Source organism: Cyrtonyx montezumae, unplaced genomic scaffold, assembly GCF_038088225.1.
Source record: "Cyrtonyx montezumae isolate F1298 unplaced genomic scaffold, pur_monq_1.0 scaffold_2, whole genome shotgun sequence".
Lineage (NCBI taxonomy): Eukaryota > Metazoa > Chordata > Aves > Galliformes > Odontophoridae > Cyrtonyx > Cyrtonyx montezumae.
The window spans coordinates 63051283-63123371 of NW_027071936.1; the positions used below are offsets into that span (position 1 = coordinate 63051283).

Sequence of the window (72089 nt, forward strand, 5' to 3'; positions counted from 1 at the left end):
AAGCTGCAGAAGGCACCAGCTATCAGGTGGCTATGTCTTTTTCAGTTTGGGGGAGAACAGCTGGGTTGAACATAAAACAGCAGATGTTCGTGCTGTTTCAGGCTGCATTAGGCAAAGCATCACCAGCAGGTCAAGAGAGGTGATCCTTCCTCTCTATTCAGCATTGGTGAGGCTGCACCTGGAGTAGTGGGTCCAGTTCTGGGCTCCAAGTGCAAGATGGGCGAGAGTCCAGCACAGGCCACCAAGGTGCTGCAGGGCTGAGTGTAGCTTTGCCATAAGGACAGGCTGAGTCAGAGCTGGTCAGTCTGGAGCAAAGGGAGCTTCTGGGGGGGAATCTCAACCATGTCCATAAATTCCTCCAGGGAGGTGCAGAGAGGACAGAGCCAGGCTCTGCTCAGTGATGTTCAGAGGCAATAGGTACAGCCTGGAGCACAGGAGCTACCCCTGACCATCAGACAGCATTGCTGTGCTGGTCAGTGCTGGAGTGATGACACAGAGACCAGAGAGGTGTGGGGTCTCCTCCATGGGGATGTCCTAAAGCCACCTGGACATGGGCCTGGGCACTCTGTTTACAGTGTCCCTGCTAGGGCAGGGCTTTTCCAGAAGGACCCAGAGGTCCCTGCCAACCTCAGCCGCTCTGTTATCCTGACAACCACCAGCCTTGCATAAGGCTTGCAGGAAATGTCAGCCATGTCCAGCCCTGTACAAGAGACACACTGCAGAGAGGGTGATAGGCTTCACATTCTCTCTTTTCTTTCATTGCTGATATGAAATAAACACAATTTTACTGACTAACAGAATTAGTTAATGTCAGGTTGAAATGTCCAATATGGAACACAGACTCTTGGGAAATAGATTTTGATGCTACAGGACTTGGAAAAATGATTTCCCAGGCATCATGTGCATAGCACAGCAAGCTCTGAGTCTTTTCCTCTTTTTCTTCATCATTTCTTGGTTCTAGCACAAAGATGATTTTTATTGCCAAATCATTGTGCTTCTTCCCTCTTTATTTCAGGCCGCAGGCTCACCACATTCTGGACTAGTTGCAACCCATCTGGTTTCACTAATACTTCTAATATAATATTTATAACTAGCTAAGGGCTGATCATATGACCGGTGCAATCAGTAAGTCATGTGCCAATTGTGGTTATTCTACACCTCAAGCCATTTTTTATATTTTGGTGTCCAGAGCCTGTTAGGCGTGTTTTGTTGCTGTTGTGCTTTTGCACCTTTGCAGCCTGGCATTAAAGAAGGCTTTCTTGAGTCTCAGTAATTAAGAAAAAAAGAAACATCATTTTGTTTCCACCCTAAAAAGGAAATGAGATGAGAGAATCAACCAAATGTTCTGCTTGCCAGATACTATTTGCCACCATCTTTGGCTTTGCTAAAGGAGCTTGCACTTAGGAAAGTTGTTCTGGCTAAACAAAAATCTCTTTTCAACAAGTTCCTCCTTCGCTCTGCCAGAAGGCTTACCCAACAGGAACCAAAAACCAGGTCTGAAAGTTTTAGCTCATTCAGAGCCAGCTGAGGCAACCCAGCTTTATATTCAATTGGCACTGGATGTTTCATGGCAGACCGTTGGGTTGCAGAGAGAAAATATCTCCTATATTAAGGGGGGAGTGCCAATTGCTTGCAAAGACCTCCTCCTTACTCTTTGTGCCATGCTCACTCTGCATGGCTAGGTTGTGCTTGGAGAGGTAGGAATGCCTTGGTAGATGCTAATACATGGGAAGAGGTGTTCTTGGTCCTTCCAGAAAGCTTCTCTACTAAGTAACTTCAAGAAACTTGGGTTGAAGCACTCTTGAGTAAAAAAAAACTGTTAGCTGAGGTTTGAAAAGAGTGAATATTCTTGGTTTAAACCATTGGAGTTGCACAGAGGCAGGAGAATAATGAACTCTCCCTTTCCACGGGTGCTTATAGCTGGCCACAGCCTGAGAGCAGATGATTTAATGCTTCAGTCTGGCAAGCAGGGAAAGATGACTTCAGGTCTGAGCTTCCCGCTTCACTTCTACCAGCTTCCCCTGGAGAGCTGACACATCGGTGGCCAAGAGAATCATAGAGTCAAGCAGTGCTGCCTTTTCAGCCCTTGAGCAAGAGCACCAAGGAGGGTCCCCCCATGACACCAATGCACGAGAATCCAGCAGTGAAATAGAGGCTGGGTGGCAGCCCCAGGAGCACAAATTAAACATCTCCTTTTTGTGCTGAGTCTATCAGCTGTGACAGCCACTACCTTGTGAGCCAGTTTATTCAGAACAGCTCTGTGCTAATGGGATTAACAAGCTCTTCACTGCTTGGATCGCTTCACAGTGGGAAGATCCAAAATCAACTGATGGAAAAAGGATAATTCCTCCTGCGGAGGGAGCAAGTTGTTTGTGGAACCAAATGATCAAACAATGCCTCCGAGTGCTGCAAGTCATCCATATGGATGTGGAGACATACCTAAACTCTGCTAGGTGCCTAGGATGAATGTTGCAGGCTCACAGTGTCATTGCATGGTAGAGACCCATGCTTGAGGGTGGGAGAGATGACAGGAGAAAGGAGCATCCATCCTCTCAGACATCTCTCACTTCCCCAACCTCAAGGCTGCAGGCTTAGCTGCAGTGAGAAGCACACACTATTAAAGCAATTATGGGTCCTAAAATGTCCCAGCTCTGCTTCCCCACAGAAACTGTGTGGCCTCATGCCTTATTCCCTTTCTCCAAGGGGGAAGATATGCTCGAATTTTCCCTTGCCAAACTCATTTTCTCATTCATCTGTCCCACAGGGCTTGGCACTGAAGAGGAAGTACTGGCTGAGCATCAGCACCGGCAGATGGCTAGTGTTTGTGGAGACACATCAAGCCTGAGAATCACTCAGGGGGGCTTATTTCTTGCTCAGGCTGTATCTCAACCATTTGCCAATGGTTGCACAGACAACATAGGGCTCCCCTCACTGAAGGTATCTTGGTTTGTCATCATCTCAACTTGGTATACACCGTCAGAGATGGGCAGCACACCAGAATTCTATGTTCCATTGAGAATGAGCTACTTTGCCAGTTCCAGGCACCAAAATCATCTGTGCTCAGCTGACCAGGGAGGTGATAGTCATACAATCCCAGAAAGGATTGTGGCTGTCACCACAGGCACTATCACAGAATCACAGAATCACAGAGACATAGAATCATATAATGGCTTAGGTTGGCAGAGAAATTAGAGATTACCTAGTTCCAAACCCCTGCCATGGACAGGGCTGCCACCCACGAGACCAGACTGCTTAGGGCCCCACTGAACCCAGCCTTGAGCACCTCCAGGGCTGGAGTAATGGTAAATTCCTTTCCCATTCACATAATCTGCTGTGTGGGGTCCACTTTTCAGGGAAGAGGAACACTCAAAGAGATCTCATGAGTGCAAATGGTTTACACTAAAAGCAGTCATGCATTTAATGTGCATGCATAATTTCAACTCTGAGAAATTTTAGGACCTTGTCAGAAATTGTTATGAGAAAGCTCATACGTGTTGTATCTTCCTTTTGTCTTTCCCATGGCAAGGAGCTAAGCCATTCAATAGACATGAGCAAAACTTGTCTAGCCAGGACCCTACTAAGGGATTCCAGTGTTCACAAAGACATTGTTTGGGCTCTTCTCCATCTGGAAGAGTGAGTGGATTACAGGTGGTCTGAAAATGAAGCTTCCTCCTTCGCTCACAAAAAAAAAAAAATCTAGCTTTTAATATATATATTTATAAAATAGCTGAGAATAAATATTCTGCTCTTAGCTGAAAAGCTTCAGTAAATATCTGAAATATCATGCTGAAAATAGATACTTCTCAAAGAATGATTCATAGATAATGGTATTTTTTATCAGAAAACATTTGAGAGGGATACGTTTTTAAACAGCCCTAGAAATCCTCTTTTGCCTAGCAAAGTTCAGTGCACATAACCCATCTGAATTATTGGTTGGAATGATGTCATCCAGGCCTTTAAAAAGAAAAGTTATTATTTTATCCTCCCTTTCAGGTAAGCTCAGAAATAATGGCTCCATGGCTTTCCTTCCTTCCCATTTCCATCACAATTGTTACCACACTTAATAGTTACAGAGATACATACCTGCCGATTTAACAGGAAATGAACCTCTCATAAATTTATCAGGAGTTCTAAACCTCATTAGGAACAATTGGTAGCAAAGTTTTTGTTGGGTTTTTTGGTTTCTTTTTAAGTTAGGGTGAATGCTAAAATTAAAGTACCTCAGTTTCTTACACAACTGCATGTCACGTTTAGCTCTGCTAAAATGGGAGTGTAGAGCACAAGAGAAAAAATGTCCACATGAAAACTGGACTTGGGGCCACACTGCATATCTCAGTGGGCTCCTATTTCAGGGTAACTAAGGCTTGCTTTCTGACCAACTCAGCCTGGTATCACAAAGAGAAACATCATCGCTCTTTCTGTTGTGTTAATATCCAGTTTATTTTTCAGCATTGCAATTTCCTGCCTGCTCTTTGAACAGCTATCAAAGGACTAGGCACCAGATCATGGCAGACATTCTTCTCGTAGTGACATCTGCTAAACTAGTCAGCCTGTTCCTATACAGCCCACTCAGTGCATCCTAAAATATTTTATAAGCCATCAGTGGAACAGAGAATGGTAATGTTGGTCCCTGACCTTTATTCAAGCCACCTTGATGTTGACTACAGACGGGGAATCACACTTCTGCAGCCAGAATTTCTGGGTCCGTTCAGCTTCTGTGTTACCTCCAAACCCAATAAATTTCACTTAATGCCATCTGGCACTTCATATCCTTGACTTTTTTTTTCAACAGACAACACTGGCAAATCAATCCAAAAGCCTCTAAAATCCAATGGAAAGATGGTTTTGGATCATGGCTAACAGTGTAAGACTTTATTTAGAAACATGCTTTCTACCACTGTGCTGGAAGATTCTTCTCTTCTGATCAAGCACTCAACCAGCAGTGCACTTCCCAACAGAACCTGGGAAAAGGTCATTTGCGTTTAGAGAAGCTATATGAAATAAATTATTATTAATAAGTTAATTATTCAAAATCTTACATATGAGAGCACTACTGCTAATTTTGCTTTAAGCAATACCACTGACACCATGGCAATAATGTGTTCCACAAACACAGTCAAGTACTGCTAGGGCCTACTCACTCAATACTGCAAATTATTGATAGGATCTGAAGTCCCTGCATTGCTGCATCTCCTGTGCTCTGTGGCTATATCCCAAAGTGTTTTCCATACAAGTGACGGCTTCAGCCTGAATTTCCTGTCCTGAGGCCAGAAGAAAGAAAAAGTGCCCAAGCACCTAAGAGTTTTCTTATAGGTTTGATTGGTGGCTCCAATTAGTCATTATTCATAGAAACCTTCTCATGCTCCTCACTGTCTTTCTGGGTTGCACTTGTATCTCCTGAGTCTCATCTCAGCTATCCTCGAGCCCTCGTTTCTGGTCCCCATCTGCCTCACTCCAGTCCCATTCTGTCTAGTCCTTGCCCTAGATCCTAAAAACCGTTCTTCCTTCAACATAATCCCAGACTAAATTTTTCTTCCTCAAAGAGTTTCTGCATAGATTCTGGCCAATTTTCTGGCCTTGCAGCTCACTTTTCTGGACCACTGTATTCTCTACATTCTTCTCCACTGATCACAGCATCTTCATCCACTTCTTTGGAGCTCTGCGTGAGCCTGACCCCCATTCTGAGACCCTTTAATAACCAGGAGCCTGGTTAAAGGGCATGTCTGACTAGCAGTGTCACTGACTGTTAAATAACCCACACATCTGAGCCATGTGCCACACTAGACACTATAGAAAATACAATTTTATTTTTAATTATAATTATTTTTAATTATATTTTATTTGTTAAATGCAATTGTTTACCTACAAACATTGTTTGTTACATTGTTTGTAATCAACAAACATGTTGTTGACAAATATGTTGAGTACTACCACTTTAACTAAGCAGACTGATCTGAGCAGTCTGACGGCCCAGCCAACTGAAGGGAAAAAGGAGGTTAGCTTAAATTTCCACTCAGAACTGTTCAAGAACAGCAGTGAAGAATTTGGTTGTACGTGTTATAGTAAATAAAACAGATAAAAGCCATTTTCCAGATGTAAGACCATTTGTCACAGTATAACAAGGGTTCAGATGGACAAAAGTTCCTTGTCCCTAACACTAGAGAAGCAAAGCAAAATAAAAGAAATGGGAAAAAATATGTTGATGTGAATTTCCCATTGGGAATCCCGGGCATCATCTGAGCAAACTCACTTGGCCCAAACCAAAACCATCCCATGGAATGTACCTGTGATTTAACAGTATGGACAACAGTTCAGTCCTTTGGTGTGCATACCAGAGGATACTCCTGTTTTGACAGTCTCTCTACTCACAAAGCTTTAAGTTATTCCCAAGAAAAGCCTTGCTGATGCACTGTTACAGTCCTGCTACAAGTGCATTCAGTAGAATAAATGGGATGGGTGCTAATTCAGCAATGCTAACAAACTGATTCATCTGTCAGCTAGCTGAGAGGCCATCACTCCAATGACCAGCCAAGGAAGTATTAAATCACATACATGGCAAATGATTATCTACCTTTTCCCATTCTACCCACAGCACCTGAGATGGATGGACATGCCTAGTTCTCAGCACTGAAGGACCCATCCAAGGCACCATGGTAGCCAAACTCAACCCTGAAGGCAAACTCTCATATTGTGTAAACAACAACAACAACACTAGAATGTTGGTCATTGTACAAGTCAGAAATTCACAGTCCAAACTGTCAGAAGGATGATAATGTACACAGAGTATTCATTTATGGGCTGTGAAATAAGTTAGGAGGACAAGGTGGGGAAATTATATTGCAGAAATTGTTTGATTCTTGGAAGTCATTATATTTCATATCGTATTAAATCTAGGAAGACATTTACTGACCAGAACTAAACTAAGTGCTGCAGTAAAGTGATGTATGCATTACCATCTTTCGTAAATTAAGTAAGTGAGCTTTCTCTAGGATGCTGACAGGCAATAACAAAAAATTGAACAGCTGTACTCAAAGGAAGAAAGTAAAAGTTAGGGGATGAAGAGAGGTGTTTGCCAGAGGGCTGGCTGGACTAATAGATGATCTATATGTGATAGCTGAGAACTAAAGGAACATTGTCTCATCATAGTAAAGCAATATAAATACTTAGGACGCATTCTACACTTTCCTCCTTACAGGGAGCATGTCTTAAGAGATATCTCCAATAGAAGTGCCAGTAGAAAAGATTTTCAAACAAACTGATAAAGTGAATAAGATGAATCTGTGGGACCAGATGGTATTCACCCAAGAGATCCATGGAAATCCAGAGAGGAAACTGCTGAACTGTTATCCACACTGCAGAGCCAACCTGCTGTTTAAATCAGCCCATGACAAAAGAATAGAAGCAGTAAACATGATGCAAAATGTAACAGCAATTTCAAGAGATGACTTATTAAAGAAATAGAGATAGGTGTAATTCGCTATAAGATAAACTCATAATTGTCCTAAAAAAGACATCAGAGAACAAGTTTTAATGGGTAAGAGTAAAGCATTGCACCAATAAGAGGAAGTCATGTTTCACTCATCAAGTTTTTAAGGGTGTCACCGTATTTTGGGGGATAATGATCTGAGAAATATGGTGTACCTAAATTTCCAAATGTTGGAACATATCAAGCTATTCCTGAAAAAGGAAGATAGTCCACTTGTGGCCCAACAACTGATTAAAAATATATCTAAGATATTCCAAACTAAAACTGAACAAATAAATTTAGAAGGACTTACAGTATTAAGTGACTCCACAATAAAATGGAACACAAAATTCAGAATAAGTAATGAGAAAAAAAAAACCTTAAGGATCCATCCACATATAATGAGTAAGTTACTACTGCTGGGAATAAGATCCTGCAGTTACCATGGATGATTTTGAACAAGTGAGAATTTACTGCTTTTTGAGAATCAAAAAGGCAAAGAGAACATTAAAACTAGTAGGAGAAGTCAACAAAGAAAACTTCTGAACATAGCTCCAGTGCACTCATCTTATATAGGATATAGTAGAATGAGAAAAGTTACAATAAAGGCAAAAAAGGCACAAGGGGGAGTTTCCAGAAAGGAAGAGTCAAAATAGCATGAAACTATTCATCCTGTGAGAAAAGAAGATGTTGAAGACTATGAAGAGGTGATCTGAGCGATGTCTATGAAGTCTTGAGTTGCATGGAGAAGATGGGAAGCAAGCAATTAAGCCTCATTTCTCAAAACATCAAGATCAGGCAAACAAACAGAAATACTTTCATTCTCACAGATAAGTTAGGGCACTCATTGTCATGGACAGAAAAACATTACAATGGAGTTAACTAAAGACCACAGACCAAACTCAGCCTTCAGTTCTGGAGTTTCCTCAGGTGTTGACTGCCAGGAGCTGCGATGGTGTACCAAAGGTGGGACCACTCCACAGTCAACCTACTGCTTCTTCTTTTTTTGTATTTATTATCTTCTTTCCCATGGTCTTTATATTTTATTACTCTGACCCCACATGACTCTGGACGCCTGTACCCTATTCACTAATATGCCTCTAAAATTACATAACCCAGTGTGGACTCCAAATTTAACCAGAAACAGGCTGCTACATGAAATTTTATGGGAAAATACCAAGTTACATTATTAATATATCCTAATAATAAATTCAGTCCCTGTGATGAATGATCAGTAGCAGAAAATAATGAATTTTACCAGGTGATAAGACCTCCTTCATAAAGATAAGACTCTCCAGGAATTCTCTACTGCCTCAAAACCTAGATTTCTGCACGATTATGGTGACTGCCCAGTGGAGATGTGGGCACTTAGCTTGTATAAATGAAGTTTTCAGAGGTAGTATTCTTCCCATTTCACCAGTAAATATGCCTCTAATGGCACTCTCTTTAACCACTAAGAGTCATTGAGGATTCTTAAGACCTTGCAAACCACACTCAACAGCTGCCATCAAAAAAATCTGAGAGAGAAGTGCTTGCTTTGCCCTCACCCACAAAAGTAAACTTCCATTCAAAATATATAGGTTTGAACTTAAAAAGAGACTGTACTCTACCCATGTTCCATTTTATGTTCACTATTTTCTTTCTAGAGCCAAAACATATTAAGTGAAAGACTTTAGCATCCTCACACCTCATCCTTTTTTGGTTGTTTTTTTCCCTATTTCAATATAATGGCATGGAAGATTTTTAACATGCAACTATCAGAATACACCATCACTGAAAACAGCTTTAGCCAAGGTCATCTCACCTGCATTCCAGAGCTGGCCAAGAGCAGTAAAGCCAACCAAACAGGGCTGGAACACAGCAGTGTTTGAGGCTGCTGAGGGGCAACATCTGGAAAGGGTGCCATCCTTGTCCATGGTATGATTTTTGGGTGGTCCTGTGTGGAGCTAGGAGTTGGCCTCAGAGATTCTTATGAGACTCTTCCAGCTGGGGACATTCTATGATTTTATGATTCTTGCTCTTCCTGACAAGAGAGAAGCAATGCTGGAGAGAGGTTGAGAGACAGGATCTGAAACTCCAAAATTAAAATCAGCAAATTGACAAGGTCTTGACAAGCTCAAGGAGGAAGAGCTTGAGCTCATGTCATACTGGGTGTCTTGTTGCTGTAGGGCACCAGGAGCACAGTGGGGAGGTGGGATCAGGTAAGGAAGGACTCTGTGCTGCTGAGCCCACAGATACCTAAAGCACCTTGGGAAACCCATAGGAAGTGTCAGCAGAGTTGGGACTGCACTTTGTGTCTGTTTCCAGACACAATCCTTCTCCTGACCTCATGAACAACCTCCCAACCTTATACAGGTCCTAAAGAAACAAGTGGGAGGATTTCTACTGGTTTTAGTGATGGATGAGGTCAGATTGGGCTGAAGTCAGGCCAGCTGCCAATGCAACTCTGCATAAATCAGTGAATTGGCTCACAGATGGAGAAAGAGTTGAAGTTTTTTCTACTCCTTCTACAGCTATTCAACCTCCCATACATCTTGTATCCCTGCAGTGCAGGAACACCTATCTGCTCTTGCTGAAGTCAGTAGAAGAGTTGTCCTTGGCCTGGATGCCTCCAGGTCAGTCTCTAAGCTGCTGCAGTTTGGCTAAGCCTCCCAGCAGGTCAGTGGAGATCTTTCATTTTGCCTTCACAGGAGGGAGGCATTGAGGCATCAGTCCCGAGTAACGCAGTACTTCCACTGGGGCTGGGCTGAGAATTTCAAGCTGAGGTTTTTAATCTTAAGCACAACTCTTTTTTATAAAATTGAGCCTCTCTGTCTATAGTGGAGTGTATCCAAACTAATCTGCATGACTGCCAGGCACCCAGCAGCTCCCACCAAGATGTACATCAGTGTTTGAGAAAGTCAGATAACGAACCACAATTCAAAGATATTAGGGCCACAGGGATCCCGTCAGAGCTTTCCACATAGAAAAAAGTAATACTGCATCAAGTTCAAAGCTTAACCTATAGCTTATATTCTTAAAAGCTGTGCAGTTTTTATTTATACACTCACTACACTCAGGCAGACATTATTCCTTTAGGTAATATGTTGTGAGGATCATGATGTTCTGCATAACTACGTAGCTTTTGTCAGAAGGCTCTTTTCTGATTCTGGATCTTATTGCACGAGGAGAGGAGAGGAGAGGAGAGGAGAGGAGAGGAGAGGAGAGGAGAGGAGAGGAGAGGAGAGGAGAGGAGAGGAGAGGAGAGGAGAGGAGAGGAGAGGAGAGGAGAGGAGAGGAGAGGAGAGGAGAGGAGAGGAGAGGAGAGGAGAGGAGAGGAGAGGAGAGGAGAGGAGAGGAGAGGAGAGGAGAGATGTCATTGTTAATCTAAGAGAATAAAACAAAGCTGCCAACTGTCAAAAGCACTTTTCCCTCTGAGTGCATATTGACAGCACTGTGTGAAAAACAAACATTTGAAAGGAAACACAATGTTAAGCCAATGACAGACATGACTCCAGTGTTTGGTGTGAATAATTCTCATTTGTTACCTCATTTCACTATTCTTTCTCAGAAGACTCCAAGAAGACTCTCCTCTAATCCTGCCTGTGCACATTTGCCAAGTCTCCACACAGCTTTAAAAAACCCCACTGATGAGAGACCACCAACTTTATGATTTCTTGAAGCTCCCACTGTACATTTTATGGGTATTCAGCAATGCTTTCCTAATGCTGCAGAAATTTCTCTTCTCTTCATTAGCACTAGACATGTTTCATCAGCCGTCTCTCACTTTCTCCTCTCCTGCCTATACTTTCAAATTGCTGATTTTTAAGAGGTATTTTTCATAGAACTATAAAAATAGTGTGGTTTTTTTTTCCTTTTCTTTTCTTTTTTTTAGACTGGGGACAGGACAAAAGTTTAGCCTGCCAAGTCTTTCTTATTTCTTTTCTGTTGTTGTTGTTATTTAAATACTTCATAATAAAAGAATGCACTCCCGATGGAGTTTTTACTTTAAAAAAGTTCTCCCATTCTCCTTTCCTACATCTTACACACTTCAAAACACACACTGAAATTCTATACCTCTAAGAAGGAGGGGCACTCAGGTGCTGACAAACTATTCATGATAATGTCACAGTACATGGCACATATTTAAAAGTTTATGGAAGAAGGATTAAGGCTGCATCTCCATCTCGCCTGGATGGCTCAATTTTACATTGACAGACTCAGCGGGCCAATTGTGATCAGACTTCTGTTTTTGCTCTTCTACAGCAATTTAAAATAATTCTTCTTGCCTAAGGAGAATGCTGTAAAATGTACATGGGAGCACACACGTCCCTTCTTAACAAGTGCAGAGACCTAGTTTTCACAGCATTTGGAAATGCCGTTCTGGTTTTCAGAAATTGCAAAGCTGTCACCAGCCACACAGCTTTTTTTTTTTTCAGAAAGGCTCAGGATGCTTTCCTGAGGTGATAGCCAAACATTCACTGTCCTCCAGCCTCTGCTTTGGAGCCATTTTGCCATCACTCTCCTGCAGCAGATCTGTTCCCTATCCTGGGAGCTGAAGACAAGCCTTTCCAACACCCCAAATGACATCTGCTGCTCAGTCTTGCCACTTAAACACCAGATTGTTTCAGTCTCCTTTTCCTACATACTTAACCATTTTAAAAAAGTTACTATTTGAAGAAACATCCTTGAGTTTCACATTTATGTCTTCCAACCCTACTGTGGTTGCAGTGTTTTTTCACAGAGATAGGTTTAGGAAATAGCACTGCAGCATCAAGGTGAGTTCTATCCCTTACTGTATTCAAACTGCACTCAGAATCATAGAATCAGAATCATTATGGTTGGAAAAGACCTCTAAGATCACCAAGTCCAACCACCAACCCATCCCCACCATGCCTACTAACCACGTCCCTCAGTGCCACATCTCCACATTTCTTGAACACCTCCAGGGATGGTGACTCCACCACCTCCCTGAGCAGCCTATGCCAATACCTCAACACTCTTTCTGAGAAGAATTTTTTCTTCGTATCCATCCTGAACCTCACCTGGCATAACTTAAGGTTGTTACCTCTTGTCCTAATCCATGACTTTGAGTAACGCAGTGACAGATGATGCTAGAGTGAGAGGTAAACACTTCTCCAGCAATAGTCTGCCCAGGATTTTACCCCCACTCTCAGACCCTTCACAATGGACTAGAAAAAGAGTTATGTCCTTATTTATTTACTCATGAAGGTAGAGATAACAAAGCTGCACGGCATGCCTCTTGGTTAGTGCTTGTAATGAAGCTAATTTCTAGGTGGTCCTTGAAACATAAGAACAACTCCTTTCCTATCCTACAAGCATGTGGCTGCCGCTAAACCATGTCACAAAACATCTGCTGTATTAAATAGGGCTGGGCTGGGTCAGCTTTGCTCACTCAGAGAAGAAGAAAGAGGAAGTGCAATGGAGGGAGCAGGACATCTGTGGCACCAACTTGGCTCTGGTATCAGTGAAAGCTCACCCTGTGCATTCCAGTGCCCTCCAAGACCTGAATCTGGGAATACCTGCCCCATAGAACAACACAGGGCTGCTAAAACAATGCAGCTCTGAGCAAAGAAAATGCTGACACTGAGTGGACAGATGACAGGAAAAAATAGAGGTTTCTCTGCTCCCCGTAACCATAGTCCTGCTTCCCTGTGCTTCTCTCCAACAGGCAGGCAATTCCCTCCATCTGTTTTTCACCTCATGTCATCATTTTGGCACACAGGTACTGTGCAGCATAATGAGCTGCTACCTCCATATGGCATACAGCAGCTGGCACAGAGCTGTCATTTATTGGCATTCTGTCCCCCAAAACATGAAGCCATGCTCCTCCAAGCCAGGATACCACACAGCACACCGGTGATTTCTCTGGGCAACGTGGGCAATGTGAGCTCAGGCATTGCTGCTCATCTCCATCACATGGGACTGGTGTGCCAAAGGGCTCCAGCTTCCTGCTTGTTCCATTTAAAGAGCAACTTCCAGCTCAGTAACTTTGCAGAAGAGGCAGTGAAGACCCTTTCATTGGAATTTAAATCTCTCTCCCTTTGGTTTAGCTTTGAGTAAGCTTTGGATTCAATCACCACTAAGGAAAAGAGCACAAGGCAGTCAGATGGTAACACAGCAGCCCACAGGCACTTTGCACTGGTTGCAATGCTCCAGGTGGATGTGCACACAGCATCTGTGCTGCAGAGCTGGCAGTACTGAGTCCTCTGCAAATGGGGACAAGCACCAGCACCCATGAGCAATGGAGCCCTAACTAGGCCCCCCCTCCAGCCCTCTTGTGATACCCATAACCACAAGGATACTAAAACGAGAGGAGGAGAAGGTCTGACACCGGGTATGTGACCAGGGACACTCAGGTTTAGGTTTCTTCTTGGAAGCACTCCGTGTCGCAGCCACGCCAAAGGAGCAGCTATATAACCAACACAGAAAATACCCATGCCTTAAGGTCAAGAGGGAAAAACAAATGGTGCAAGTGGCTGCAAATTCCTTTATTATTAGTGGGCTTCACTTATTCATTCCCCCCAAAGAGATTTGCTCGGTGGAGTCAAGTAGATAGGCAGAATTTAACACTGACACTGAAATTTGGCCAAGATCTTGTGTTTAATCCTCCTTCTCTTGATAGGAGAGCCTCAGGACGTTTAATGCAAGCTTCCAGGGAAAGCTAGATCTCCTGAACAATGAGGGCAGACCCTGCTGGAGAGGATGGGGCCCTTGCCACCCCCAGTACATTGGGATAGGACTGGTCAGTCAAAATCCCTTTGTTGGCTCTCATCTTAGAGACTTAAATCAAAAATAAGGATGAAGAAAATAGTCATCATTAGTAGCACTAGTAGCAACAAATCAACTTCTGAGCTCAACTGGCTCATCTGAAGTCCTTCTGCAAAAGAAAAACAAACTTCAATGGCATCTGGAACAGGGGATTTAACAGAGGAGGCAGCAAGGCCATGACAGGTACATCACTGTTTGGATTTCTCCAATACCTGACCACAGCATCATGAAGCAGAGGACCTGAACCACCAGGCAGACCTTGCCTTGCTTCATGGACCTCAGTTAGGTCAGTGAGAGCTCCCTCTGCTTTGCCCCACGTGGCCCCAATGGCTGCTGGGTAGACATGCCACGGAGGAGGGTTAGGAACCAATGTCCCTCTTCCAGCAGTGAATTCAAGCATCTCACAGCTTACGTGCCATTGATTCTCCATATGCTGTCATCTCCAAGTGGTTGAAGTGATGACCAAACAGAAACCAAGTACCTAGATAATGGAGATACTTCTAAAAATGACACCCACATTTTCCCGCAGTCCTGCAGAAAGTTTATTCCCAGCTCTGGCAGTGTTCTAAGTTAAACCCTTGCTCCTTTCCAGCCCTCCCTCCCAACTTGGCTCTGCTGTGCTGTGTCTGCAGCCCCATGTAGGATGGGGAAGGGGCATTCAGGGTGCTCAGGGGGCCTGAAGGACACAGCCTGTGGCCCATGGCAATTACCCTCGAGTGCAGGCTCCATGGTTCTCCCTGTGAAAACGAGGAAAGACCTTCACTGCAAAAATAATATCTCGCAAGAGTATCTAAATTTGGTAGCAGAGTGGCAACAGAGGATTGGATTTTGGGGAGTCACAAAAGGCAAAGTGGCAATGGGAGAGATCCTTGGGAGGGTGTTAGGGCTTCCCTTGTTTTCCATGCTGCCAGGGCGCTCAGGGCACCATTAGTAGAGCTGCATGAAGTCAAGGAATCACAGAATGCCTTAGACTGGAAGGGACCTTAAAGATCATCACGTCTCAGCTCCTGCCACGGACAGGGTTGGGGTCAGGCAGTTCCAGCTCACAGATCAGGATCTCGATGAGGGAAATGAGTGCTAAGAGAAGCGGCTGTTGGAAACCAAAGCGAATCCCGAATTTCCATGGGGAGGGAGAGGGATGAGGGAAAAAACAAAAAAACAAGCGCACACGGTGGGACGCCGCAAGTCTCCGGGGGGCAGGATTTCTCTTCCATCGCATGGAAGAGCGAGATTAAAGAAGAAAGTGGGAGTGGGGTGGGAGGGAAGGGAAAGGGGGGGGGAGGTTGGAGAAGGGGGGGGGGGGGATGAACAAAGGAGATTGGCAGCACAGCTGTTTTGGGAAGAAAAAAAAAAAAAAAAAAGCGAGCCTTCCTGTTTCTTTAAAGCCGCTCATCTGCGCGGCGGGCCGGCTGCCGGCGGTGAGAGGCGGGCTGCGGGGAGCCGCGCACGGACGGACGGACGCACGGAGCGAGCCGGGGCTCCGCTGCCCGACGCGGCCGAGCGGGCGCAGATGGGCGGCGGCGGCGGCGGGAGGAGCGGGGCGGCGGCGGCGGCGGCAGCACCGGGAGCGGAGCGGCGGGGCGGGCGCTGAGCGCAGCCGCGCATTGCCCCGCGCCATGCGGAGCACGCCGCTGGCCGAGGGCGAGCCCTGGCCTCGCCTCTGCCCCGCCGCCGAGCTCGGGGGGCTGCGGCGGCTGAGGCGCAAGCACGGCTGCAAAAGTTTCCGCGTGGAGCTCAAAGTGCTGAGCGGGAGGCGGCCGGGGCTCCGCGCACCCCACGCTCATCCGCCGCCTCCCCCCGCTCCGCCGCCCGCTTGGGAACCGCGCGGAGCCGCCGCGCTCGGAGCCGCCGCCGCCGCTTTCCCCGCCGCGCCGCCGCCCGCCGCCGCCCGCCCGCAGCCTCCGCCGCCGCCTCCCGCCGCTTCCCCGCGCCCGCGGCCGGGAGAGGCTGCCGGCGTCTCGCCGGAGATCAAAGCCCTGCAGCAGACGCGGCGGCTGTTGGCCAACGCCCGGGAGCGGACCCGCGTCCACACCATCAGCGCCGCCTTCGAGGCGCTGCGGAAGCAGGTACCTGCCGGCCCGAGGTGCCGGGCTGCGGGAGGGATGCGGTGCTGGTGACGGGAGGGGATGTCGCTTGCAACTGCGCTGTGCTGTCAGTCGAGGCTGAAATAAGGAGTTTTCATCTGTGGGAATCCGGGGTTTTATTTTTTATTTTTCCGTTTCTTTTTCCCCCGGAGACGAGAGGGCACGGAGGAAAAGGAAGCGCGAATGAAAAAGCCCTCGGGAGCATCACCCCGGCTCGCTGTGTGCTCAGTCCGGCAGCACGTGTGCTCGCCAGGGTGGCTTGCCCCCTATCCGCAGGGCACTGGGGTGGGATGCCCTGAGCCCTTCGGGGTTCCCCTATCTCTCACTGTGGCCCTTGGCTGAGCTCAGTGGTGCACCTTTCCCAATGAGTTTCCCATCACAGTGAGTTTCCTGTGATTTTTCCTGTAGCTTGTGCTCAGTGTGTGTGTGGTGCAGCTCTTTCTTCTGGAGAGGGCTTTGGGAATCCTCGTGGTGTTCTGGGAGTAAATAATAGAGGGGTACTCGTGGGCAAGGTGTGGATTCCGAGAGGAGAATGATGTGGAGAAAATCCTTCCACCCCCATTGCCTTTCCAGCTTGTGGAAGGTGAGGGGAGAGCTGGAGGAGGAAGCGAAGCAGTATCCCAGTGTTATGCTTCCCACTTCTTCCCCATGAGAATAAATCCGTGTCCAGCCCTAATCTGATCCCCCCGAGTCTCCATCTCTGCCTCCTGTAACAGCTCCCAGCCATCCTGGCTTGGTTGCCCTTCCACCAAACACCAGCAAAACGTGTCCAGGTGTTTAGGAAGGAGATGTGCCCACAGCCCTCTGAGCCTCACACCTCAGAGAGATGCTGAGTATCACATTGCCTGGACTGATCCCTCCAGGGCCATGTGTCAGGAGAGAAAAACTGGTGGGCACCTAAACCAGGGCATCTTCAATCACTGTGTGGCACTCCTTGCCTAACGGTGCTAACCTGGGATGTGCCTCTGGTGCTGAGTTTGCCATCTGGAAACACAAACTCCAGGCGTGATCTATTCTGTTTCTCTGAGTTGCTTCCCTATCTCGCTTGTTTGGTGGCTGTGTGTAACGTGTTTAGAAGTGTCAGTCTAATTCTCCATGGACACACATCTACACCACCGAAACCGCAAGGGGAAGTAGCTCTGATTTCCCAGCTCACTGGCAATCTTGTTCTAGGCTGAGCCTCAAGCAGAAGTCAGGCAAGCAACAAATTAAAGCCGCACTCTTTTGGGAAATGGGCAACTCTTGAAAAGCCTCAGATTCCTGGCCTTAGCCCTGCGTCCATAAATCATTTCAGCCCAGGACTCTGCTGGGAGCCCAAAGAGCCTGGAGAACAAGTTGCTGTCCTCTTTTCCCATGAAAGCCAGTCTCCAGGGTCAGCGCTGGAACGTACTGACAGGGCTGTGCTCTCTCTGCAGACAGAAAGAAATCATTCTCTGGGAAATGTTTGCTGCGAGGTTTTCCTAGCAATTTGCTGAGGGGTGGGCTGGCTGTCCCGATCAGCATTGGATGACATTTGGATTCATTTCTCCCTGGGCTGCCAGCGGCGTGCTTGGTGCTGTACGTGACATCAGGTGACAGTCGGCTTCATTGCACATAGGCGCAGTGCTGGCTTGTCACTCAAATCGTTCACACCGGTGCTGTGGAGTGGTTTGGGGATCAGGACAGAGGAGGGAAACTCACTATCTGTGCCTTCTGGGAGGCAAGGGCATGCAGAGGTTTGCTTTGGGATAGGACATGCTAGAGAGCTAGTTCCTGAGGTGCTGAAATCAACAGGTCAGTGGTGACAAGTGCACTCAGCCCACACCCCTTTGATAAGAAGGGTTTGGGGTGCAGGAGCTGGTGGCACCTGCATGGGTTCTGTTTCCTTCCCACAGTGATGGGTACATGGAGATGCCTGGCCATGGAGTTGTAGAATCGTAGCATCATTTGAGTGGGAAGGCACTCCTAAAGGTCATCGGGTCCAACTCCCCCGTAATGAACAGGGACTCCTACAGCTCCATCAGGTGCTGTGAGCCCCATTCAGCCTGACCTTGAGAGTCTCCAAGGATGGAGCATCCACCACCAACCTGTCAACCTGTTCCAGTGCCTCACTACCCTTGAAGGCAATAAGCAAAACCCCAGTTGTCACAGTATCAGTCCCACAGTAGAGTGCCCAGTTATCCCTGGTGAGGAGGAGGATGGACAAGCAGTGCCTGTGCATGGGATGCTGCCCCATGGCAGCACACTGAAGTTGAGCGGCTGGCACAAGGCGTGCCGGGCAGATGGGCTCAGCAGCTGTGTGCATCTGGCACACATGTTTTGGCTCATGGAGGCCAGTTCTCCAGATGGCAGAAAGGCTTTTTGTTGTCGCTGCTGTCGGTTTTGGGGGAGGAAAAGCCAACCACAAGCGTTTCATACAAGGAGGGAATAATCCAACTGTGGCTCTGAGCACTTGGCTGTGCCAGAGGTGACAGATAAATGGGCAGCTGCTGGCTCCAGAAAGGAGGGATGTGTCATTGCCATCATCTTCACCCCTTTGTGTTATGGCCAGCAGGATCTCTCACCATGTGAGTCCCATAAAGCAGGACCAAAGAGCAGATGCTTGTGAGATGCAGCTCCTTCTCCCCAGTCCCACCACTTGTGGTGCTCGGCTATTCATTCTGGAGATTTTTTTCCTCCCTGAATTCCCCAAGTGTAATTTGTCAGAGTCTTCTATTGATGCAGGACTCGAGGCTAACAGCATAGCTCCCCATAGAAATCACACCTCGCTGTGTGCCTCTCACAGAACACTTGGAAGAGGAGGAAATACCTCTGCTGTGCTTTACCCCCCCCCGCTCTAAGTATCCCTGCTCAGTGCTGCTCCTGTCCCTCTTTCCATCTCCTTCCCTGGGACACCCACGTGGCTGCTGCTCTGTGGGTTCTTGCACCATACTGTTGCTCCAGGATGTCATGGAGTTGCAGTAAGAGATGAGACGTGTTGTCACTTGCATCTGTTTTCCCTTGTTCTTCCTGCCCTTGTTGGGTGGTCAGTGAACCCAGGTGCTGGCAATGTGGTGATGCAGCACAGAGCTCATGGGACCTGAGGTCATTGCTTCACTCCTGTGCATCCTCATCTTCACATCTGGGAGACTGCAGCAGTGCAGTAGTTTCAAAGTAAAACAGAGGAAGTTTTTTACTCAGGTGAAGCCCTGGCACAGGCTGCCCAGAGAAATTGTGGATATGCCATTCCTGAAGCTCTTCAAGGCTGGGTTGGACGATGTCCCTAGGCAGTCTGATCAGGTGGGGGGGCATCCAACCCATGGCAGAGGTTAGATGGGCATTAAGATCTTTTCCAGCCCAAACCATTCTGTCATTCAGTGGTTTGGAGGAGACAAGATGAGACATCATCCCTGCAGCTCTTCAGGGCAATTTCCAATCAGGTTAGGCCTCAGTTACTAGCTATGCAGACTCCACATAGTCTTTGTGGCAGCAAGAGCATCACAACCATGAAATCTCAAAGCTAATCATAGGGTGGATGTAGCCACCAGCTCTGCTCCTGGAGGACTCTCCTTGGTCAACGAAGCAAGCCACTGTCCAGTGGCACATTTTGCATATGGGAGGGTTGTGGTCGTGCATCTCAGCTGTGCTGACAGACCCTAAGGTGGCAGCAAACTCTCCCTTGATAGCTGGAGACAACCCCAGCCGCCTCTGATCTGGAGCCTGCCCATGCTGCACATCTGTTTTCTCTCCGGAGCACTGCTGTCCATCTCCTCCTCAAAGCAGCACGTCAAGCCTCCGAGCTAGAGTCTGTGCTGGGAGCAAATGTGTCCACAGACATTAATTTTCCCTTCAAGTGCATTGGTGTTTTCCTAAATCTTTTCACCACTGCATTACCAGGGCTCTCTGCTTTAGCAGCTGACAGGCTCGTTCTCTGCACTCCTGTGGGTTCTGGAGATATTTTAGACTTTTATGGGTTTTTTTAGCTGGAAGAGCTAAGTTTTTTCTCTTCCTAGTATTCTTCTGCTTTGAGCTGCCAGTATGCATATGACTGCTGTGGCTTGTAGTTTGGTGGGTACAGGAAGAATCCACTCCCTCCCATGAGGAGACATAAGGAGGCTGCAGGGTACTGGTGGTGGTAGGAACCATCAACGGGGATTTATAGGGCCAGGGTGGGTGGAATCATAGAATCATTAACGTTGGAGAAGACCTCTAAGATCATCTAGTCCAGCCATAAATCCATCCCCATCATGCCTACATCTCCACATTTCTTGAAGACCTCTAGGTACAGTGACTCCACCACTTCCCCAGGCAGCCTGTTGCAATAACTAACCACTCTTTCTGAGAATAAATCCCCTTTTATACACAAACCAAGCCTCTCCTGGCACAACTGAAGGCCATTACCTCCCATCTAACTATCAGACCAACTTGAGAACACACGGCTTGAGCCACAAAACCATAGAGGCTGTGGCTTTTGGGGGGACATAGCAATCCATGGTTGCCATCTTATTTTTGAGATGCACCGTCATGTGCTTGCCCTCTGTCACAGAGGGAAGGGAAGATCACCAAGGTTACTCTGTCCAGCCATCAACCCATCACTACCTCGCCCATTAAACTGTGTCAACCAATGTGACATCTATTTGAAAGCACCTGAAGTTTGTCACTACCATCACATGCAACCAGTGTTGCTTGTGTCCTTACTGCTATGGGGGGGGTGAGAGCTCCACATCACCTGCTTACCAGCTCTCCAGGGCTGCATTCCCCATTATCCAGCATTAACTGGAGCAGTTCAGTGGTTTGAGCCAGCCCCGGGTGATGCCACAGTTATTTAAAGTGTGGTTGAAGCAGAACAGGGAGGCACTGGGGCTTAACAGCTAAGGAAGATGACGAAATACTAGCCAGGAGTGATGCAACAGGAGAGAAAATAAGGGAGAGCTCAGACAAAAGCATTAAAATCCTGAAAACAGCGGCGGTGTGTCAGCAAGGAGGAGGCTTGCTTGCTCCCCTTGCAGTCTAACTGATGTTATCCTCTGACACAAATCCCATTCCTGTCGGGAGGTATTTGCTCTGCCTGCTGCAGCCACCCCGAGTTAACCTCTGTGTTTTCTTATGGCTCCCGCTGAAATCGGAGGAAGGAGTCTGCTTTGAATCCAGCAGGCTTTGAGTGCAGCCCCTGCTCCCTGCCTTAAGCCATTCTCAGATTACTCCCCAGTCTGCAGTCCCTGGGATGAGGAGGGGGATGCTTCCCTGTGACACTCACCTCCTGGGCTCTTCATTCCTGGTTGAAGCCTCCTTGGATCCATGTCCCACTTCGTGCGTCTCACCTGGTCCTAGCTTGAATCATAGAAACATGAAAGTTAGAACGGTCATTAGGATCATGTAGTGCAACCATCAGCCCGCTAGGCTTCCACCCTTGTTCTGCATTCTGTGCCAGCCTAGGAGCAGAACCTCCCAGATGGGGCCACAGCTGCAGTGGAGCTCATTCTCCCCTTCCCCAGCTGACCCTGACCCATTCAGAGATGGGAGGTGGCAGCTACCCTGCTAAAATGTCACCCCTGGAAACGTTTTGTGTCATCTAGAGGAGATCTGCTGTGCACTATGGCCCTGGGCTTCCTCCCGCAATATCCCTCTGTGTAGCTGTTACTTTGGGGGGGTAGTTCAACACACCTACAAGGTAAGGGCTTTGATGCAGCTCACAGCATGATATTTTTCATGCCCAGGGGGAGGCTTTGAGGGTGCAGAACCTCCTGCTCTAGCAGCGGAGGACCATCGGCGCCCGAGCGGAGCCAGGCGCGGGGCTGCATTAAGCAGACTGCCGTTTGGAATTGCTCCGCAGGGTGAACTCACCCAGCACCACACCTAGGTTTTGTTTGCAGGAAGCCAATTCATTCGCTCCAAAGAGTGAACTCATGTTGCTGCAATGCGAGCAGCTGGGGAGCCAGGAGCTGGGAGGAACCAGGAGCTGGGTTATCCGAAAGCGCAGACCCACCCGAGATGAGAAGGCTCCTGGGTCGGGACTGCTGCTGCTTTTGTTCCTGTTGACATTTTTAAGCAAGGCTTGTCTGCTGGCTGGATGCTTTGCTGCACAAACTGGTGGCAGAGGAACAAGAGCCTCCCACTCCAGTGGTGTAAAGTTGCTGCCTATCGCCTGGCCAGAATAGAGATCTGCGGAGCATCTGACACCGCAGTGCCCACGGGTTGGACACAACGGGGTGCTTGGGACCGTATCCCAAAGCACTCCTCCGAGGGCCATCCCTGGAGGCATTTGAGGTCAGGGTGGGTGGGATCCTGGGGAGCCTGGCAACCAGCTCACAGCAAGGGGCTGAAACTGGATGGGCTTTAAGGTCGCTTCCAACTCAAACCATTCTACGGTTCTGAGATTCTGTGATGGTAGCATTTGCCCACAAAGCTTGTAAGGGTTCAAATCCATGCCCTGTGAGCACCAAATCCATGAAGTAACGTGTCTTTAGTGGAGCACTGGAACACGTTGCCCCAAAATGTGCATGCTCCATCGCTGGATACACTCAAGGTCAGGCTGAATGGGGCTCTGAGCACCTGATGGAGCTGTAGGTGTCCTTGTTCATTGCTGGGGAATTGGACCAGATGGCCTTTAAAGGTACTTTCCATCTCAAATGATTCTGTGAAAACAAGCAGTAACGTTTTAGACAAAACCTTCAGCTTGTCAATACTTAATCCCTCTTCCAGCTCCCAGTAACTCCACAGTTGCCATCCCCAGAGAGGTGACATGTTTGGGACAGAGACAGAGGACAGTATCAGAATCAGCAGTACAAGGAGTGGAGTCAGATCACCAGGTCTATCAAGTGCTGGACAGTTTTATGAACCTTCTGGAAGGGTTTTTGCATGAGACACAGTGAGACAGTGAAATCCTCTAAAGAGCCACGGGGAGCAAGCAACCAGCTGCTCTCCTGGAGGGCCTGGACATTATTTAGCCCCCAGCATAAAAATAAACCAGATGAATTACAAGACAGGTTAACGAAGAAGCTCATGCCACGGTGTGGAGGAACCAGCTGTCAGGAGGGCTTAGCTGATGCTGTGCTACAGACACAGGTGTTTCTCTGCCTCCCCAGCTTTCCTTCTGTAGCCAAGGGGCCAAATACTTAACCTTCATATGGAGGGGGCCTGTGCAAATCCATGGTGCTTAGCTGCACTTACATTATAATAACAGGGAGGTCTGGACCCCCAGGGCCTGATGTCTTCCTTTCTTCGTGAGAATGCAATGCAAAGCTAGAGAGGACTTGACTTTAAAGACATTATCTGTACAAGTCCAGAGGATATTTATACTAATTATACTACGCTCTTCTCCAAAGTGACATCACAGCCCAGCCAGTTGCTTAGGAGTATGAACTGCCTTAATGCTGCTCAAAGGCCTGGGATAATCCCTGTTTTCCCCACAGCCCCCTTCTGGTGAGTATCCCCTGTACCCTCTTAGAGCAGAACTCCACCTGTCCTTTCCTCCAGTCCCCCATCCTCATCCCTGATCCCCTCTCCTGGGACATGGGTGAGAATACACTCCAAGATCACGACTTCGGTGGATGCTGGTGAAGTGCCTGGCAGATGTCCCAGGGATTTCAAAGGGAGCATCATTGGTCTTCCAAGTACACCACCTCTGATTACAGATGTCAAGGATGGAAGGGACTTGTTATGTCACATCCCGTCCTGCCTTCCTGCCAAAACAGAGCTCTTCTACACAGGAATATGCCTTGAGAGCATGTATCTTGCCTTGCTTCAGCCTGAGTGTCACTGGTAAGACCCCAAAACCCCACAGCCATCACCAGCAGGCGTCCTCTGGTCCCAGCCCACTGCCTTTTGCTGCATTCCTCCAGATCAGTGTGAAATTTCAGTCGCAGTTCGTTCCTGTTTCCTTTAAATCATTGCAAATATCGCGCGCAAGATGGTGAGCTCTGCAGAGATCAATGGAGTCAGATAAGGAAAATGCATATCAACTTGAGCTCTGAGCAGACACACTCAGTTCTCGCCTTCACAGCTTTCCCTTAGACATGGTGAGCAAGAGAGAGTGGTAAAAAGAGAGGGCTTGGATTTCCCCTAGCTTGGCATGCATCTGGCCATGCTGCCTCCTACTGTGTAGCGTACAGGTCTTCAGCACCACATGGCTCTGCTGGCATTAGGTGTTTTTTCACTGTCTAAGATAGAATCATAGAATGGCCTGGGTTGAAAAGGACCCCAGAGATCATCTAGTTTCAACCCCACTGCTGTGGGCAGAGTCACCAAGCACCAGCCCAGGCTGTCCAGAGCTGTGTCCAACCAGATACTCCATTTTGGGTTGAATTTGGAATTTTCTTGGCATCCAGGTGTGTTATTGACGCCCTCCCCTCCTTGCTGCTGGCTGTGTGCTAAAGAAGTGCTGAAACCAAAGTTCTCTTTCTTCCCCGCCACTGCTGGGGGAAGGTTTAGATCTGGATCTGAATTAAGTGGCTCATTCCTCTCTCAATTTCCCATGTTTAATTCAAAAGGAAGCATTAAAATGGCAGGAGCCGAGCCAAGACAGGGAGGGTTCCTATGAAACAGTTATTTTAACACTGTTACCATGGCAAAAACTCTTATCTCCTACTGTTGGTGCCCCGCACCCATCACTGTGGTATCTGAGCTGCACGGGGTGAAGTTCTTCCTGTGTATGTACAGGGCAGCTCCAGTTTGGACTTTGCTGCATCATGCAGGAGAAGTGTTGTGTAATGCCAGGCAAGGGTTTGGTCAACTCTGCTAACACGGAGATCTATCTCGGAATTTGTACCAGGCCTGCCCCAAAAAAACAGTTTGGGTTTTGTTTCTTTAAATAAGTAAATAAACACCACACAAAAGAAAGAGAGCAAAACAAATGAGGAGAATAGGCATTTGCCTGCCTTCTTTTGTTGCAACTGGACAGCGTCTGTGCATCAGCCTCAAGGATTTCGTGGTTGCTTTTCCTTCCACTTGATTTAACTTCCTCCTTTCTCTAATTCTGAAATTATTCCCACATTTCAGTGAATCTTTCCATTTTTGTTTCTGTCTTGCTTTGGTCTTGCGTGCTGCTGTTTGATCTGGGATCTCTGCTGTCCTTGTGACATCAGTGTCAAAAGACAATTGGGTGATTTTGCTGCTGAAGTAGCTTACTGCATCTGGGGGCCAGGTATTACCATCCGAAGGCAGATGATGTGTTCCTTTTTGCACTGGTGATAGCAGCACTGTGGAAATGCCACTGGAGGTCAAAGCAGTGGTCCCACTGGGTATTCCCAGAGAATAAATAGATCCCCAGCCCCCACAAGAGTATCAGTAGCAGATGATACGTACAGAAAAAGGCCCTTTGAAGCTTGTTGGCTTGCTTCTGGAGAGGTCAGATGCCGCTGGCACCTCAGCTGTATTGTGCAAGCCAAATGGCCTATGGGGTCAACAGCGTTCTTCCACTATAATCCATGTGCTCATGGATAAAGGTGACCCAGCCGAGATGTAGTTGGTCTGAATTTCCATGGCAGAGCTCCTTCTTTGAAGCAACTGACAGAACCAAGCTGGAAAGTAAGCTTCCTCTACTAAGAAGTAGAATGTAGATAAAAAGCAATGCATATGGGGAAAACTTCACCTCATTTCACATAGAAAATGGTAGACCCTGAACTGACCATAATCTCAGAGAAAGGAGGCCTTAGGGTTTCTGTAGATGGAAATCTCAGGTCAGTGCCCAGTAGTGGTCACAAGTCAAATCAGAAGTGATTAGATGAAGAGTATGAAGTGAAGCAAAGAGCTTCACCCCTCACTGGGGTGAGGATGGCTTCAGGGAAGAGCAAGAGTGGTGCTCAGAGGTGTAAAATGGCTGCAAGACAGCAGTCAAGATGAGAGGGTTAGTTCTTCTCCTCATGAAAAAGGGGTAGATCATAGAATCATTAAGGTTGGAAAAGACCACTAAGATCATCCAGTCCAGCTGGGCTGAAAATACAGAGGAGATTAATCTGCTGTTCTCTCATCTCAAGAACTGTGGGACCTGAAGTGAGGACAGTGGGAGCCAACTTCAAAGCAAGCAAAAGGAGGCCTGTGATGTTGAGAAGGAGGAGGGAACTGCAAAAGCATGTTGTGGGTGCTACAGTTGCTGGGGTTTCAACTTACTGAGCCAAATTAATGAACAAAAAGATCTACTGTGGGTTGCTAATACTGAGGAAGCACATCTGTCTGGGTTCATGGAGCTCATTGGAGCTTGGCAGAATGCTTGGGGAAATACTATGTATTTCGGAGCTGTTCTGCTCCTCACTGATATCTGCATACAGCTGTGATGGGGGTAGCAGAGGGGCAGAACCCCTCTTAATCCCTCTTACCTTACGTAAAGCCAGGGTTGAGCCTAGCTTTGTGTCCGCAGAGAAAAGAGAAGCTCAGGCACGAGCATGGCAAGAAGCTTTAAAATCTCCAACCATAAGTGGAGCACGACACCCTAGAGGGATGGGGAGGATGGAGACTGGTATGAAGGCAGATGGTTGAGGGACGCTCGGCCGTTGCAGTGATTGATGTTGCATGAAAGCTTAGATTGACGGGTGCTCAGACAGCCTGAGCAGTGAGGATGGATTTCAGATAAATGCTCGGCTCCAGTTTCCCATAGGCAATAGATTCTTGTGCATTAAGGGCTGAATGACCTTTAGCAATTTCGCAAAGTAGCGGACGGGGCCCCAAGCCCATTTGAACTCAGTGGATTTTCTGTGTAAGCTGGACATAGCGAAGCTGTGTGCCTAAAATTGAGCGCACATGTAGCGTTTTGCTGGGTGGCAATATAAAAGCAGTCCAACCTTCTGTACCCCGTGCATTTATTTGGACACGTGCTGCTTAGTTTGAATCGCTTAAATGTTTCATGTTACACTCGAAATCTTCAAGGGTAAAGAAATAACTTAGATCAGGTAATGCCTTCCTGAGAGAGAAGGCAGAGTGATGGGCGCATTGGTGCTCAATGTGGGGCAGTGGGTATGAATTTCAGAGCTAACTTGGAAGCCATGAGTGATGCTGTTTGAGCACGTGTCACCTCTGCCAGCATTGCTGCCTTACTGCACAAGGCTTTAATGGCTTTGCAGCCACTCGCGGGGAGGAGGATGCTTGGGGCACATCACTCAGTGTGTGCAAGGGGCTGGCACAGCGGGTTGGGTTTTCCAAGAAAAACAGGGTTTGGCCTCTCTGAGAAGCCAACTGAGCGGCAGGCAGGCGTCCCATGTCCTGCCATCACACTTTGAGCAGAACTGCCCCGCTGAAATTGAGAGGTCTCATGCTGCTTCATTCCCGCGGAGATCAGCGGGGGAGTTCTGCAAAACCTGTTGGGACCATATGGCCTTTTATCAGCAGAGCTCCTATTTGTGTTAAAACTGCTAAGAAAATAACCTACAGTTGTTTTGTCATGCTTCGAGTGAGATGTTTTGTTTTTCTGGCCTAATTTTTTTTTCTTTCCCTGTTACCCTTTCTAGGTTCCCTGCTATTCTTATGGTCAAAAGTTGTCCAAACTGGCCATCTTGAGAATAGCCTGTAACTATATCCTTTCCCTGGCCAGACTAGCAGACCTGGATTACAGCGCTGACCACAGTAACATGAGCTTCTCTGAATGTGTCGAGCAGTGCACTAGGACCTTACAAGCAGAAGGAAGATCTAAAAAAAGGAAGGTATGTTACAGCCTCCTCCACCCCCCAAATAATGGTAAAAGTTACAAAAGAGGGGGAAAAAAAATAAATCCGAAGCCGTTTCCTTCCTTTCTCAACCTCTTGAATTTTTCCTGATTCTTTACTCCTTGTCTTTCTCCCACTTCTCGGCTCTTTGCTTTTTCTGTCTGATCTTGTAATAACCGCATTCCTTGCTAATCAAAAGCTTTGCTCTCCTCGCCAGGCTCTTCCTCTTGTTAGTCCCCCCCTCGTGTTTTAACACAACATGATCCTATTAGCGTTGTCTTGTAGCTGTTGCTGGTTAAAAGCAGCCAGCCTTTTGGAGAACCCAAAACGCGGCCGCCCGGCTGTGATTTCTGCTTTGTTTAATCTAACACTTATCTCCACAAAAATCGCCTGACAACCACCAAAAAAAGTAGCTAATGGAGAAGTTGTACATATAAACATATTAGGAAGACGTATGACCTGAAGGACATGCGGGTATCTTGAGGAAACAACGCTGAATCTAATTACGCATCACATTCCTTTAGGTTACTTAACGCTGAACCAATTAGGTGAAATCATCATCAAGCTGCGGTAGGAGGAAGCAGAGCGCTCGGCCAGTTTTCCTCTTGGAAAGTGACATGGGTAAATTAAAGGAGTGATTGATGTCTTTGTTCGGGCTTTTATGACAAAAAGAGTTTTGTAAACTTGAATTGAACTTCCCCCTGCTTTCTGGGCTCGCTTGTCATGCGGGATAATAAATCAGCAGGACTTTAATGGATGAATGGACAGCTAAGCTGGGGAGCAGGCTCCTTCCCGGTGTCGTTAAGGTCTGCCTCTGATTCGGGCAGGTTTCCCTGGTTTTCTTCTTTTTCAGTCCAACAAATCATCCTTCAGAAATTTGGGTTATAAATAAACACAACAGTATGCTCTCTGTAGCTTCCTCAGGCCTTCTTTGACCCCCAGGGCTGCAGTGCCAGGTGAGGTATGCACAGAAAGACATGGCCGAGGAGGTGAAGAAGCTGCATATGAGGACAGCCTTCATATTGAGAAGTCAGTGCAGGGAGAAGGGTGCTGGTGGCCCAGGGACACTGCTGCAGTGCCACCAACCCTGGGGCAGGAGGTGGGAGTGGAGTCCTGGGGCTGAGCCACTTCCCAAGGTCAGGATGGAGGAAGATGAACATCCATTATGGCAGCTGGGCAATTCACTGGGCTGATGTTGAGGCTTTTGGTGCCTGATGGGCCAAGACTCATTGTCTTGGCTTATGTAAACCAACACGAGCTTCAAGACAGAAAACTTGGAGACAGATTTCAAGTGGCTCCAAATCCCAGGCTGTTCACATATGAGGGTTAGGGCTGTGCCCACCCTTAATTAAAAAAATAAATTAAGAATTACAAACCTTCCATTTATAGCATTTGCTCCAAAATGCATGTGCAGAGAAAAGCCCCAATCCTATTGAAAGCACTTGAACAATGAAACTCACACACATTGGCCATCCCGCCTCCATGCAGGCCCCCACCAGTCCCAGAAACAGCATTACTGGGAGAAAATCCACCTTTACTTCATGTCCTCTGAGAACACCCGTCATCACTCTGGGGGTGGGACTCGATGATCTGTTGAGGTCCCTTCCAACCCCTATGATTCTGTGACCCTCCTCTAAATACCTTCTCTGAAAGGAAAACCAAGTTTTGCCCTAGTGGCTGGATCCTGGTCCATGCTCTGTTTTACTTTTCTTTCTAGAAGTTGCCTTGAAAATGCAGTTCTGCCAGATAGGAAAGTCTGCGTTGAGGATTTCCTGGGCAGCCCAAGAGCCTCTGGGTTGCCCTTGCTGATAGGAATCGTATTAGTTTAAGCTCAGCTGATGGCAAGGGCACATTTAGTTGAAGATGAAGCTGAAACTAGTAGGGTTTACTAAGGAACCTCAAGCAGTCAGCAAGTCCCAGTAGACAGGAGACACAACTACAGGCGATGCAAAGACAGGATTGAGGGGGTCACCCTATCATGGTATCTTCCTTTAAGCCAAGCAAGGGATGGCATTGCGAGCATGAGGCAGGGGAATGCTGTTGTCAGAGCGAAGCAGTAAATCTGGGATAGCCGAGCAGGGAAGATGGGAGCTCTGGATGTCAGGTGGTGTGGAAGGATGTCTCTCCTGGGGGGTCTCGCACAGGCGGCTGGAGGAGGATACAATGGCTTGGCCCAAAATCACCGCGTGCTCATTAATTCTGAAATCGTCACGTTTTCTGTGCTGAGCGTGGTTTTAATCAGGTCTCGCAAACCGCTGCTTGCTGAGCAGTTCCTCTGAGTTACAGACTTCAGGGTGGACTTTTGTCGTCGTTGTTGTTATTCCCTTTTTGTTCTCTCTTTAAAAGAAAAAATTCACAGCAAGCCCAAGTGCAGACCTCCAGTATTTGCGCTGTGCTGCACCCTTATCTGCTGCCATCTCCATTTTATTGTCTCTCTCCCTGCCCCTGGCTCCCTCTCTCTTGGTTCACTGGCAGATTGCAGCATGCTGTGGCACCGTGAGCATCTCCCACAAAAAAGTAGCTGATGGGAGTTTGTTTTGGCAGGCAGGGGCTCCAGATGTTGCCTTTTCTGGATTCTGTGTCGCCTTGTGCTTTGTTATTTGAGGGTGAATTATCTGCTGTCCCTAACGTTGGGTTGTTGTGCAGACTTTGTTGTTGCAATAGGAAATATAATGGGTGGGTTTTTTCCCCCTTCTACTCCATTGTGTTAATTAGAAAAGTTGGCTTTAGCCTCTCCAGCTATTTTAGCTGAGAAAAAAAAATTCCCCTTTCCAGTCTTAGCTGCTGTTATAGAGTGATTTAAGTCGTTGCAACTGAGACTTGACCGAGGGTGTTTGGTGATTGGAGCTCTCATTTATAAGCAGCCAAAGGGGTAACTGAAGGCCCACAAATGCCTTTTCCTAAAAAAAAATAAGCTGCACTGGGAGGTGGCAAGTTATGATAAAGTTCATTTTTGAAAGCTGCCCTTCGGCTGGTTATAAAAGTGCTCTGCACTGAGTTATGCCCTTCACAGTGTGTGTATGAGTCACAGTGTTGGAGACATTATCCATGGAGGTGTCCAAAATATGTGGAGATGTGGCTCTGAGGGGCATGGGTTAGCAGGCATGGTGGGGATGGATTAGTGGTTGGACTTGGTGATGTTAGAGGTCTTTTCCCAACCTCAGTGATTCTATGATTCAGTGTGATGCAGATTTCAGCTGTGACAGCCCAGCTGAGCTCTGGATCCTCTTGGAGCTGTGCTTGAATCTGAGGTGCCAGCAGAGAGCTGGGGGCATGTCATGGGTGGCCAAGAGTGCCCCGAATGCCTCAGTTGGTTTTCGTGGGACTTCGGGTCCTGCTGTGAGATATTTCTCACAGCCTTGTGCTCCAGCTGAAGCTAGAACAGGCTGCCCAGGGAGGTGGTGGAGTTACCATCCCTGGAGGTGTTCATGAACATGGCCTAGAGTACTCACAGACATGGTTTGGAGGTTGGACTAGATGATCAGAGTGGTCTTTCCAGCCAGTGATTTGACGATTCTGTGGTCCGTTTGCCCTGCAGAACGGCTGCATTAAGGGGGCTGGGGGTGCAGAGCTGTGCTCCCCATGTCTACAGGGCAGCCCCCACCCACTCTCCAAGCAGCACAACGCAGCTTTTTGCTCATGGCAAAGCAGCACACAGCCCCCTGTAAACACCATATGTAAAGCAGCCCTAACACCGTATCGACCAGAAAACTCCTCAAAAAAATATATATATATATGTGTGTGTGTATATGTATATATATCCCCCAAAAACCTCCCCCTCTTTGCTTCCCACTGGTCGCTGTGCTCTGCAGCAGCATGGGAGCCGCGCCGGAGCCGGGAGGGAGGGCCGGGCGGTTGGGTTGGGTGGTTGTGTTATTTTTTTTTTTGGCTTCCCCCCCCTTCTCCTCCCCGTCTCTTCTGGCAGTCGCAGACTCCAGATGTTCGGAGCGCGAGCTGGGAAGTCCTGCTGGCGCCACTTGGGGCAGAGGGCAGGGGAAAGGCACGCGAGCTGGAACCCGGAGTACTCAGTCACTGCAGGACTTGGCGCATTCCCCAGCTCGCTGCTGGCACATTCCCCAGCTCTCTCCTGGCCATCTGTTCCAAAAAAACACTTTCAGAACCTCATCATCACTCAGGATACAACACTGTGAGCAGCTGTTAGCGAGGCAGAAGGCAAAAAAAAAAAAAAAAAAAAAGAAAAAAAGAAAACCATGCGAAAGGTCTCTTTGTGAGAGAGGAAACTGGGTTATGAATAACAGGCGAGCAGTTGGAGCTCAATAAAAGTTTTCTGCTGGAATTTAGTTTCTTGGGATTTTGAGTCCCGGGGTCTGTGTGTGGATGCGCACAGACACAAGGAATTAAAATTTAAAGATGTGCTATATATATGTTCCCTGGTAATTAGATGATATAGGAATGAAACGCCGCTCTATTTGTTGCAGTCTGTTGCACCGAAATTGCTCACGTTATGTATGTAATTATTGCATTATATAAAATAGTTATTGTGGTGTTCTGCCATGCCTTGATGCTGCCCCACTGCTGCTTGCCTAAAAACAGATTTCCCGCTGTAGGTGAGGTTTATTCCCACAAAAACACTCAGAGGAGAGCGTTCTGCAGCGCATTTACTCGCCAGGACCGGGGTTGTAAAAGAGAAATGGTAGCATCAAGCTTAATTTGTATGGCATTTCTATGTGCCCGAAGCATATTTTTTCTGTAACTCAGCATTGGGATCCATGTCTTATTTACATGGAGCCCTGAGCTGGAGACACAGCTCCCAGCTTGGTTTGCTCACCCAGTCCTGGTGGCAATCGATCACCTGATAGCGATATCAGATGGTGCTACCGCATCGTGTTCGGGTGATCTGCGCGGCATTTCTTCCCCGTGGATTCCCATCCTGGACTCCGGGGGAGTCTGGTAATGAGGTTGGAGCTCCCTTTCTCTGCAGTCAGATCAAGCAGAGGTTCCTCTTTAAAAATAGCTCCCTTTCCCCGCTCGCACTTGCAGGCAGGCTGACAGCCAGGCTGCTTCTCTGGGGAAGAGCTGGGCCACAGGAGAGCAGCGACCCTTCCCGTCCATCTGCCTGTCTGCGGCTGCAGGACAGCAGGGTCTCTGGGGAAGATGGATCCCCCGTGTGTTTATTCCCTGCCCTGTCCTTATAGCTCGTGTTTTGAGGTGCCCTAGCATCCCAGGGATCCCAATAGCAAATGTGAATGAGCAGAAGAGTGAGGCTCAGGATTCTCTGTGTCCTGAGTGAAAAAATCTGAGAGGTTTCCCTCCACTCCAGTTACTAGCATGGGTAGGGGGAGATCCACCCCACAGCTATCAGGTAACTCCAGCAAAAGGGAAATGTGGCTTGGGGAGGTGGGAGAAGCCCTGGAACAAAGGTTGACTCCATTCCAACAGTGCTTTGATTTATAGAGATTGAAATGCTCTGAGATGCTGCGAACTCACCAAGGTCATTGGGCCAGTTGTCAAATTCAAGAGCCGGGGGAGTTGTGATTATTAGTTTAAAGCAGACTGTTCAATAAATCTGTCTTCTGAGCTGTTGGCTGGAGTGGGAGCAGGTCGGGGAGAAGCACAGAGCCCCTTCACACCCAGCACCCTTCCGTGAACCCCTGGGACTGAGCAGATCTGCTGAGCTCCTCCAGTGCCTTGCAGGGCTCCTTCCACCTGTTCCTCCTTCCCTTCATCACTCCATCTCTCCCTCCCTTCCTTCATCCCTCCTTCGTTCCCTCCTACCATCCATCTCTCCATGACTCCATTCATCTCTCCATCCATTCCTCCATCTATCCCTTCCTCCTTCCATGACTTCCTTTCCTCCTGCTCTCCATCCATTCTCCTTTCCATGTCATTCATGCCAAAGCTGCTGCACTCTGACCTGCCTTTGCTCACCCCATTTTCTTACCTCCCCACTTCCTTCCAATTGCAGTCAAATACTATTTTATTCAGAATTTTCAAGAGCCTCCAGGACACAGGAGGAGGACCCTCTGATTTGGGTGGCTTTGGGGTAAGAGTGAGGCTGCTCCTACAGGTGAAAGGGCTTTCTCACTAAGACTGTTGTTTCAGATGGCAACAGGAGTGTCTCTGTACTGTCTTTTAATATTAATCATGAGGTCACGGAATGGATTGGGTTGGAAGGGACCTTAAAGATCATCCAGTTCTTACCTATCTGCTGTAGACAGGGTTGCCACTCACTAGCTCAGGTTGCCCAGGGCCCTGATCGTAATGAGAGCATTCAATTCTTCCCTTCTTTTTCTTCTTATTTCCCCTCTTTTTTTTTCTTCTTATATTTCCTTCCTTTTTTTCTTTCCATGTGACATAAATTAAATAACCGTTCTGTTACAGGTTATTAATATTCATAATTTAGTTTTGGAAAATTGTTTTAGGCATTTCCTATCAGAAACATTTGTGACACACAAGGCTGTTTGTCATTCACTCACCTAACCACCATTTATTCGAAATCCCAAGCCCCAGCTTATTAGGACAGTTGTTCCTCCTATCCAGAGCAGCACTAGGTAGTGTGCTAGTCGGAAGAGACAACTAGTCATTGATAATAATTGCATAACAAGCTCCATATTTTTATTTGCTGTGTGCCAATTGGAAGGGCAAGCCTGGTGCAGGAAGGGTTTGCAGTGAAGGTCTTGTGTCCCCATCCCTTTAGCCTGATGTGGGTGCTTGTCTGGGATGGGTCATCTCACAGGCAGCAGCCCTAATTATTGTAATAATGAAGTAGAACACTGGTGTCACAATACTTTCAGAGAATTATAGATCCATATCATCATCTAGATTGGCAAAGACTTTCAAGATCACCATCAGTCTGACCTAGCGAGTCCTGGTGCTTTGTACCTTAATGTTACAAAATCCAATAATGGGGTGAGAGTACAGCAACAAATGGGTCTGAGGAGGAATGTTTTTCAAGCCAGTCTTCAAGGAGTTTGACCTTTTCAGACTGTCATCAAGACGCCTGGTCTGTCCTGAGAGTTGATGACCGTGTCCGAAGGACCATCAGGGGCTGCACTGCACCTGTATGGCTCTGAAGTCCACTGGCAAAAAGCAAGAAACAGTGGTTGGACTCAGAAAACAGGATCCGATTTCCAAGTTTCTAAATTCCTGAGTTACTTAAAGGAGGATTTAGGAGCCCACGTGATGAAGGCAGTTTGGCCAACTGCGATGTGACCTCATGAAAGTGCAAGCCCAAAGGATTTTACTGTGTTTTGAAGTATGCTAACGATTGTTTGTGGGATATTCGCAGGGCTTATTTTAATGTCAGAGGGGGTTTAGATGAGGTTTTTCCTGTCTCAGAGTGCTGCGCATTGAAGTTGTGTGTTTTACGATGGCTGCAGTAAACCTGGCCATAACTCTCTGTACCAGTTACCCACATACACCTGCCTCTCATGTGGCCTGCAGAGCTGTGCATGCAGAAATAAATGTGATAACCACAATAACAAAATAAAGCCCACAAGTCACACCAGCTTGTTGTATTCCCTTTTGTAATTCTGAGATGGATTTCAGATTCTGAAAATGGATGCAGAGGTCTTTCCCAAAGCAGGCATTTGCCAGCCTGTCTCATTTTGTTCCTTTTTCCTCCCAAACTTTCCTTGTTCCCTCTTCCACCACTCTAGGGACTCTGCCCACCTGTCGATGCCCTACAAGCCAAACTCCAGCACACTTGCTCTGTGTGTTGATGGATCCCAAGGAAACCCCACCAAGGGCCCTTTGTGTGAGGAGGCACCAGAACAGCGCATGTTCAGTGTTCTGATGCTGAGTCTTTCTCTTTCCAGGAGTAATAACAAGGAAGGGAGGATTCAGAAGAGCTTCCAGCCAGTTACATCTGTTCTTGGCAAAAGTTGCACAGTCCAGAAGACTGCGAGCAGCTTTTTTGCAGAAACCCCTTTTCAAGATGACGATTGGCCAAGGAACTTTCTCAGACTCTGGAACAGAATGAAAAAAAAAAAAAAAAGGACGAGGATGCTTCTTATTGTTTTTAAGCCAGCCACCTTTTAGTACGTGCAATTTATTTAGCACTTTTCCCTTTGCTTAACTGGGAAATGTTCCCCTCTCAGCTCATGTGTACAGTCATTTTTCGTTGTTGTCATTGTTGCTGTTGTGCCAAAGATTTGATGGAGCTTCTACACTGTGTCTTATTTTTGCCTTAATGTTAAATCCTTGAGCCAAAGAGAAGTCAGAGACACCGTTCAGATTGCAGCGAGTGGGCCAGCAGCTGTCAGGGACAGATCTGAATTTCGGAATCCTTCTGCAAGGTCCCTCTCAGCTCTCCCATCCCACAGCCCTGCCTCCAGCCTTCGGTGTGGGACTGACTGGGGACACGGTGAACGATGAACCACGTTGTCTTCTTCCTTGGAGCTGCTCCATAGTTCCACCTCTTTGGCCAATTCCTGACGTTCCTGCGACATGCATGGGGTAGGGATACTGACGTGTAGTGAGAGCCGAAGCAGGATCTGTGGTGTTGGGTTTGTGTTGGTTTTTTTTTGTTGTTGTTGTTGATTTTTTTTTAATAAAGAAAAAAAAATAAGTAGAAGCGAAGTGCCACGCGAAGCAATAAAAGAAAATCAAAGGGAAGTTCAGCTAGGCAGAGTGGAACGCCGCAACACACTTCTGTAAGCGTTTCAGTTTTGTGAAGTCATTTTCATGGGGTTTTCGAGCAGTCAAACCCGTGTAATGCAAAGGCATTTGAATCCTGTACTGTACCTTTCACTTCAAATTGAAGTAAAAAGAAAGAAAAAATGGAGAAACATTTGCTTGGAGTAAGCAGATTTTATAGGTAATGCAGTTCGTGTGCTTATGATGGGGGACAGACCTCTGTGTTCAGGAATATGGGTTTCCAAGCTCAGGAGATTGACGTATTTTGTTTCAAGTAAAGGGAAAGGTTATATTTGTGAGGCCAGGTTCAAATCCCAGTTACAGCAGCATAAATCAGGTTCCTGGGTATCTGAAGCTGGCCGGGAGCTGGGAGGGCTGGGACTGGCACTGAGGTGTCCCATCGTCAATAATGTAGGATCTGCATTAGTGGGGAGGAGAGTCTCCATTCACCACATCCTCCACCCAGCATTGACGCCAGGCTTGTGCCCCTCACTGGCTGCCCATTTATTTCCCTTTCAAAGCACAGGGGAACACTGAACATGCAAAACCTGAGCTTGCACGATCAGTGTCTGTGGGTCTGGGGGGGTTCTCTGCCACGTCTCCTGGCTGAGGCAGGGAGGAGAGGTCCTGCAGAGGATGTTTGAGGTTTGTTCTGCGTGAGTTCTGGGCACGCAGGGGATAGACCCTGAGGTTTTCATTATACTGCTCACCACCCCCAACCCACACCGCTGTTCATTATTAGCAGCCTAATAAATACATTTTTAGATTGACTTTTGTATTTCTTTCTTAAAGCATGGTCTTAACCCTCTCTTTCATTATATACATTAAATACATCCTTTTAGGGTCATTTTCTGCATGGCACACACAGGTTGTGCCACAGGACCAAGGGCTATGGGAACACTGCAGGCATTTCTCTCTTTGAACAGCATGGAATATCCACTATTTTTTTTTCTAAATTTGAGAAATACCATGTATTACTCCCGAGCTCTGCAGTGGCTCTCAGTTTGGTAGAGTTAATGATTATCAGCATGGCAAAGTCTGCAGGGAGAGCCAGTGATCAACACCACTGATCTTATTTATTTGCTTTTTTCCTCCCCTTTCAGTTCCTGTTGATAGATAAGAAATTTGCTGCAAATACGTCACAAGCTGGACAGCACTGTCAGGCTGCAGTTGGAGCTTTAGGTCATGCAATGTTGTTTGTCCTCTAGCTTAGGGAAACATTAACCCTTGGACCCAGCTGCTCATTTAAAATTCCCAAATTCACTTCCCTTAAACATTCCCTGCTATTCCCATCCTCCCCATGCCTCTCCAGTAAGTGCAGGAAGAAAGTCTCTAGAAGTTAAAATCTTCTTTTTCTTGGGAGCAATGCTTTGCAAGAGGGTGCATGACATTTTCTGGCTGGCCTTTGGGGTCCCAATGGGAGGTGATGCAAGACCAGGGGAATGGCAGTGGTCATTCATAACACTGTTGTGTGTCCCAGGCCAGCTCCGACAACTGTGACAACAAGAAAAAGGGTAATTTTTTACCAAAGGGTAGTAAACATTTGTGCTGTCCTTGAAACCCGTGGTGGAGTTGACACTCAGCTGTCCTGGCCAGAGTCAACTGAGGTACAGAGCTGACCTTGCCTCACTCCTCCCCAGCAAAAACAGTGGGCAGTCACTCTCCCATAATATAATATAGTGATTATGTTTGTTAGCATGCTGGAAAAGTAAAACCCTATGTGCTGTCACCCTTCTGCAGAGTCTAAGCCTTGGCTCCCAACCTGGGATGCACAGGTGAAGCTGGTGGGTCAGCTCTTCCAGTGTCCAGCATATGATGCAGATGCTGAATGCATTATTAAACTAGAAGTCATACACCAAGCCAGTAACGTCACTCAGATGTAACACAGGGCACACTGATGCTCATGCCACATCTGCTGCATGGGAGGGCAGCTGCAGTGAGTGAAAAGCCAAGGAGACACCAACAGTAAGAGCCAAGGTGAGGAGCGTCTTGTAAACACAGTACCACCACCATCACCCCACTAGGCTTGTTCAAGGCATTGCAGTCACTGCCTGCCTGCCCCATAAAGCTAGATCCTTCTTTCATGCAAGGGTTTCCTGTTGTTCACAGACGGTGAGATGACACCAACAGCTATCACAGCAGCCATGGTGCTTTTGTCCTCATGGTAACTTGGGACCGACACAACCGGTCCAAGTCCCAGCAAAAATCAAGATGGGATGGGCCCAGAGAGATTATGTCTTTGCAAGTGGAAGCCCCATATTTGCACACGAAGTGGCTCCATCTCTGCCATGTGCCTCCTTTAAGGTCAGTGTCATCATTTTGGCCTTATCCTGATGCAAACTCATGCTAACTCTTTGATGGCAGTAGCTCTTTTACACAATTGTTCACAATGCTGGCATCATCAGTGTAATCCCAGGTGTGTAGGAACAGGACCAAGTATACAGGAATGCCATCAACACAACCACATCACACCTCACCAGACTCAGCAAGACCCCACTGGATTCACCTGCTCCAAATATACATGATCAGGTTGACCTGTCAGTGCTCCCATTACCAGGTAAAATTGCTTTGGAAGGCTGGAGGTGTCCCCCACATCTTCATTTCATTGTTTCTGCTTGTACTGGGTTATTTCCGTGCTGAAATAGGATGGCAGGCAGGTGATGTGGAGAGCACCGCCCAAGCCAAGATGGTAAAATGAAGGTCAGGTCCTATCAATAACTGCAGAATGGTGCCTGAATTAATATCCCCTGCTTTTCTGCTTTTACTTTATAATTCTATATAATATATAGTTTATATATTATATTATATTATATATAATACTAAAAGAGCCTTTACTTAATAATTGTCTAGCACCAGGAGCTGGCTCCTAGACACATGCCTCTTAACATGCCTTAGGGCAGAGTCCAGCCTATGGAGCCTATCCTTCCTCTGAGACAATCTGAAGAGGTGAACAAAATTCCCACTGACTTAGATAGTGTGCAAAAATGGGGTTCAGCATTGCAAATCCATGTTAGTGTTACCAAAGGAGCTGATGGCCTGTCACAGGGACAGGAGGCAACCCATCATGAAGAAAAAGATTTCAGTCTAAATTGTTCAGTGGATATGAATGGGCAGCTGTTGAAAGAAACAGAAGTCGTCACTTGAGCTTGTTGATATACTGGCACAGAGAAATGAAGTCCCCGTTGCATCTGTCCTTCTCAAAACTGCCCTCCATGCCAAGGGTTAAAATGGTGCACGTTGGGGTGCAGAATGGCCATGATTAAATCAATCCCCAAACTCATGTGCACCAGCCCAGTTCTTCCATAAAGCCATATGTGTCAACCCAAATATCCCATAAACCTGCATGCAGAGGCTCACAATTAGCCACATAGTACATCTGTGCCATTAACTCACAGCACACTGGTGGTGCCTGACTGATGCCAGCATTAACAATTTCCCTATAGGCTTAATGCTCTTCTATTACACGTAGTGGGACAAGACTAGCTCTTCCAAACTGGAAGGCAGGATGCATGACTTCTTCATAGAATCTTGGAATTGTTAAGGTTGGAACAAATCACTAAGATCTTCTAGTCCAGCCTCAGTCCATCCTCACCGTGACCACTAACCCTGTCCCTCAGTGCCACATCTATCCTTTTCTTGAACTCCTCTAGGGACAGTGACTCCACCCCCTCCCGGGGCAACCTGTTCCAACACATTACCACTCTCCTGGGTAAGAAATCTTTCCTAATATCCAACCTGAGATCCTCATCTCCCTTTGGTGACCTGATGGCCCAACTCTGCTTGCTGCTACTTTTTTAGGATTCACTCCTTCTGTCTACAGCCTGGAGGACCATCTATGCCTCCTGGTCCATGGGTATGGAGACCCATCTCACACACATAACTAGGAGATACACAATCTAAGCAAGACAATGTGAATCCCTTCCAAATTGTCATATTTACTGCATATGCACGCATATGCACCCAAATTCACCTTGGCTTTCAGATGCAATGAAATTCCCTGGGAATTTCCCAGCTGCTGCTCTGCTCTGTGTCGTAGTGGCACCAGTTACACTGCAGCTGTAAGATGTGTATGGCAATTATTAGTAATTGTATTCACTTACTCCATATAAAAATATCAGCACAGTTACATGAATGATTTGTGTAATGATATATTTGGTGTTATTAGGACCTAATATGTTATGCCTGTAATTACATACTATGCCCCATATAATAGGCCCGGAATTGCTGTGTAAATTTTGGGTAATTATAGAAAACTATGCTACAAACAGGTCCCACTAGACCAAGTCACGCATTTACTACCAGGAAATAACCATTATTAAAGGTTCTGCAATAGACAAACCAATATGAAAGCCAAAAACTGTCTGAATATGCAGCAATAATCACGAGAAAAGAAAGATCATGGGACTATATTAGAGGGAGAAAGAAACAACACCAGGGAGCAAGAGAATCATAGAATCATTATGGTTGGAGAGGACCACTGTGATCATCTAGTCCAACCTTCAACTCCTCAGCTGCACACCCACTAAACCATGCCCCTCAGACCCAGGTAGCCTGTCCCTTGGGGATGTTTCTCTTAACTCCATTTTAGGCAGTATTAGAGGAATCCTCTAAGCAATACCATGTTTTGCTCCAGCTTGAAGCTCACTCAGATGCAACTGCTCCAAGTGATGTGGAAGCAGTGTTCATCATTTATAAAACAAGCAAGTCAAAATGCTGCATGTAGATTAAAAGTCTGCCAGAGGTCATTACAGCTTACTGCATAGTCAGGCTTTTCTAAATCGCCTGGAAACATTGACATTGATTAAAATTTATCCCCTCCTTCCCAGATGCAAGAGCTTTTCCAGATTTCAACACACTTCTTTTTTTTCAAAGCTGATCCTTCCCCTGCTCGCTGCAGTATCTGCACATCTTCTGTTGAAAATCAATAGCAATAGCACAGTTCCTCATGGGTTTCTTGCAGTCATGAGCCTTTCTCCCAAGGATGGGTCCGGATGGGAAGAAATGAGATCAGCCTCTTGTATGGCTGGGTGAATAGTTATGGGCTTTGAGAGCTTTCTCATGGTTGTGAACCTCAATACAACTTTTAATTTCACTGCAGCCTTCCAGCTTCATCATCTACGCTGCCAACTGCTATTAAGGTTCCATTAAAAGCCAATGAAACACAGGGCTTTTTACAATACCCTTGACAGAATGATTTCCCTTTCTAGATACAGTAAAAAACTTCAGCCAAAAATACATCCTTTTGGTTAAAAAGAAAAAAAAAAAGAAGGAGAGACAATTTCAAGCCGATCAAAATATTTCACAAAGTCTTGTCAGGCTGTTTCAGCCAGAAAAAACAACCAAGAAAGGGCTAATTTTCAAAGCAAAACATTGATTTTTCCTTTCTGCCCATCATAATTACATTTGTTTCCACTTGCTTATGAAAAGCCCTCGATATCAGGCAATAATTCAGTTTGCACAGGGTGAAGTGTTTTGTTCAGATCAAAACATTTTCTACAGCACTTTGTCACTGGTAGATGCTTGGTAATTGAATTTTATTGTTATTAATTGTACCTTTTCCTTCAAGTAGGGTTCAAGTAACGTCCCTTCACTTCAAGCATAACTAAGCCTAGCAAAAGGGAGAAGGACAAAACCCTCAGCTGAATCCAAGCAAGTTGTGGTTAAAACAAAACGTGTAATAAAAAGGTGAGGGCTGGAAGGAAGGATAAAATGTAACCCTGGTTACGGATAGAATATGTTTGCTCAATACGCAGTCTAAAAGCTTTGATCCACAATATATCAATAACCAAAACCTATGGCTTTTCACATCACTGTTGAAGCAAACAAGTCTAATTTGGGAAAACTCATGTATGTGCTTGATTCTACTGAAATTTGTGGTACTATCAGGTAAACTGTTCGGTGCCCTGGTGACGGTGTCAGGAATGGATTTTGTGTAGTGGTGGATCGCGTGGCCTCAAATATTGGGAAATATGGGTAAAATTAAGTTCCACTCTGTGAACATATTCTTCCATTTGGAAGAAGTCTGAGAGGGCTGAAAGTGAGACCAGTTTGTAAGATCCACAGACAGGCAAGAGCCCCTGCTTGAAGAGCAGCACGACAGAGTCCTGAGCAACCAGGGCTCATGGGGGAGCAGGTGTGATGGACTAGGAACCCCACCTCATAGAAAAGGACATGTTTTGGAGCAACCACTGGGCTGACTGGCATTGAGTGAGTGCTCCCTGCTAGAGTGATACACAAAAATAGTATCACAGAACCATTAAGGTTGGAAAAGACCATTAAGATCATCTAGTCCAACCGTCAACCCAGTCCCACCTTGCCCACTAAAACCATGTCCCCATATGCCATATCTCCACACTTACTGAACACTTTCAGAGATGGTGACTTTCCTGAGCAGCCTGTTCCAATGCTTTGCCACTCTTTTGGGAAATAATTTTTTCCTAATATCTAGCAGGAACCTCCCCAGAGATGGCCATAAGATAGACTTGAAAGAGAGCTAAATGAAGATGGGGATAAATAGCTTCGTTTTGGAATCCTCTGACTTACCACTGCTCAAATTTTCAGCCTCAAAGTGGTTTATATAGAGACAATACCTGCAAGTTTGAGCACTGACCTGAGATTTACAGACTGCACATTTGCAGATGTACAATTCAAACTGATTGCCATGACCTCATATAAAATAGTAATGATTACCTATCAACGATACTGCAAGAATTGGGGAAAAAAAAAGGAAAGGGAAGGGAAGGGGAAAGGGAAAAGACTGGGAAAGCAGAAGGGGAAGGAGAGTGGGAAGGGAAGTAAAGACAAGGAAAATTCATTCTTAATAAAAACTTATGTTGACTGTCAGGAAATTGATCCTTCTGATCCATTAGTTATAGGAGCCAAAAACATTGTTTTGAATGTTTCTGGGGAACATATGCTTGATATACTTGCAAGAAACTTTTACATTACATCTTAGTAATTGCATGGATATGGAAAATAAGGTAGAAATCATAACAGTTTCCATTTCCTCTGGTAGCTAATCAGCCCAGGCTGCATTTTTGTACAAGCAGAGAGCTGTCTCCAACCCTGCATCCCCAGGATGAAGTCCTAGGTGAAGTGAGCTGACATTTCCCTAATGAATCAAACTATTTGCTTCAGAATTACAAGATGTGGGGCCAGTATTTTCAAAAGATGCCTTTAAAGCTCTGGCAGCAATTTAGTGTGGTCATGTTTCTGAGTGTGAAGTTCTTCATGTGTGAATGCTTGCACTCAGGATTTATTTGCTCGGACTGCACTCACACCCATGAGGGGATTGTGGCCATGAACCTTAAGTTTTCCATGTGCTATCTGCTGGATGGGATAAAAGGTTTAAAGGGCTAGAAAATGGTTAAGGGTTGACTTGCAGATCCAAGGTGGTGTTTAGAACTGTAGAGCAAGGAGTGAATTAGGAGAAAGGAAAATTGAGGTGTTCAAAGCCAGGTTGGATGGGGCCCTGGGTTGCCTGATCTACTAAAGGGCAACCAGCCCATGGCAGGATGTTGGAACTGGATGGGCTTTAAGGTCCCTTCCAACCCAAGCCCTTCTATGATTCTATGCTTTTCACATTTACATGAATCAAGCCCAGCAATTCTGCTACAATCTCTGCAGTCTTCCATTCCTTGCTAAGAGAATGTAGAGCACAGTGCACAGGTCCCAGGGATGATCTCAGATCCAGTCACATCACAGCAGCATCCAAACTCCAAGGTTACTTATTCCTGGTTGGAGGACAGTGATGCTGCATTCCTCGCAAGGCTGAATGGGTACCTGCCCCATGGGTGAATTGAGCCTACAGACTTTGCCTGAAGACCCCTAAAATTTCATCTGCTGTGCTGGGAATGGGGATGTCTCGGCCTCAGTGTGACTTTAGCACTGTGTTTGCAGTGCTAGTTATGGGTTATCAGTGACATGTCTCAGACGCACAGGTCAGGACTGCATTGTACACACTGTAAGTACAAAACAGAAAAATGCCACAGAACTGCCCCAGCTTTCTTCCATCCCTACTTCACTTCTCTAGTTTTTAAATAAATATATTATTATATGAAAATAAAATAAAATAAAATAAAATAAAAATGTAGCTTTTACAGAGAAAAGCGCTTGCTCAGGAAGCATGAAATTAAAAACTCTCAAGCGTGAATTTGCCCAGCTCCACACCGTGTGCACCTCGCCAGCCCCGCAAAGGGCTGGCAGCTTGCTAATTCCCTCCATGGCCTCATCCTGCAAACATGCAGCCTTGCGAGTGAGGCTTACTCATGGAAACGCTATGCCTGCATTCCGGCAGCGAGCGGCTCGAGAGGAACCTGCTCATGGGCACCCGGGGACAGGGCTGGCACCGCCGAGCCGCCAGCCTGGCACCTTTCAGAGGGCTCCAGCAGAGCAGTGTGCACAACCCTGAGCTCTGATCCCATGTGCTCTGAAGGACACCCTCTGGCCATGCCCGAGGCCACACTCAGATGTTTTCATACAACACAGACATGGAATGATAGAAACACAGAATAACAGAATCATTAAGGATGGAAAAGACCACTGAGATCATCTAGTCCAGCCATCAACCCATCACCATCATGCTCACTAAACATGCTCTTGAAGGGAAACAGTTTCAAGCAGATTGATGAGGCACGTGCAGGAGTTTTGCTGAAGTCAGCTTTACTTTCTGTCCATCTCTGTGTTAACAGAGCACATCCTGTTCTTGCTGTCTTTCACTTTGCTGTATGTTCCCAAGCCCCCTCCAACAGCCTTCAGCTTCTTGAGGCTGAGCATGGGGCACAAAATTGTCTGCTGCTAATCATAGCAGTGCCTTGTAAGCTTTCAAGGCTGCAAAATGGTTCATCTGGAGCACGAGTCTTAGGAGGAGTGGCTGAGGGAGCTGGGATTGTTCAGACTGGAGAAGAGGAGGCTCAGAGGAGACATTATCACTCTCTACAGCTGCCTGAAAGGAGGCTGTAGTGATGTGGAAGTCAGCCTCTTCTCCCTACTAACAGCTATAGGATGAAAGAGAATGGCCTTAAGTTGCACCAGGAGAATTTAATGTTGGATACTAGGAAAAATCTCCTGTCAGAAAGTGTGGTGATGCATTGGAACAGGCTACCCAGGGAGGTAGTGGAGTCACTGTCCCTGGAGGTGCTCAAGATGTGGCACTGAGAGACACAGGTTAGTGGGCATGGTAGGGATGGGTTGATAGTTGGACTATCACAGAATCACAGTATTGTAGGGGTTGGAAAGGAACCTCTAGAGATCATCGAGTCCAACCCCCCTGCCAAAGCAGCTCCCTAGCCCAGGTTGCACAGGTAGGCATCCAGGCAGGTCTTAAACGTCTCCAGAGAAGCAGACTAGATGATCTTAGAGCTCTTTTCCAACCTTAAGAATTCTATAGTTCTGTGATCTGCTTCTCAACTTCATGTGCCAGACACTATGGGGCAAGCATGTATCTGAGTCACAGACCACGCATCCTGGGGCCACGTGGGGTCTTAGAAGCTGCATCACCTCTCAAGTGACCCATCTCAGGTGATCCCCATGAGATGCTGTAATCATGTGCTGTGCCTCACAGCACTCCATCCTTGCCTACGTCCCACAGAGCAGCCTCCCTTCTGCTGCTGGGTGGCTCTGTGTGTATCACATCATATTCTGGAAGAGAAGAAAATGTAGGACATGCTCTTCTCTTAGAGGTGGAACAACAAACGCTGTTTGCTTGCTTTCAAATCTAATGGGCTTTGAAAGTTTTGTCCCTCCCACAGACAAATCCTGCTGGGATTGAGGTTTGTCTCCATCATGGCAGAGCCGCCCAGGACATCAGAGATCCCCCAAGGGTAGCAATGCTTTTGTAAATCTTCGGGAACTGCCTGCTGTGAACCCCCAAGTAGCCCCAGCCACATCGGTAATGCAGCGCCCGCATGCACCTAATGTGTTCCAGACTCCTTTGGTTTGATTGATGCATGTTTTGACATCTCAGAGAAAACATTTTGCAAGATGCACACTCGAAGGCTCTTTCAAGCCAAGATGGCTGTGGAAAGCTTCATGAGCGCTCCAGGGCTTGGTGTTTCTCTCTGCCAGCTGCTCTAATGAAAGCTCCTTGTGTAGACCAGAGCATTTAGCAGGGAATGATACCTTCCTTTAAAAAGCATCCTAGCTGGCTTAGGGAGCACAGGAATGTTTTATCTCACAATTATCCTGTGTTTCAACCCACTTTTCTGCTCTGGGCACCAAGAGATGGGAAATCTTTAACATGACGTTAGCTCATACACAGCCGTCCAGAAAACACTTGTGTATGTGTCCTTCCCAAGCAATATCTCACACCACATAGAGCCTACTCTGCAACTTGTTGCTCAGAACTTAATTACTTGAGGTAATTGGCACTGGGGTCAGCAGAGGAGGTTTTGTTCAGGCATAGCCTGATCTCAGTGCAGTGATGGCTTCCATAACACGTAGTGCTGGCCAGAAAATTCTCATGAGCATCTTCCATGTGATGTTTTTCCAGAGGCAAAGCCAGCTACAGAGGGCCTTGCATGTCCTGTCCTTCAGCCCTATGCAACTGTCTGTGAGTCAGCTCAGGGTCCAAATTGGGGGAACTGAAATAATTGAAATTTTAAACTTACTTGGAGCCCATATGCAGCATGACCCACAGGGGATTGTTGTGGCATGGCAGCAGGACAGCAAACTAGCAAGAAAAGGGTTGGGGCTCAGAGGCATTGGGAATCATAGAATGACTTAGGTTAGGAGGGATTTTAAAGCCCACCCAATCCCAACCCCCTGCTATGGGCTGGTTGTCACCCACAAGAGCAGGCTTCCCAGGGCCCCATCCAACCCAGCCTTGAACACCCTCATGAATGGGGCACATCCCTTAAAGCAACTTCACTCTAGGAGGGACTTGAATACGGGGCATTCCCTGGGATGCTTGGAAGGAGCAGCACAAGGGCAATGTTGGGAGTTTCTGGGTTTCTGTATAGGAAGAGTTATTTCAAATAATTCCTGGTCTCTCACCCCACAGGAAATTTTGAATGAAAACTTTAGATTCACTAGCAACAAGATTGAAGCTTAAATTTAAAAAAGAAAAAGAAAAAAAAATCAGGGAGGGGGAAATATCATCTTCTCCATTTGTGAGCCAAATGGTGTCAACCAGACGTTAAATAAGTGTCTCATGTTTTCTATTTCAGGAATTATCCCTGAGATTTTTCTGGCATAATTTTTCCCAACAAAGGAAGCATGTTTTCCTTTCTGCACCTCTACAAAGGACATTTTAAATAACCCATCTTGTCATGGTTCTTTTTGTTTCCTGGTCTACATCATTTGTATCCTATAGGTCTATAAGGAATACATTCAAGTTAATAATAAAATATTAGGGAAAAAAATTGCATCCATATGAACTTCTCAGCTGCTGTGTGACAAGTGGATAGTACACTCTTCACTTAGTTGGGAAGATCACAAAATCATAAAATCACTGATGTTAGAAAGACCGCTAAGATTATCTAGCCCAACCATCAATTCATCCCCACTACATCACTAAACCATGCGTATGGGAAATGTTGAATCATGTCCTGTACCACTGACTGATCACCTGAGGCGAGCACTGTGCCAGCCACAGGAGCACAGGTGAAGGCAATGCACCTGTGTGACCAGAAGTGTTGGAGCCTGGCTCTCCTAAACCCCCATTTAAAGGGCTGACCACCACTGAGGATGGTTCTCTTTCTGGAGATCACTCCTTTGGAGTTTCCTACCATGAGCCTAGGACAAAGGTGAGCATTTTCTTTTATTTTGATTGTCTCTTTCCATCTTGATAATCTTTCTAACTATACCATCTGTAAAATAGCTACAATACTATTGGGCATTATTCATTCTGTTAACCATACACTGTGTCACTTAAAGCAGCATTTCCACTTTTCTTGAAAGCCCCTGAGGTTGGTGACTCCATCACCTCCCTGGGCAGCTTGATCTGGTTTCTCTCTAAGCCTTTACCTAGACAGAAAAAATGTTTATATTTGTTTCACAAGGAGAAAAGTGGGCCAAAATCTCCTTTCCTGATTTATCTCCAGAGTTTGGAAATGGGTTAACTTGCACAGAGGAACCATTGTTTTTGTTCCTTAGACCCAGAGCGCAACTCACTTTGATAGAAACCCATCTCTGTGGAGTATTTCCAGTACAAAGAGAGGCGACTGAAACAGCTTTTCACAGGAGTTGCTTTCACACCCCAGCTGCAGCCAGGCTCTGGGTTTTAACCAAAATATTTCAGCTTTTCTGATGACAGTGGGGACAGGTGGCGTTTCTTCACTTTCCAAACTGCAATTGCAGCAGCCACAGCTTTCTGCTTTGTACAGCAGTCCTTCTGACCCTTTTCAATAGGGTGAGCATTGTGTTGGGTCACCAGCAGAGCACAATGGGGACTGGGGCATGCTGACAGCACACTGCCTCTGGGTCCTCCACATACTACAGCACTACAGAAAGCTGTGTCCTGCACACACTGCCACGAAGGCAGTGTCAGCACCAGGCACAAACCTCACTTACAAATGTCTGCAGTGACAGCAGTGGGCACATCTGCCTTTGACTTTCTGTTCTGGACATGCCTGTGTCAAAATCTATATCCAGAGTAACTGTGCTTGAGAATAAGTCATGTTGAGGACTTGGTGAAGGCTCTTGGAGAGATGCAAATGAGCTAGATTAGGTACCAAATGTTATGACCATTCCTGTCTCATTCCCTCAAATTATAGAGAGATCACAAGTATACAGCTTCAAGCCCTTCACAGAAAGCTTCCATTCATCCCAGTTCCTCCAGACCTTTCCTCACTTTCCACACGAGGCTGGATATTTATTAGGAGGAATTTCTTACCAGAGAGAATGGCGGCATTGAATCAGGCTGCCCAGTGAGGTGGAGGAGTCAGCATCCCTGGAGTTATTCAGAAAACATGGAGATGTGGCACTGAGGAACGTGGCTTAGTGGGTTGATGGTTGGACTAGGTGACCTTGGTGGTCTTTTCCAACCTTAAGGATTATATGCTTCTATGATTCTACAACTCTCACCCATTTATTTCTCCTCTCATCTCACCATTATCAGTGGGGTGGATCAATCTACTTTGTCTTGCTGTAACTGGGAAAAGGTGCTTGTTGTTATAGAAATGAGCCTATTGTCCCAGCAAAGCCTGAAGTGAATATTCATTTCTTTTCTGGCAGGGAATCATGCCAAGCCAATGCATAGACATGTTTGTTTAGTTTGGGTATTACTTCAGGGCACTGCATACAGACCCATATTGGCCAACCCCAAGCCATAGGTGACCTCAGATAGTCAGTGATGGCCCTATTTTAGTGCATATAACAGAAAAAGCACTTCAGGAACACATGCAACATATTCCCTGCACATTAACTTATCACGGAAAACAAATATTTTTGGACATGTCCTCCACGGAGAGCCCATCACAGAGTACCCAACCTGAAGTCAGAGCTGTAGGACGTTCTTCAGTACCATCTCTGTCACCAAATCATTCTCAGAAATACACCAAATTACAAATCTATTTGGCACATCTTATTCAACAGGGGAATATCAAGAAAGCAGGAGGGAGAGGAGGAGTAGCATGTGGTGATCCTTTCACTCTGGACCTGACCCTAGATGGTGTCTATACCTGCAGAGGTCCCAGCTGGGGACCCTATCAGGCTATGCTACCTCCAGCTGCTCAGCTGCAGCAGCTTGCAGCACAGCGAATTAAGTATTCAGCAACCACTAAGCTCACAAATAGACAGTAGGCGCCAGAATCCTCAGCTGGGACTCCTTGAACTACACTGGCTTTACGCTGATTTAAGCCAGCTGAGGATCTGCACCATCGGGCCAAGTCCCGCTGGCCTACCTCAAGCTGATGGCTAGTTGATGTGACTGATGACTAAGATTTCCACTTAGCCTAACTCAAAGCATGAGCAGTGCCTATGTAGTGCTACCATTGTTGATTCCAGCCTTTTGTCTCGGGATGTAACCGATAGGCCTAATAACAGAAATCATACTGCATGCGTTCATTCACCCTCTTCGCAAGCAGCGTGTTATTGAGCTCAGCGGTGAAAAGGCATGCACAAACACAATGGGGCTGGGATTAAGCCCAGCTGCATTACCAAAGTAAATACTTTTGCTGCTGACAGTTTGTCTGTAGGGATTTGGAGAAAAGTTTTGTGCATCTACTTAGGCAACGTATGGTTTTATTTTCCTTGTTAACAAAAACAGTAGTGGTCAAAAGTCAACACCCTCTGATGACTGCTCAGTGGCCAACGTGGAATGGACTTGGTGGTCCAGTTCCTTACATGTCCACATTAAAATGATACTTTTCCTGCATTCTTCTCTCTCTTGGCACTGGAGTTTATAGTCCTCACAAGGAAGCAGGGGGGTTTTGAGGTTAATCCCATCTGTCCCCCTTTCTGACTGAAAGCCATCGATGGTGTGGTTTGGGTTAAGATACTCTGCCTGCTTCTTTAATTCCCCCTGTGATGAAAGCCCCTCCACAATCTGTTTCCCTGAAGCTTGAAGAGAATCAGAATTAATCCTCATTAGCCAACAACGGAGACATGCCAGTTAATTCAGACTTCTAAAGCAAACACAGTGCTGATGAGGGTGAGTACTATGCCAAGAGCACAAATGGTCTGAATTTAGCCCTTCATCCCCAGCTGAACACGTATGGCTCTCCAAAGGTCTCTGCAGTACTCAACCAACAGCTGGTCACCTTCATGTCTGAAACGGAGAAGAAAATCCACAAAGACCTGGCTGTATATGTGGCGATGACTTCAGTGGGGCAGCAGAGGGCAAAAAGTTGGCTGAGTTTCCATGGGCATCCATCTCCCACAGCCCCAGTGAAGTTACTGGCACATGCTGGCACTCAGTATGGTTGGGAAGGGGGAAAAAAAAAAAATTGCTATCAAACCACCCACAGCTGATTTGCTTCATAGATTTTAAAGCTCTAAAGGTGTAAACAGGACTTGTCTGCACTGAGGTAATGAGAGTTGCATACAGCAAGTGGGGCTCAACTGTTAACGCTCAGCATCTGCAGGGTCAGTGAGCTCGAGCACTGCGAAGGAGTGTTAACTAGACCCAATGCATGAAGTAATTGTTTTTAAGGGAGAGCATCCAAGCTGGAACACAGCAGTGTAGAACATGTACACTAAGACAGGTGTAATCCCAGGCACAGTGGGTGGGAAGGAAGGCTGGAAAATCACAATTAAAAAGCCAAGAGGTGTGTAATCCCAACGCCCTTGCCAATACAAAGGTAGTTTTACAGAGGGACAGATCCTGTGCAATGCCCAGCTATCCCACAATTTAATTACCATCCTCAGAATGCTGTTGACATCTCTGGAAGCTGAAAGTCCAGATTATTTTACAGGGGATGCTCAAACCTGCCCAGAGACAGCCCACAATGGGCAGGCAACCAGAGCTGGAGGAGCTCAGCCAGAAAAAGATGCTGCAGCTCAGGTTGACACACAAAGGGAGCTAACAGACAGCCCATCCTAATCCCATGCTCATGCTCGCTATCCATGGAGGAGAAGGGTAAAGTCAAAAATTGTTTCTGTACCTACAAGAGAAAATTGGCCATAACAAAACTTATCATAAAGCTTTTTTGTTTTGTTTTGTTTTTCTGCAGAAGTTTGGGGGTTTTCATTGAAAAAGCAAAAACTGAAAAATGCTTGGTTTCTGGCAATCAAAAACTGGAAACTTTTTGGCCACATACCAAAACTATTTGGGGTTTTTGGTTTTGTTTTGGGATTTTGCCAAACTACTTAGCTTTCCATTGCCAAAAAACTGCACATTTTTCAAGCTTTTCCTTTCTCAATGAAAGCCCTAAAATTGTTGTTGAAATTGGACATTTCCCACAGAAAAATTTTGATATTATAGGGAAAAAAAAAGGCATTTTTGACGGAAAGTTTTGACTGAACAATTTCATCCATCCCTGTAAGAACATCCCTTGAAGGGACCATCACGCCCTCACTTTTATCTTCGCTCCCCAGATGGCTTTTCTCCCCTAGGAGAAAAGGGACCTCAGGGCTGTGACAAGAGTCTTGACCTCCTCAATAGGTCTCAGGTGATTGCAGCTTCTCCTTTTCCTATGAAGTACTAGCACCAATTATTTCTGTGGCTATAAGGCTACATAACAAAAGATGAAAAATAGTTGGAGTCTATAGTCAGAACTTGTTTGGATCACACAGTCCATGTTTAATCCTGTGGTTCTGGGAGATTTAAGTGTTCTTCAAAATACCAAATGTAATTCATCCACAGTTTAATTGGAGCTGCTGGCCCTGAGTCCCATACACACCCCACAAAGCATGTGGCTGATACTGACCATACTAATATTCAGTATTCGCATGCACAGTATGAATATTGCACATAAATAAAGAAGAAAAACTACAATTAAGTTCTGATGCAAACACCATACTAGCAACTACTTTTCTACCCCAGCCTAGCACTGGCTAATCTCAGAACTGGGATGGTGTTTGCACCTCATTCCCAGGGATAACGGTGACCCAAAGCTGAAACCAGAAACTGAATGAATGTGAGGGAAATTTGGTCTGGAATCTGGGTGCCAGAATATAGACTATACTTTTATGAGGCAGATCCAAACTACAATAACAAATCTCAGCTTCCTGAAGCTGTGGGCAAATGTGAATTTGGACCAGGTTTTGAATTTCCCTTTTCCAACCAATCTTCTTCTAAAATAGCAATACTTTACCCAGTTAAAACTAAGATATCTTGGAGTCTTTATAACAAAGTGGAGCCATCTTATAGTTGCTTTCCGCCCCCCCCTCTGCCCCCCCCCCCCCCCCCCCGGAATATCTTCTTTTCTTGCTTTGAAAGTCTATTGGGATGTTTTCTTTGGTTGGGGCACCGATCTAGGTATTTGATGTCCCTGAATGAGCCAGAACTTCTATGTAGAAGGTCAGAAGAAGTGATATCAACAAGGAGAGGACAACCATGCACACTGATGGCAAATGAGAGCTTGCCGTGAGGAAATGAAAAGACAGGAAAGGGGAAGAGCCTCAAATGTAGGGAGAAAAGGAGTTACCATAATGCGAAAATGCCGTCCGGGAGGACTTTGGTTAAGGTGCTTGCGGGGACTGACCAAGGTGAGAACTGCCAACAGGAAGAGGTTAATTTGGGCAGGTTGCATCAGGGAAGGAATAAGAAACTGGTGGGGTTTTGGTGCTGCAAAAAGAGCTAAAATGTGTGAGTCTTTCCATTAAGAGAAGAAGAAGAGGCAATGTGATGGCTCTGCATGAACAGAGAGACAGATGTGGAAAGGGTGGTGGTGCTGGTTAGCCATTGGGTGCAGGTGTTCAAGATAGCTGGATATTAGAAAAAAAATGAGCTTGGATATTAGGAAAAAATGTATTCTCTGAAAGAGTAGTCAACTTTTGGAACTGGCTGCCCAGAGGAGGTGGCATCATTGTCTCTGGAGATGCTCGAGAAACATGGAGGTCTGACACTGAGGGAAATGGCTAATGGGCATGGTGGGGATGGGTTGGCGGTTGGACTAGGAGATCTTAGAGATATTTTCCATTTTACTGATTTATCATTCTATGTTCCTTTGAGGAAGTCAGGGCCTGTCAAGGACTGGGAACAGGATGGGAACAAGAGTAAGAACTAATGGACTCTTGTGGAGAGGGATTAAGAAGGCTGAGTGGTCAGTGAAGAAGAGGAGCAGGTGAGATTTTTCTTTGGGGGGCAGGCATTTGTACCTCACACTGTTTTTAATCTTTTTTCAGTAAAGTTTATTGAAGCTTTGTCACAGTGAGATGATGCTTGTCAGCTGAGATGTGGTTCACAGTGCTGTGCTCTAAGCCCAAGGTGAGGAAGGGGGAACACATCAGTTTAAATCTCTGCAAAACATTTCCCAGGGGAAGTAAGCTGAAAACGCAGGCACTGCTATTCACCTCACTGCTACACTGTGCATTGTACTCTTCGTATCTTTAATAAAAGCCTAGAAACAAGATAAAATGCCAGCATGGGATAGTTTCAGAGGCAGAGTGGATAGAGTGTGAGGCAAGCTAGGGCTGCTCGTACTGAAAACCCTACCAACAGAGAGATGGGTGAATTGCCATGCAGCCCTGTGAGAGAAGAAGATATCCATACTGCTTTAATCTACATTTGAATGTTAGTGCCCTTATGATAAACCATGCCCCAGAGGCCGGTGTTGTTTAGATTGCCATTACAAACTTTAGGAGAAGAGAAACCGAGGCAAGGCCGAGCTTTGACAGCCAGCTGCGTAAACTCCCTTCGTAGATTTTTATTGGGACTGCTTTCATCCATCTTGTACTCACATAGTTAAGAGGATCGAGGAAGCAGCAATTCCTCTGCTTTCCAAAGCAGTTACTCAGGAAAGGACTAATTAAGTGGCAGTGTTATTACAGCAGGTCCTCGAGTCTCTGAACACAACCAGTGGCGATTAGCCAGGCGTCAGCTACTGGGCGGGATTTCCCACTGCCCAGCTGTGTAATTATCATGGCAGCGAAGCCAAAATCATTTGACAAAGAAAACCAGCTGCGGGCTGTGGGTCTGGGAGATGATAGCACACATCCATCGGGGGGAGAAACAATAACATCTTCCCCTCTGTGTTTTTCCAGAAGATCAATTAGGACAAGCACGCCACATTCCTGCAGAGGAGCAGATAGGAATATTGATTTCTGGGGAGCACGTGGAATAAGAATCAGGAGAAGAATAAAGCTTACTGCAGTTTTAGTGAAGAATTGAATATTCACTGCCATCTTCCATTGCATCACAGCCCAGAGGTGGCAGGTGGAGTGAGCTAAGGAGGGAAGATGGATATTCTGCTGTGCTGCAGCATCCTTCCTGCAGAGAGTTTATGGAGTTGTCTTTAATGTCCCCCACAAAGCACTTAGCTGGAGACTGAGTGATGGAAAAGTTTGGGTTTGTTCCCTGAAAGCAGATTTCTGCTGTCTATGGTGTTGTGTAACCTCCTGCCTCTGTTTCGCCATCTATAAAAGGGTGGCAGCTGTGTTTGCTGCCTCACCAGTTGTCTCAGACCATCATACGTTGACTCCTAGCAAACTGGGCAGTCTGTCTCACAGCTCAGCAGCCTTTTTCTGCTTCTCTGATCCACGAGATGCACTCCCAAGAGATAGCTGTGGATGTTCACAGAGCTTTTGAGTACATACAGAATGGTCATATGCATTCTGACAGCAAGGATGGGTGGTGCACAGGAGGGAGCAGGGAGACCAATAGAAAAGAGAGATAAAGTGGGCCGCCAGCATGTGTGGGAGAGAAACTGGGGGTATTTACTGTAGAGTAGCAAGACAAAGAGAGACTTCATCAGGTGGTTGCAACCAAGTAATGCAGTACCAGCATCGGTACAGTGTCATCTCCAGCCCCATTCCCTGCCAGGTCCAGCTGACCTGTGCAGTTTTCTTGAATGTATGTGTCCCAGCACATCATAATGAGCTCCATATCTAGCATTAGGTTATAGCCAGGACTGCAGCTGGGATTCACCTAGACCTCCTGGCACAAAGGATGGCGTGAGAGGCTTGACAAAAGACAAGGAGGAAAGACAGCATTTTCCAGCATAGTAATACAAAAGTATCTGTTTCTATCCAACTTCAATTTCATGTCATAGAATCCTTAAGGTTAGAATAGACCTCTAAGATCATCTAGTCCAATCATCAACCCATCCTCACCTGACCCCTAAACCATGAGCATTAGTGCCACATCTTCACATTCCTTGAACACCTTCAGGGACAGCGATACCACCACTTTCCTGGGCTGTCTGTTCCAGTGCTGTAATCATCAGCCAACATTATCTGTTTGCTCTCATCGAGACTTATTTAGAGCAGTCTTCTCCTTTGATAAAAACAAGCTGTTTGCTTGATGGAGCCTTCAAGCAGAGAGATAGACCTCACTTAACCCACTACATGAGGGAGTCATCACTTTCTTGAAGGTCCCAGCCTCAGCCTCTAACTACATCCTCAAATCTGCCAACCATTAGTAAATGCCTTCTCAGAGGGCTCTTCAGCATACAAATCCATTTGCACTTAAATTGCCCAACACACAGCACTTGGCCTAGATGAGTAACGAAGTGTGTGACCTTCCAGTGATCAAGCATTGCTAATATCTCAACGATTTCAAACGTTTAATAGCTTAATTTAATGCAGTGAGAATGATTTGATTGAATGCACAATATCTGTAGCAGTTAATTAACCACAGTAGCCTAGAGAGGTCTTGGACTTCATACAACCTTTCAATATAATTACAAATTTTTAACAGCAAAATGAATTTAAATCCAGCCTGACACTGCAATCCATCTTCATCTCCAGATAAAAGGTAGCACACATGGAATTAACATTTGAACAAAAGCCATGGGCAATGGAGAGAGACAGGAAGCCTGAGCAGATGTGCTGAATGAATTACTATCAGCGTCTTGGAAGGGGAGGACTGGATGAGAGCAGTGCATTGTACAGGTTGGATGTGCAACATAGCTACTCACTTTTCTGGCATTGCGTGTAATACACAAGTTTAGACTTTGCATGTAATGTGAGTTTATGCTTTATGGCAAGGACAGTGGTGAACCTTTCAGGTGTATCTGCATCTCTGCACTTGGAGGACCAAGTGAGCTGTGAGCAACTTCATCCTTCTCCAGCACAAGCAGCATCCTGCACTCTGGCAGGCAGAGTAAAGCCAGTGTGACACTGACCCTTTTCTTGAACACCTCCAGTGATGGTGACTCCAACACCTCCCTGGGCAGCCTCTTCTAACACCTCATCACCCTGAGAATAATTTTTTTCTAATATCCAATTCGAACCTCTCCTGAAGTAGTTCAGGGCAGTTGGTGGTATCTATTCCTCTGCTGGCTGTAAAACACAACAGATATGTGATTCAAGAAGGGAACAGATTTGGGTCTATCCCATGGACAGAACATCATCTCTGCACAAAACTGTTGGTATTAATGAATGTAACATGTGACCCAGAGTCGCTTCCCTGCCACTGAGTAATATCTGACCTCAAAAACTAAAAACTTATGAGACACGTTCCCAGCCACCTTCAAAGTAATGATAGCAACAAGGGAAAAATATATTTGGAGTTCTCAGTTGCCTTCTTGTTTGAGCCTTTTGCATTCAGAAACTCTCCTCAGAGCCATGAAGGCAAGAAGCAGATTTCAAGTGAAAGGTGAGAATTCTCTTCCAGCAAGTAACAGCCTGCATACCACTGCCTGCCTGAAGCATTTTAAGCCTCTCTGGAGCCCGTGCTAGTGTAAAGCCAGCGTGGTTAATTTCTGTGGAAATGCTCCCAATTCACACTGGTGGAAGTAAAAACAGGATTAGACTGACAGTAAAACAGATAAAAACACAATGAGAATAAATTACAGACTTCCTGTGAACATGATAGTAAGTAGTATTAGTGGATATTAGGAGCTCTGAATAAAGATAGGGCACAAAAGAGCTATTTGCTTTTGCTCTTAAGAACCTCATAGATTCCCACTTAGCTTCTATCTAACAAAGACTTTTTTTTCTCCAACAGTTTGTGAAACATTTCTATAAATCTGTCCCATGTAGAGCTTTAATTGCTGAGTTCAAACTAAGCTGACTCTGCCAAATGTGATAGCATCAGCTGGTGGCGTCATTTGTCATTGTTACAAGCAAATAAACCAGTGAGTTAATCAAAGGGGATGAAAAATGAGGTGGCTTCATTTTCTGGAGTTCTAAATCCAATTCCTTCTCCTTTCTTCTCACCAGTCTGCACCAAAATGCCAAGTGAACCAGCTGGCCAAAAGGCACTCATTCAAAAATTCTCTGTAGACAACACATAGTCACATTCTCAGTTGATAAAATCAAGGACAAACAAGCAGAAACAATAGTAAGTAGCAGGCAAAGAGGAAAAAAACACTTTCTGGACAGTGCAGTGAAAGCAGATAAGCCAATATGCAGTCACTGTAAGAATGCACATCAGCCTAAGGTCCTTCCCAACCCTCCTTGTCAAACTGACATAGGGTCTCTGTTAAACACCAGAGTGAGGAAGCCTATTGTTCTGAGGGCTGCTCAAACTGCTGGATAAAGTAAGCAGGGATCAAAATCTGAATGAGTCTGAGTGTTTGGGAACCACGTTTGTCAGTGATGTGTTGCTTGGAAGCTCAGTTTTGGGCTTTTGCTAATCCTATGCAGGTCTCAGGCATGAGGTGCCCCTCTCTTGCAGACACAAACAGGGGATCATTGCTGGCAAGTCTTTGCTCTGATCTTTATAAGCCACAAAATAATTGAGAACATTATAATCAAAATGATGAAAATTTGCCCTGGTCAAGCCTGGAGGTGCTTGTGGGTGAAGCCCTCCATGCACTCTTGTAATGCCAGCACGAGGGAAATTCAGCATTGGTGGGGATGGACACGAACCAGCACCTAAAAACCTTGCAACATATGAGGAAGGGAAAGCAAAACACACAAGCAAAGAAACAGAAAAAAATAGCTAGAGCTCAGATTCATTTCCAACAGTGACAGTTTTGGAATAAAAATCCTTACCCTTGCTTGCATTGTAGTTTATATCCTTTGTAGATGCCGTTGGTGGAAAGACAGGAACTGTTTACCTGATGGAAACTTAATGTATTTCATGCAGTAACTCAAACTGATGAAGTAACCTTCATATTTCTCAAAGGATTAAGTCAGAGTTTGCTAATTCTGATTTCTAGCTCCCCTAAACCACTGCAAGGAAATGATGTGACCAGGGCTCCAATGGAAATCTGTGGAGATGTTAGTGGACTCACAGAGGACCACGGTGCTGGGTTTAGAGATGGATCTGCCAGTGTGCTCCGAGCCTTTTAGAATTGCTAGTTGAGCATATGAACTGAAACATCTACACCTTAAAATTTCCAATATTTGCCAAAGAGCTGACTCTAGGACAGAGCCCAGGTCTTCCAAGACTATGGCCAACACCAACAAGATCATCTCTCTTCAGACATCCTCCCATTATTTATTTCCCCACTTAACCTGTCTGCCACCAAATCTCCTAGCAAACTCTACTAATCCTCTTATCTTTTTCTCACTTTAAATTTTCTTTAACAGTCAAATCACACTTTATTTTTATCCCCCCTTGCCCTAATTCTTTTTCAGACAGGATCAGAACAGAAAAAGGTGAGGACGAAATTGTTCTCCACAGGCAACTCCTTCAAAGTCCTTCTTTTTAGTACCTTCACATTCAGAGAAGAGCAGATCTGGTAGCACCCAGAAGCTGCTTTCCTGATTAATGGGTCGGATGGGCCAAGTTGAGCTAGTAAGCTTTGTTCTGGATGATAGAGGAAAAAGCTATTCTCTTTCTTGGTGCACGTGGAATGCCTTCCTCAATATGTATGAAAGAAGTGGAGATAACAGTGTGATATTCCCTTCACAGACAGCTCTCGCAAGTTGAAGGGTTTATGTATTTTAATCAGCAAAGTAAATGGAGACTTACCTCAGAACCCAACAGCCATCCGTGAATAAAGCCATAATGTTAATTGAACTTAAAAATAAAAAAATCACAACCATTGTTGCTTCTCCTGGGGTCTGAACTTAACGTTCTCTCATTTTGAACTCCTATCCACTACTGTGTATGAAAACCCCTCCACTATTAAACATTTCTTCATGGGTGATTATCTTAATTTTTATTACACAGGAATTCCTTTTCCTGTCAGATGGGATTTGGGTGAGCTGAGCACAGCCCATGGCACCTTTAGTTCCTTTAGCAGACATCACAGTGGATGATCTCACAGAATGGGCATTTCCCCTCATTGCACAGTTCAAAGCAGGAACCCATCCCTACAGACTTCCTGCAGACTAGAAGAAGGTTGCATCTGATTCTTCCTCCAACTCAAGAACAGTGGCCAGATATGCTCCAATTTTATTTTATTTTTTTTGAGGAAGGAAAAGATGACACAGAAAAGTGAAATGCCCTTGTAATAAGCAAATAAATACCAAGTAGATGTTAGAAGGAAAGCACAAATTGCAAGAAAGACGCAGAATAATAACTGGTACAGTAGCAAGCTTCTGCAGAAAGAACACAGTACCAGGATGTCTTCTGCTTGGTAGAATGCAGCAATCAACACACTAGCTTAGTGCACACAACACTTTTTCCTCAGTTGGCCCCAGACAACAAATCATCCTACAGAGCATCCTGATTCATCTCATTTACCATGAGTGAGAGATCCTACTGCTGAACAACTTGACCTAATGCCTACTGAGGACAGTCTTCATATCCCCACGTCTGACACCACTGAGTATTGGTCATAGTCTCATACCCCAGTACCATGTGCCACCAGCTCACTGCATCGTTACCATTCTAAATGCAGAAATCAAACCAAAACCATGCACCTCCAACCAAAACTCACAACTCCATGCCTGGTCTCATGACCTTTGGAATCTCATATCCTAAAAGTGAATCCTATACACCATCAAGGAAAAAAAATCCCTTGATGGAGAGTATCTCATCCTATACAAAAAGAAAAATAGAGTATGTTTTTATTCAGCCCTCTAATGAGCTCCAAAGAGCCTCTGAAGAGAGTCATTGTGGAGCGACTGCATTACAAAAGATCTTAAGACCTCTTCCAGACCATAAAATATGCAACAAAACAGAGTGCCAAATACCAGTCCTTTCCATGGCCCAAGACAAAGAGCTGCCCTGCAAAGCATTAATCCTTGCAGCTGCCTTAAACTATTCATGTCTCTCTGCTTTACATAAGGAGCCATTCCATTCTGGCTACTGCTATCCCTGAAACAGAGATCTGCAGAACCTTTAAAACAATTAAAGGTCATTCTGTGAACAGAGAACCCGAAGATTTCAATGGAAAACTGAGACTTCTCAGTAGAGAAGGCCAGACTATTTATTTTCAATGGAGAGTAAATTTACCAAAAAATGCAGCTATGATTGCTTCTCCCCAAAACACATCAACACCCCTTTCTTTTATCTAATAGCTTCGTGGTTAGTACATTCACTTAGACTGTGAGGAACCCAGTCTCAGTTTCCTCCTCTTTCTGAGGCCATCTGAATTCAAATCCCCCATAAATTTGCCCCAAACCACCAGGCTATGGTACATAGCTGCACAATTAAGCATCACAAAAATGAGTCTGTACTGAGGTCAGATATGCAAGAGCAACATGTTGCTTTGTGTGCCACCCAGGGACCATCTCCAAGACTGGTGACAGAACAACCTGGCTTCGGGTGCTACCCAGGAGGTGACCTGTAGGAAGCACAAAATCATATGCAGAAATGGGAAGGTGTAATGTTTTGGGGAACTCTGCGAGCTCTGGACAAGATATACTCATATCCAGGCAACATATCATTTGAGTCACCCTATTAAAGATCTCCTCTTAATGACCCTACTCAACTTTTCATACATGAACCTGACTAATTGGAAACCTGATGTACAGGTATGAGAGTAACAACTGTGGTCTTTCATTTTTTGGCACAGATTTTTAGGGTTTCACCAGACTGCAAAGCTCTAAGAGGTAGATATGAGGAATATCTTCTGATGTCTACTGTGTAGCTTTGTGGTTGACCTGACTGCCTTAGTGGAAGGATTTTGAAGCCAGACACTATACCAATGGAGGAGGAGGTGGAATTAAAGTTCTTTTCACCATAGGGGAGGTCCCAAAGAGATAGGTGTTTAAATACAAGGCAACTACCACTTCCACACAGCTATTTGGTTCTTTGGTTTTTGCACAAAGGCCTGAAATGAAATGTTTTCATTTAAACCAAAAGAACGTTTGATTTGACACAAGAATGTTTTTTAATTTGTTGGTTTACTGAAATAAACTAAAAATTTAAAGCTTAGCTGGAGCAAAACCTAAATTTTTTGCAAATGTTTGGTTCTATAACTGAGGCATAAAAACAAACAAAAATTTCTTTCTCACAGCTCAGTTTCTCATCCTGATAAGCGGTCTTTCTCCAAGCCACCAGTTTTCTGTGGATATGAGATGCCACGTTTGATAGTTTCCTTATTTGGAAGCTAGAAGAAATCTGCTTAAAAGCAGAAGACTAGAAGGAAAACTAGAGAACTAGAAGAAAATCCTCTTCAGTGACAAGTCTGTGTTTCTGGCGTGGAAAAAAAAAGGAGAAAAACAAACACATTTTCATCCTCCAGGTGACTTTTTGTCATAGAATCATAGAAAGACTTAGGTTGGAAGGGACATTAATGACCATTAAGCTCCAAATCCCTGCCGTGGGCCGGTTGCCGCCCACCAGATCATGCTGCCCAGGACCCCATTCGATCTGTCTTTGTGCGCCTCCAGGGATGGAGCATCCACAACTTCTCCGGGCAACCCATTGCTGTGCCTCACCACCCTCTGAGTAAAGAATTTTTAAAGAATTTTTATGACATGATGTCTAATAGCAAGACAAACGGCACCATCCAGCAGCCAGGCCTGTGTCTCACTTACTTTAACAAAAAATGAGTTGAAGTGAGAGGTTGTGATGCTGCACTTCAGCTAAGGCAGGTCACTCTAGAAGGTAAGGTCCAGCACAGTCTCTTTGAGGAGTAAGGGACATGCCCAAATCACCCAGCTGGCACCTTCAAAGAACTGAAGCTTCTTGGGACAAAAACAAAAACCCACAACATTAAGACATGACAAGATTGAACTATTATATCCTCCCCTACGAACTGCACCACACATACAAATAAAGCTGATTTTACAGCAACCTGTGCTTTGCACATGAGGATGCAGCAGGCTAGAGAAATCTGAGGCCTGTCTTCACCAAACACCAAACATCCACCATCTTCACCAGAGCCCAGAGCTCAGGTTCAAACATCTTCTGGCCAATGTAAAACCAAGCCATGGGTGACTTCTGCAAACTCTGACCACATGTTGTGCAGATAGACACAGGACTTTGGGCTCCTGACTGTCGTAAAATCACACAGATCCACCCTCTGTCAGCCATCAGAGGTTTTTAGAGTCTAGAGCAGAAGATGTAGGAGGGGCAGCTGAGGTCCCTTGGTTTGTTTGGCTCAGAGCAGAGGAGGCCATGATTCTCATGGTGGCTACAGCCCCTTCATGGCGGTCTACAGCTCCCTCACAGCAGCTACAGCTCCTTCATGCCAGCCTACAGCTCCTTATAGGGGAGGGTATATATGGCACACAACCCACTGTTCTCTTCCCTTGTTTATAGTACGTACAAGAGAGAAAAAACAAAGGGGAACGAAGGACTCTGTACATTCACAGCGCACACAGGTCTCGCAGTATTTATTACAGCTAATTTGATGATCTGTGGTTTTACATTCTGTTCTTCCCCAGATTTGGGAAACAGTACATGGGACAGGCAGAATGCAGCACGAGGGGACTCCAAATCGCTCTCCAAAGACAATTAACTGTTATGATTATTCACTAATAATGAGCCCATGTTTGCAAACGAGCCTGACCACAGAGTATGCCCCATGTTATCATCGGCACCCGAGCACAGAAACCTGATATTGCCTCAAAACACAGAGCTCCTCACTATGAGGAGCAGCGCTCACTTTTTTATCTTCTGCCTTGAAATGGCAGTGTTTTGTTTTTTTTTTTTCAACTATAATTGAATTTCAGTGCTGTGTATGTGTGTGTGTGAAGAAAGGAAACACTTCTCTCAAGATTTACTGCATGTCTGTTACTGTGTGGGCTGTTTTGACTCTGCAGCGTAGCAGAGACCATGCAAACCGCGCACTATTGGAATCGGTTCAAACTTTTACAGTCTTTCAAATTGGGGCTGGAGCCGGAGAGGAAATACTAAAATCCTGTATATACAACTTCTGTCTGTGAGGGGGAGAGAAATTCCATGAAAATTAAGAACTCAATGGTGTATAAATTTATATTCTGTTTAAAGGGCGGGTTGGATTTTTTTCTTTTTTTCTTTTCTTTTTTGGATCTTTTATTTGTTCCTGGTGAAGAAACAATTGAACTCTTATATAAGGAGACCTAGGATCTTTAAATAACACAGAATCCTGCGAGCTGGTAGTAGAATAGGGGTTCAATCTATTTAGGCCAAGCCATCTAATTTGCCTGTGAGCCGGGTTTTTTTAAAGGTGAGTCAATTCAGAAGTGTCGCTCCTGGGAAAGACGAGTCAATTTCTTTTAATGAAGTGTGCTGTGAGCAATTAAACTGAATTCTGCAATCAGCAAGCTGGGCACATTATTCCTCCTGGCAGCTAACAGCCACTGGTGGACCACAGCCCACAGGGACATCCCCAGCAGATCCTGCCCAGGAGGGACCAGCATCCCCAATCTGTCCATGTGTGCAATGGTACGGAGGATTCAAGATGCCTTGAGCACCCTCTGATGGTTGCACAGCCTTGCCCTGAAGAGTCTTTCCATAGTGAAGAAAAATTAAAGCTGAAAATCTTATCTTGGAGTTTTTCATCCTGCCAGCATGATGCTCATAATCTGGTACACAGCTGGTATGGCTGAAGCTTTGGAAACATGGCCACTGTGACCTTCCCTCAGTGGCTTTCCAGAGGCATCTCACAGCCTCCCCAGTTTCTGTGCATGGTTCTCATCCAGAAGGAAGCTGCTTTAACCAGTACTATTCTCATCTTGTTCCCATTATATTTTTATGACTGTCATGTGGACAGGGGAAAAGGAGAGGCAGGAGGGAGACAAATAAGAGGAAAAGAGAAGTCGGATGTCAAGTTCTGCCTTTGAGGAGAGAGATGACAAAACTGAGATGGTCAACTCCCTTTAGCACATACTTGCACATGCTGAAAATCTGCAATGGGAAGGACCAAGTGTTTCCCTCAAATACAGTTTTACACTCCTTCTTGCAAGCAAGAAGCTAAAACCTCAGTCCCTTTTCTTTCTTTTTTCTTTCTTTCTTTCTTTTTTTCCCTGGGTAATTTGCTCTCAATCACACAGATCAGGAGAGAGTGAGCAGAGCAATGAGGTTAAGTTGCTTTCTGCCTATAAACCCCAACGCAGCTCCAGCAGGATGCATCACTCAGCATGTCCCTACACAATGTCCTTTGCAGCTCAGGGATGGCAACAGATTGTCCCTGTGAAACAGCAGGGACACCACACAGCCACGTCACAGCATTACAATGGGTACATTCCAGGTATTACTGGCACCAATCATAGCTTATATCTGTGAGGTCACACACACCAACACATGTCCCAGAGCCTTACTGGCCATCAGAGTGAGCTACATGTGCCCTGTCCCTTCATGACAAACATCTGAACTCATTGAGTCCCACTACAAAATGAGATCATCTTCTTTCCATCAACTAGTGCTCATGGCGACTTAAAGTGTTGTGGTTCAGTCTCTGATTGATGACTCCATGACAAAGCTCATCTCTTACCCCACACCAGCATCCATGCCACTGGGGCTTGGCTCTTCAGTGCTGGTCTTTGTTGGTCTCTGTCCTTCTTTCATACACTAAAACATTTCTAGGGTTTGTCCTAGTGCAAGAAAGAAGCTTGCTAATTTCATCAGGGCATCAAAGGAAGAACTGAAGTCTTCTCATTCAAGTGAGAAACAGAAGTGATATCAGAGCACGCTATCAAAAGGAGAGACATGAGAGAGATAGGAGTCATCTCCAAGTACTTTCTTCAGTGAAAACTCTGCAGTGGATGCAAGTTCTGTGGCTGGTTCTTACTATAATATTTCCTAGAGTTGTATGTGAACATCTTACCTTAAATCTCCTTTATCTCTTGAAATCAGTGATGTGCAGCTGCTGCCTTTGTATTTAGGATACAGACAAGATTCAAAGCAGCACATCACATGCAGAGTGGTTGCTCAATACTCATCCTTTTCCAACGTGACAGCAAGGGTCAGGTACACATAACTAGGATGGACTGTCCTTTTCAACACTGGTTTGTCAATATTGCTTTCACCTTTCTCACAGAAAATAACATTTTTATCACAGGATTTTTTTGACCCTAGACAAACCATCAAACCAAAAACGCACACTGTAGCTCCATCTGGGAGCTGCATTTTTCCCCTTGGGCTTTCACTTTTCTCAGGGCCAGGCTGTATCTCCACGAATGCACCACAAGAACAGCTTGCAGCCAAAAAAGGAGGCCTCAGGATGGGTAGCCAGGTGGCAGAAATGAGCTGGGACAGGAAAAGCAAATCACAGCTGCCACTTCCAGCAGCAACATCTCAGTTCCATCTGACAGACCTGAAAAGACTTCTGTTTTTGTGAAAAGTTTCTGCAACAGAAAAATTGCTTTCGGGTAAAGACGCATTGTTTCCTTTCCTTCTGCTGAGTGATGACAAATCTGAAGCCCTAAGCATAGGTGGAGTAGGAGAACCTTATAAATATAAGCTTAAAAGCAGCTATATTTCCTTCCCGTGGAATACCATCAACTCTTGTAAATTCTGCAACATGAGCAGCTGGGTCAGAGACAGAGGTGAACAATGAGCAATGCAGGAAGTGATTGCTGGCACTGCCAGAGAAGCTCCTGGAAACTCCTATGTTTTTGCTTCCTTTTGGATGTAACACAAAGACAGCATGACTGCAACCACACCTAATGTCACAGAAACTGGATATCTTAGGTGTCATCATGCTTGTGTGGCACCTAGGATGTCCTAGGCTGCTCAGGTCGCCCTGTGCTCTGGGACTGCCGTGTGCACCAGACACTGTCCAGCTGAGATGCATCTACACATCTCTGCTACACAGGTATTCATCTCCTGAAAATGCTCATTTGGACCACAGAACGAAAGCTAAAGGGGACACGTTTTCTGTCTGTAAATACATCAGGGGCAAGCACCAAGAAAGCAGCAGAGCTATTGAAGCTAAAAGACAATGTTGGCACAGGAACAAATGGGTATGAAGAAGCCAGGAATAAATTTAGGCAAGAAATTAGAGAAAGAAGACAACCCTCTGAGAGACTCTTGCCTGGAACAGCTTTCCAGTTAGACTACAGTACATAGTTTTGGGTCAGATGGCTCTCACTAAAGTAATGAAAATGTGGGGTGAACATAGGGTGACTTCATGTTGCTGTTTTCTAAAACACAAAGGATCACAGTGTGCTTCCAATTGACACCTCCTAGTCCCCATCCCATGTTCTTATGAGAATGCAACTAGCAATGTGCTAGGCACATGGACAAATTCAGAGAGTCATAAATGCTAGATTTGACCTACACTGCCCCACTGTCCCATCAGTGTTTCATCCAAATTTCATGAGTGAGGCCATTTTTATACCCCATTTTATGCTGGTGCCCACCTACTGGCACTTCACCTCTACTGTGAATTGTGATGGCAAGGAACCATAGTCCCTGCTCCACAAACCTAGCTCAGATCTTCTCCAAAGTGCAAGTAAAATGGAATGTCACTGCTTTGACAAGGAAGTGTTGGACTAGAGTGCTCTTCCTATGGTGAGAGGTAAGGAAATGCTGGAACCCAGGCTGAAGAGCAGATGGAGAAAAACAGTTAGATTCACCTTTCCTGCTGTCGAGAGCCACTAATATATCACATCCTGGTTGCAACAATTGTGTCACAACCCTGGCTCTCCAGAGACAAAGGTAGAAATGGTACAAAGGCCTGATACGGAGCATAGAGGGAGATCCTTGCCTTTACTCTCGAAAAGAAAAAAAAGTCACAGTGCAGCCCTGGCACAATAGTGCTGGGCATGACCGTGGCGTTGCCAGTCCCATCCTCTCCCAGCACAGATAGTGCTAAAAGAAGGAATGCAACCCCCTGAAACATCACATGGCAGCTGAAAGGGGAGAACTCAGCTTTCTCAAGGAGCCCTGACCACTACCCACCAGCCTTCAGCACTGACAGTTGACTAAATAACATATACTGGAGGGAAATATCAGGATCTCCAAGAAACATATTTGTTGTATTTTCTTTGCTCCTCTTCACACCACAAGAAAGCCCTGGCTTAGCAATTGGAGATTTGCTGAAATACAAATTCCATTGAAAGATCACATTTCAGAAAAGATTTCAGAAATCAGTTTGTACCTGAGTACAGTGCATAAAAACATATGAAGTATGGGTTCCCTGACATCCCTAAGACAACCTGAGTATAGTTTAGATAGCTTGGGTACTGTAAGAGGCTAGTTCCATAAACACTGAGTCTACATTATCCTTCATATCCATTTTACACCGTTTCTATTATCACAGTCATCCCAAATGAGAGCCAATAAAGCTACCATACCCCATATTGTGTGTTCCCCATATACTACATACTTAACAGACAAAGTTCAGTAATGGTTCATCAATCTGACCATTAAAAATAAAACTAAAAGCCACTCAATAATGTCAATTCAGAGCAGATGAGTACATGAAAGGTATAATTACTGAACTTACAACTCACATTCAACTCTGTCTTCCCATACATTTAGGTTCAATCCTGGAATGCAGATACTAAGCATTACTGAGTTCTCTTGATGTGGTTGAATAAAAATCAATGGTTGTTCTCACAGGAACAGAATCATCTCACATAAAGCCCCAGACACTCTTCCTCTGGCCCGCTGTTTTTCTAGGATTTTCCAGCCAATGCTGACTAAGAAAACCGGAGCAATTGTATCAGGTGTAAGAGATGTTAGATAAATGGCCATCAGGAGAGGATCCATTCATGTAACTTGCCTTGATTCCATGAGGCTCATGAGAGGCTCCACTGCATCTACAAGTGCATCTAGAAGAAAGCAACTGAATTTAACTGACTTTAGCAATGGATAGAAATGCAGTCTTGTAGCTGTGCAATAATTGACTGTGCAATAGCTCGTGTGTTACAATATTTATTCCAAAATCATTTTCACCTCAGATGCACTCGGTTTGCAGATTTCAGGAACATGCTCCCACTCCTCCCAAAGGAGCTGAAGGAAGGGGGTACTTGAAAGTCTTCTTCATTCTGCATTGCCCTTAGACATTCTCCCCATCACCATGTGTCCCGAGTAGCACCAGTTCAGGAACTAACCCCACACTTGTGAATTGAGACCATCTCCCCATTCCAGCACGTAGCTCTCATGCATTTTTGTTTCAAAATGAAATAGTGTTAAGAAGGCCTTTGGGAAATGAAACAAAAATGGCGTTTTATTTCAGTTTTTTTCCTATCCATCACTTCTGCTCGAGTCGTTGATTCCCAGGACATCCAGCCTGACACAATCCAGAGCTGGCTCCTTCACGCTCAGAAGTCACAGCTTCAGGGTTTCCAGGCAGAAAGTTCACTGGAAGGGCCATGGGAGGGATTTAGTTCTTGCTAAGAACGATGAGAAGTTGCAAGAGAAACCTGGGCTGCTGGTTTCAAAGGTTGGAACCACACTTTGGCTTCTCAGCTTTGAGGAGTAGGACAAGTTCATGATGAATTTTAATTTCTGTGCTTGTATTGGTGGTGTTTTATCAAAATATAACTAAACTTGAAAGTGTTTGTGGCAGCTCACAGTAGTGACAAGCATAAACGAGCCATGACATTTTACTCTGAGCATTACATAGGGAATTAGACTTGAATTTGTGGAACCTCTGAATTTCCTACAATCCCCTCCTCCCTCTGTATTCATCGAAAGCACTCATTTTTCAGTTCCCTGCTATAACAGAGGAACAGCCTCTCCTAACAAGGGAGCCAACAGAACATGAGAGGCTTATATACACTCATATGGGAACATCTCAATTTCAATTTCCTTGCTTCGTGTATCTTCCACGTGCAGTAAGAAAAAGGGATCCATCTTGAAACCCAATGATGACAAATTATCTCATTTCACCCCAATTCCAATCACTCCTACAATCAGATTGCAGAAACACGCAGTCTGGAAATCATCATTGCCTTGTATAAGTGGCCACACATTTTGAAGACCCAATAGGTCAGAGTTTACTTCATATGTGAAGATTGGCTCAGGTTTTTGTTTTGTTTTGTTTCAAATTTCTTATAAGAAATTTTGGGCTTGACACCTTTTTTTTTTTCTCTTTTTTTCCTGAGCTATGTTTGTGAGCTAAAGTCTGTCTCATGCTGAGCTATGAAAATCACAGATTTTGGCTTAAAGTGGATTGCTAAAGTCAGAGAGATTCTATAGTTCTCATAGTCCACAGGTATAAGCAATTTGGAGTTATAACCCTGTTTCTTTCAGGCCAGCCTTTGACTGAAACAGGAAATCAGTTGACCACCACTCACTTCCCTGTACAGTGTGTCCCTTTGGAAGATATTTTGCAGTTTGAGATGATTTGCAAGATGGTGGCTCTGACAGAAGCATTTACTGTGCAGCATGGGCTGTTAAACAGTGGGTTGTTGCAGCAGAACTCTACCACGATCCGTATGATGAAGCAGTGCAAGAAGAGGGGGAGGATGTGCCAACTCTCTTCATCCTCCAGTCCTCAGCATCGCAGACACACTGCACTCATATTGCTCACTTCCAGGGCACTGCAAGATGATTTGGGGCCTTTCAAATCCTTTGCCATTTATCTCCAAAAACCCCTCCTTTGCTCCAGGGTTGGGAGTTCCCTCACCTCCCACAGTGAGATGCCCCAGTGCAGCCACCTGGGAGCCAGCAGCCATGCAGGATGCCAGGGCTGTGGTTTCCAGTACAACAAAAATAACATCAAGACTATCAGCCTATTTCAGGACTGCTCTCTCATGCAGGGCTATCCAGCCAAACTATTCCAGGCTGCTACTGTACTTGCTGATGGACGTTGCTGGCGTGTGCCTGACATACTGTACATTCCCTTGTAAGGGCTTGCCCCATTCTCTGCTATGCTCTGAGTTGTCATCTGGCTGTTTGCCCCACACCTGCCAATAGGAAGGTCCCTACAACACCCACTCTCAAAAACCTGCTCCCAAGGCTGCCCCGGGAGCTCCCTAGTAGGGTATGATGGCTTTGAATGAAAGGAGGTGCACACTGGACTGGGCTGAGATGCTGCATCACGACATGGGAGCCCTATTGTGCATGATACCGCTTCTCATAACACACATCACCCAGTACAGTGTGGTTTCTTGCTGAGAAAACACTTCTAAAAATACTCCTACATTTACCAGATCCATTGCAATCAACTAAAGGCTGGAACTAGGGCACATGAGGAGGAAGGCAGACATTAGAGCTGGGTCCAAAATGGGACCCATTCCTTGGGTCTATGTTGGAGGGCCTGGAGTTGGATCTTCACTCAGGGTTTTCTACCACCAGCAATTTTTAACAGCAAAACCCACTTTTTTTTTTGAGGTTCCCAGAGGCACTTCCAGCATCACTCAGGAGTAGGATGGAAAAAGGATGCAATAGTGTAACACTCCGTGAAATGGGATTCCCAGCCCAGCCAAGGACTGCAGGGATGAGGCAAACATGAAAAAGAAACAGGCAAAAGCTGATGGATATGGTGTTTCCTGAGGGTCAGAGTGCTTCAGATCTCAGACCAGAGCAATAAGGACTGAGGATAGACTCTGTCCTACCCAGCTACCATTTTAATGATGTCTCACTACTCTGTATTCTTTATAGTCTACAAAGATGATTCACTGTAGGTCCAGAGTGACTTCAGAGGGAGCTTAGCCCTGCTGCTGCTTTAAAGTTAAAGACCTGAGTTAGACTGTGAACCTAAGCTGAGAAATTCAGATTCCCACCACAGCCAATAGAGCACCTACACAAATGTCTCTGCAACGCATAGAAGCTGATGTCTGCCAGTGATGGTCTGCAGGAAACCACTGGGGGGAGGAGAGGAGCACATGGCCAACTGGCTGCCAGACCTCTTTACTGAATCAGGTGGT

The 72089-nt window shown here is 45.7% G+C and overlaps 1 protein-coding gene across 1 annotated transcript; it reads left to right on the forward strand.

The window, feature by feature from the left end:
- Nucleotides 1-15540: 15540 nt before the first annotated feature.
- On the forward strand, nt 15541-35772 carry ATOH8 (atonal bHLH transcription factor 8). The gene is given in 5 exon segments (XM_065735955.1): nt 15541-15595; nt 15598-15638; nt 15640-16302; nt 27717-27908; nt 35690-35772. Coding segments are annotated over 5 exon segments (957 nt in total). The 3' UTR covers nt 35696-35772.
- The last annotated feature ends 36317 nt before the right edge of the window (nt 35773-72089 follow it).